The sequence below is a fragment of the Monodelphis domestica genome, chromosome X (genome assembly GCF_027887165.1).
Source record: "Monodelphis domestica isolate mMonDom1 chromosome X, mMonDom1.pri, whole genome shotgun sequence".
Classification (NCBI taxonomy): domain Eukaryota; kingdom Metazoa; phylum Chordata; class Mammalia; order Didelphimorphia; family Didelphidae; genus Monodelphis; species Monodelphis domestica.
The window spans coordinates 52163436-52235196 of NC_077235.1; the positions used below are offsets into that span (position 1 = coordinate 52163436).

General features: G+C 44.4%; 1 protein-coding gene across 2 annotated transcripts; it reads right to left on the bottom strand.

Annotated features, from left to right (window-relative positions):
• Nucleotides 1–13122: 13122 nt before the first annotated feature.
• On the bottom strand, nt 13123–45158 carry ARHGAP36 (Rho GTPase activating protein 36). 2 transcript variants are annotated; one of them, XM_056809175.1, is made up of 13 exons: nt 45046–45158; nt 44655–44682; nt 32007–32165; nt 25496–25555; nt 21413–21666; nt 20000–20045; nt 19382–19437; nt 17422–17572; nt 16974–17122; nt 16289–16459; nt 15705–15928; nt 14959–15263; nt 13123–14765 (listed from the first exon to the last, which is right to left on the bottom strand). In XM_056809175.1, the coding sequence occupies exons 3-13, from the start codon at nt 32119–32121 to the stop codon at nt 14512–14514; spliced, it is 1785 nt and encodes a 594-aa protein (XP_056665153.1). In that variant the 5' UTR covers nt 32122–32165; nt 44655–44682; nt 45046–45158; the 3' UTR covers nt 13123–14511. The 2 variants fall into 2 exon arrangements, with proteins under 2 accessions (XP_056665153.1, XP_056665152.1); XM_056809174.1 differs by having other exon boundaries at nt 21413–21675; nt 44655–45158.
• Nucleotides 45159–71761: the final 26603 nt, after the last annotated feature.

Below are 71761 nucleotides of genomic sequence, written 5' to 3' on the forward strand. Positions count from 1 at the left end.
CCAAGGGCTGGTCAAAGTTTGCTCTGAATCTTGAGAGTCTAATCAAATGGTCTTCCAATGGGAAATGAAGGGAAAGGAGATGACTGGCTTTGTATATCTAAGTAATAAGTCCTTGATCAATTTAATGAGTCTCCCCCTCCCCCTTGAACTTGATGAGATTCTAGGACCTGGCCCCTTGTTAGAAGAGGCACCTCCCATGGAAGTAGGGGCTTCCTCCTGGTGATGTGGCTTAGAAGGATGGACTCTTAGCAGAGCAGTTGTACTTGGAAGAGAAGGACTTGGTGAAGGTCCTCTGCCTGCCCAGGTGTGCCTGAAAGGGTTGGGGTTCCTGGACTTCCAGGTCCTGCCTATTGAATTCTAACTTTCTTTTTCCTTATCCAAACACAAGTCAGAAGCCAGAGGATGCCTGAGAATAGATGCTTCCATTTTTCACATCCCAACTGACTACCTACCCCAGTCATCTCTTTGTCACCTATTCATCTGTGCTGACTCTGGACCACTGGACCCTCAGAGACCATGTTCTGGGTGACTTTAATCTACCCCCACCCCCACCTGAGTCCATGACATCCTGATGGGTGAGGCAGTCAGCCAAGCACACATGCTCTGCTAAATCCAGGTGACCCCCAAACATTTGATTCATTTCTCTTATGGTCTACCCGAATAGCTGCCTGCCATTTGTCCTCCGGTCATGAATCCTCTCCTCTGTCTCTTTCCTCTCTGCCACAGCCTCAAACTCACTATTGGCTGCCCGTGCTGGCATGGACAATCACTGGAATATTATAGGACGAATTCATTTCTCGGATTTCCGAAATATGAGGGGTTGTGTTATCAAAGGTTATCCTAGGGTTAATGCCTAGGGTTATCAAGGGAGGGGGATTCTCTCTCAGGCCATAGGAGATAGAACCTAGAGGCTCTATTTGGGGGGGGGAGGTCTGGGCTTCTGGAAAGAAGTATCTGCCTCCAAAAATTGGTCAGGTGGGGCACCTGGACCAGTCTTTGAATAAAGTGCCTGGGAATTACTGACATCAATTGTAGAAGAAAAGTTACTTTGGAAAGTTTCCTTCTCACATCCAGGAAGGATAATCAGGCCAGGCTAACAAGCTGCCTTGGGACTGATAATTAACAGCCTTATCTTATTGATCTGGAAAAAAGAAGCAACAGCAGGCCGGGAGCTCACAAGGTGACAATGTATTGGGCAGCCTTAGGAAATCACTGAGTCTGGAACGAGAGGACTTAGGGTGAGAAAAGCTTCAAAAAGCTGAGAGTGGCTCATCTGCTTTCACAGGCTATTAAAGAGGTGGAGGGGGGAGAGGGGCTGGCTGCTGCTGCCTACTCCTACCCTGTCCAGATAAAATCTTGGAAGGTAACCACAAAAGGATCTCTCTAGGGCAGGGGGGTGATAACCTGGGGAGGGGGGATAGGTTTGTTTCTTTTTTATATATTTGGATAACTAGTTCCAAATAATTGATTTTCTTTGTAATCTCTGTGGTTTTTATTCACTTAACACTAGTATTCTGAGGAGTTATCTGCCTGTCAGAGGAATCCATGATACTTAAACTATGTTGAAGAATCCCTACCTTAGAGGATCGGAGGTGAGCGAGGTTGCTCAAAGCCACTCTGATCACCAGCTTGTCAAGTTTTCTGAAATTCCCAGCATTATACTTAGTCTGGTTAGTTGAACATATTGGGAAGGGTCTCCAGACCTTTAGCATAGTTTACCGGAAAGAATAGGGAAGGGCTCAGAAGTTTGTCTTGCCCACTTTTTGGTAGAGTTGTGGTTGCCTTTTGGTAAACTCTGTACTGAGATGTAGTGCATGGCCCTGTCACAGTGTGCTCAAGTCATTACTGGAAGATACCCCAAACAGGGCAACACAGACATATCGGGAAATCCACATAGGCAACCCGTCTCTAATTACTCAGAGCTAAAAAGGCAGTGGCAAGACCAGAAAGGTTATCACGAGGCAGGTGCTGTTGCCATCATTCAGTCATTCAGTAGTGACTCCATGGACCATAACATGCCATGTCTTTTTTGGCCTCCACTATTTCTTGATGTGTCCAAGTTCATGCTCTTTGTTCCGATGACAACTCTCTATCTCATTGTCTGTCCTCCCCTTTTCCTTTTCCCTCCAATCTTTCCCAACATCGGGAACTTTTCCAATAAGTCCTGTCCCCTCATTATGTGGCCAAAGTATTTAAGCTTCAGCTTTAGAATGTCCTTCTGGCGTATAGTCTAGATTCATTTCTTTAAGGATCAACTGGTTTGATCTTGTTGCTACCCAAGGGACTCTCAAAAGTCTTCTCCAGCACCCCAATTCTAAAGCACTGATTCTGCAGCACCCAGCTTTCCTTATACTCCATCTCTAGGAGTCATACATCATACCGGAAAAACCATAGCTTTGAGCATTTGGACCTTTGTCAGCAGAGTGATGTCTCTGCTTTTTAGTATGCTGTATAGATTTGCCATGGCTTTCCTTCTGAAGAATAAGCATCTTTTTATGACTGCAGTTACCTTTTGCAGTGATCTTTGAACCCAAGAATATAAAATCTGACATTGCTTCTGTTTCTTCTCCTGAGTTCCAATCCTGCCTCCCATACTTATAAACTCTGTGTCGCTGGGTAACTTCACTTTCCCTCATCTGTAAAATGAGAAGATTAGACTTGATTACCCTGAAAGTCTTTTCCAGCCCTAAAATCTGTGATCTTATGGTCACACAGCTCTACTGGTCCAGTATGATGGAATGGCATAAACATCATCCCTCAAGTCTCTGGGTTCCCTGTTTTTCTCTGTCCCCTGCAGGTAGACAGCCTTAGAATGGGAGAAAGGCTAGAAATCTCATTGGGGTCATTGGCAAAAGTCCCTATCTTCCAGTATTCACAGCTCACCTTCCCTTCCTCCCTCCTTGATTATAGTACCCAGAATGCTCCCTGGGAGAGGAGTCATGTTAGCCCATTCTCAGTGATGGATTCATTACCTAAATACATGTCAGTGACCTAAAGTCTTCCCAGCTGCATCTACAGAAGAAGTCATAGAGATCAGGGAGATAGGTGTGGCAGATTATAAACCAACTCTTAACATGCAGTGAGCCCGCCATTGGATTAAATGAGCATCAAGATCAGTCCCATCCCAGCTCCACTGGAAAATTACTGTAGAGAGCTTGCCAGCAGAGAGTAATGAGCACCTTGAGGAGTGAGTGGAGGAAGGGTAGTAAGGCTTGGAGTGGTTCTGTAAACTTCTGTCTATATTAATCCTAGAGTGGGCAAAGTAGCACTCGACTTCTTAGACCAGAAAATATGGTGTGACTTTGGGGGAGAATTCAGGAAGAGAATCCCAGGGAGGTGGTACAGGGTAGCCCAGAGGCATGATTGTGGTGGTTTGAAGCCCCTTTGTCCAGGCACTGTTGAGTGTCCATGGTCTCCTGGGAGAAGTGGCCAGAAGCATTTGTGGGGAATGTGGATTTGTTTCACTTGGTTTCCATGTAGGTCTATAATTGTGTGATTGTACTGCTTGGGAGCCTAAACAGGGGCCATATGCAATGAGCAGGGTCAGAGGGCCTGGATGCTACAACCTCACAAGGACTTTTCATTTTAATTTTTCCCCCAATTACATATAAAAATCACATGGACTTTTGAACATATGAAGACATTCTGTAATTGATTCCTGTTCTGTTGCCTACCTTAGCAGAACAAGTCTTTCTGATTGGCTATGGGGGGATTTCAGAGGCACTAACCATTCAAAGCTAGGTGGTGTTCCTCAGTTGGGGGATGGCTGAATGAATTGTGGTATCTGATGGTGATGAAATACTATTGTGCTAACTGGAGGAATTCCATGTGAACTGGAAAGATTTCCAAGAACTGATGCAGAGTAAAATGAGCAGAACCAGGAGAACATTGTATGCAGAAAGTGAAACATTGTGGAACCATCAAATGTAGTGGACTTCTCTACTGGCAGCAATACAATGATCCAGGACATTCCTGAAGGACTCATGAGAGAAAGAATGCTGTCCGTATCTAGAGGAAGAACCGTAGGAGTAGAAATGCAAAAGAAAAACACATGACATCACTTATCACTTGTTCATATGGCTATATGATCTGGGGTTTCACTTCTATGGTAAAAAGGAATAATATGGAAATAGGTATCAAGTGATAACATTTGTACAACATATCGGCTCTGGGAGGGGGGAGGGAAAGAAAATGAATCCTGTAAAGATGGAAAAATATTGAAAAAAAAAACCTAACCATTCAAAGCTAAGTGTCTTCCTCTCCAGACATGACTGCTCAACAGCTCCCATTGCATATATGAAAGCAGGGAAGGCAAGTGAAATTAAAGAAGAATACACAGGCAATCTCAGATTCAGCCCCAGAATTGAAGAATTCTATTCACTGACTGAACTCAGAAATGACCTGCCATGGACAGGAAGCCAACTGTGGATAAAGCAAGGGGTCTATTACCCTGAAGAGTTCCATCCTTTCAGGGTGTTGCTGGGCTCAGTCACAGGCTGTCATGAGAGTGTGCTCTCTCTTGCACCTCTGGCAGAAGTTCAGCTCTCGTCTCCTGCAGTCCTAGGGCAGTGAAAGAAAGCCCCAGAGAACTGGAGACAGATTGGAGTTGGTCAGGCTACTAGAAGAGCAGCTCCCAGTGAAAGCCCACTAAGCTTGCATCTGAAAACCGAAATCTAGATATCAGCAAGCAGCTGCCCCATGTAACGGGGCACAGGCTATGGACGTTTTTGTGGGAAGGGAGAGGCAAGAATGGCTGAGGCTCAGAATATGGGGACAGGGGATGGCAGCTCAAGAAAAAAGCCTGAGCATCATGAGGGCTCTTGAGTACCTGTTAGAACAAAGCGAAAAGGAGGAGGCATTTGACCAACCTCACTCTTGCTACAGCACATTTGTTTGTACCCAGACTGAAACTAGTGCGTGAAAGCTGTTGGTTAAACTTGGTGATGTTGCTGTTTAAATGTTGTTCTTCAAAGTTACTCCCTGATAAAAGCTGTTAGAAAAGTGGTTGGAGCTGGGAACACACTGTGAAAGCTCCAGTGGTTGCTAAGGGGATTTCAGAGGATGGAAATTCAAGTTCCAGCTAGGGAAGGACCAAATCTGTCTGGGAGGGAAAAGAGGCAATCTCTCCTCTTTCTGAAGGCAAGAGTTAGTCAGGGAAGATGGGGAAGAGGACTCTATTTGGATGGAAGTATAGTGAGGATCACTATCCCAGAAGTGAAGATAGGAACATAGGAGGAGGAAAATAATCTGGGACATGTTTATCTGTGCTGTGGTGAATGCGAAGGTATGGGTTGAAATGCCAGGTAGCTTTGATCTGTATGTCTCCCAGGGCTGTGGAAGGCAGTCTGTTTCAGGGGAGAAAGGGGTAGGGGCAGAGAGTTGGCTTTTTTTGCCACTTTTTAAAAATTTATTTATTTTTCAGTATTTTTCCATGGTAACATGATTCGTGTTCTTTCCCTCCCCTCTTCCCTTCCCCCTCCTGGAGTTGATAAGCAATTCTACTGGGTTATAAATGTGTTATCATTCAATACCTATTTCCATGTTATTCATTCTTGTATTAGAGTCATCTTTTAAAACCAAAACCCCATATCCTATACCCATATAAACAAGTGGTAAATCATATATTTTTCTTCTGTGTTTCTATTCCCACAGTTCTTGCTTTGGATGTAGATAGTGATCTTTCTCATATGTCCCTCAGAATTGTCCTGGGTCATTGAATTGCTGCTAGTAGAGAAGCCCATTACATGCGATTGTACCACAGTATATCAGTCTCTGTGCATAATGTTCTCCTGGTTCTGCTCCTCTCACTCTGCAGCAATTCCTGGAGGTTGTTCCAGTCCCCATGGAATCCCTCCAGTTCATCATTCCTTTCAGAACAATAGTATTCCATCACCAACAGATACCACACTTTGTTCAGCCATTCCCCAATAGAGGGACATCCCTTTGTTTTCTAGTTTTTGCCACCACAAAGAACACAGCTATAAATATATTTGTATAAATATTTTTTAGCCCTTTGGGGTACAAACCTAGTGGTGGTATTGCTGGATCAAAGGGCAGGCAGTCTTTTAAAGCCCTTTGCCAGTTTGCTTTTTATTTATTTTTTATTTTTTAACATTATTTTACTTGGTCATTTCCAAACATTATTCATTGAAAACAAAGATCATTTTCTTTTCCTCCCCCCCCCCCACCACCTCTCCCACAGCCGACATGCAATTCCACTGGGTATCACATGTGTTCTTGATTCGAACCCATTTCCATGTTGTTGGTATTTGCATTAGAGTGTTCATTTAGAGTCTCTCCTCAGTCATATCCCTTCCACCCCTGTAGTCAAGCAGTTGCTTTTCATCGGTGTTTCTACTCCCACAGTTTGTCCTCTGCTTGTGGATAGTGTTTTTTAGATCCCTGCAAGTTGTTCTGGGACATTGCATTGACCCTAATGGAGAAGTCCATTACCTTCGATTGTACCACAGTGTATCCGTCTCTGTGTACAATGTTTTCCTGGTTCTGCTCCTCTCGCTCTGCATCACTTCCTGGAGGTTGTTCCAGTTCACATGGAATCCCTCCAGTTCATCATTCCTTTGAGCACAATAGTATTCCATCACCAACAGATACCACAATTTGTTCAGCCATTCCCCAATTGAAGGGCATCCCCTCATTTTCCAATTTTTGGCCACCACAAAGAGCACAGCTATGAATATTTTTGTACATGTCTTTTTCCTTATTATCTCTTTGGGGTACAAACTCAGCAGTGCTATGACTGGGTCAAAGGGCAGACAGTCTTTTAGCGCCCTTTGGGCATAGTTCCAAATTGCCCTCCAGAATGGTTGGATCAATTCACAGCCCCACCAGCAATAAATTAATTGCCCGACTTTGCCACATCCCCTCCAGCATTCATTACTTTTCTTTGCTGTCATGTTAGCCAATCTGCTAGGTGTGAAGTTGTTTTGATTTGCATCTCTCTGATTATCAGAGATTTAGGGCACTTTTTCATGTGCTTATTAATAATTTTGATTTCTTTGACTGAAAATTGCCTATCCATTTCCCTTGCCCATTTATCAGTTGGAGAATGGCTTGATTTTTTGTACAATTGATTTAGCTCTTTATAAATTTGAGTAATTAAACCTTTGTCAGAGGTTTTTATGAAGATTTTTCCCAATTTGTTGTTTTCCTTCTGATTTTAGTTACATTGGTTTTGTTTGTACAAAAACTTCTTAATTTGATGGGAGTCAAAATTATTGATTTTACATTTTGTGACTCTTTCTATGTCTTGCTTGGTTTTAAAACTTTCCTCTTCCCAAAGGTCTGACATGTATACTATTCTGTGTTTGCCTAATTTACTTATAGTTTCCTTCTTTATGTTCAAGTACTTCCCTTTCTACCCCCCTCCCTTCTTATTAGAAAGTTGGCTTTTATAGTTTTACAAGTTTTCCGGGAAACTCTTGCATTAAAATACATTCTTGGAATTTGGGCAGAAATGTTGAGAGACCTCTTGATGGACTGGCTGGAGCATTGAATTTAGAATCAGGAAAACCTGTTTGAATCCACCCACCCCCCAACACACACACACAATCTTTGGCAAGTCATTTAAATTCTCTCGACCTCCATTTCCTCATCTGAAAAATGGGAATAAGAGTAGCACCTGCCTCATACGATTGTTAGATAAGTAAAGCTTTTTGCATACCTTAAAATCTTATATAAATGTTAGGCATTATTATTATTAATACCTGATGTGGGCCTTAGTTTCCTTCTCTGTAAAATGAAAAGGTAGCCCCTTAAGGTTCATTCCAGGCCTAAGTCTAAGATCCCATGATCTTCTTCTATTACCACATATTTGTGTAGAGGTGACTCTGGGATCTTTTTTTAATATCATTTTTTCTTAATTACAAAGAAAAACAATTTTCTCAGTTCCAAATTCTCTCTCTAAGATAGTAAGCAATTTGATCTAGGCTATTCTTGTGCCATTATGCAAAACATATTTTCAGGGCAGGTAGGTGGTTCAGTGGATAGAGAGCCAAGCCTGATTGCCTTTCAGAATGGGTTGGTGAGTTCACAACTCCACCAACAGTGTGTTAATGTCCCAATTTTCCCACGCACCCCCCCCGTTTATCATTTTCCTTTTCCATCATAATCAATCTGGTAGATGTGAGGTGGTACCTCAGAGTTGTTTTGATTTTCATTTCTCTAATAAATGTTGAATTAAAACATTTTCCTATATAGCTTTCCTTTCTTCTGAAAATTGTCTTTTCATATCCTTTGACTATTTAACAATTGGGGAATGACTCGTAGTCTTATACATTTGACTCATTTATCTATATCTTTGAGAAATGAGGCCTTTATCAGAGAGAACTTGCTGTAAAAATTTCCCCTAGCTTTCTGCTTTCCTTCTAATCTTGATGCATTGGCCTTATTTGTACAAAACTTTTGAAATTTACCATAATTATAATTGTTCATTTTATATCTTGTAAAGTTCTCTGTCTAGTTTGTTCATAAATTCTTTCCTCATCCATAGAACTGAGAGGTAAACTATTCTGTGCTTCCCTAATTTGCTTATGTCATCCTTTATGTCTTTAACTTGGTATATACTATGTGAAGTTTTGGCCCATACCTAGTTTCTGCCATACTGCTTTCCAGGTTTCAGTTAAGTCAAATACCCACATTAATTTTCCTACTAATATTGACCTTTTGTTCTTCTAGATGAATATTGTTATTCTTTTTCTAGCTCTATGAAATAATTTTTGTTAGTTCAATTGGTATGGCACTACGTAAATTAATTTAGGTAGAATTATCATTTTTCTTCTATTGGTTCAGCCTACCCATGAACAGTTGCCATGTTTATAATTGCTAAGATCTGACTTTATTTGTGTGAAAAGCATTTTTGTAATTGAGTTTATATAGTTTCTGGGTTTATCTTGGCAGATAGACAACTAGAAATTTTATATTGTCTATGGTAATTTAAATAAAATTTCTCATCCTATTGCTGCTAGACTTTGTTGGTAATATATCAAAGTGCTGATGATTTTTGTGGGTTTATTTTATATACTGCAGCTTGACTGAAGTTATTAGTTATTTCCATTAGTTTCTTAGTTGATCCCCTAGCATTCTTCAAGTATATCCTCATATTATGTACAAGGAGTGATAGTTTTGTTTTCTCATTGCCTATTCTAATTCCTTTAATTTCTTCTTTAATTGCTACAGCTAGCATTTCTGGTACAATATTGAATCATAGTGGTGATAATGGGCATCCTTGCTTCACCTCTCTTCTTATTGGACAGCTTTCTCTATTATCCTCCTTATAGATACTGCCTACTTATTATTTTAAGGAAAGCTCTCTTATTCCTATGTTTTCTAGTGTTTTTAATAAGAATGGGTGTTGTATTTTGTCAAAAGTTTTTTCTACATCTCTTGATATAATATAATTTCTGTTGGTTTTATTATCAATATGGTCAGTTATGCTGATAGTTCTTAATATTGAACCAGCCCTGCACTTCTGGTATAAATTCCACTTGGTTACCTTGTATGATCTCGATGATATATTGTTCTAATATCCTTGCTAGTATTTTATTTAAAAAAATGTTCTATCTATGAGTATCAACATTCATCAGGGAAATTGTTCTATAGTTTTTTTTTCTGTTTGTGCTCTTCCTGGCTTAGGGATCAGCACCATATTTGTTTCATAAAAGGAATTCGGCAGGTCTCCTTCTTCACCTATTTTCCCAAATAGTTTATATGAGATTGAATCAATTGTTCTTGAAATGTTTAGTCAAATTCACTTGTGAATTCATCTGGTCCTGGGGATTTTTTCTTACAGAGTTCATCAAGGGTGTGTTCAATTTCCTTTTCTGAGATGGGATTATTTAAGTATTCTATTTCCTCTTGTTAATCTGGGCAATTTATATTTTTGTAAATATTCATCCATTTTTCTTAGGTTGTCAGATTTTATAAAGTTGGGCAAAATAACTCCTATTAATTGGTTTAATTTCTTCTTCATTGGTGTTAAATTCCCCTTTTTCGTTTTTATAGTGATAATTTGGTTTTCTTCTTTTGAAAGTCTACTTGACCAATGGTCTGTTTTATTTTTTATTTTTCATAAAACCAGATCCTGCTTTTACTTATGGTTTTCTTACTTTCACTTTTATTAATTTCTCCATTGACTTTCAGAATTTCCAATTCAGTGTTTAATTGGGGATTTAAAATTTATTCTTTTTCTAGTTTTTTTTAATTGCATGCCCAACTAATTTATCTGATCTTTCTCTTTTCTATTGACACTGAGTCTGTTTTCACCTCTGAGGAAAAACATTAGCAGGAGCCACAGCAACCACAAACCTTGCCACACCATCAAGGATATGCCTGAGATAGGGCACAGAGAATTAGAGAACAATGGAACTCAACACAGGATTAGAAGCAAGACACTTGGGGGGGGGTTACTGCTTTTGGTTTGAGGGAGAGCATAGTGTAGTGGAAAGAATATTGGATTTGGTGTTTAGTAGACTTGGTTGGGCTCTCAGTTCTGACACTACTACATAAACCTGGAGAAACACTTAACCTCTCTGATTCTACGTTTCTTTATCTGTCAAATGGCTATAATAATGCTTCCTTCCCTAACAGGGGCATTGTCAGGAAAGCCCTCTGTCAACCTTGGAGTACTACAGACATCAGTCATCATGATTAGCAGGAACAGCAGCAGCAATGTATAGAGGTCTCATAGGACTGTTTTCTCTTTCCTTTGGGTCTGCTACATGGTAGAAAAGAGCAACTCTTAGAGAGAAAGCTACTCAACAATGAATTCTGTGAGAACAGGAGCTATCTTATTCTTCGTATGCTCTACTCAATTCCTTATAAAATGCAGGTGCTTAATATTTTTCAGTTAATAGAATGGATGATGGCCACCTAAGGAAAGTAGGAGGATTTATCTGCGGAACGAAGAGTTCCATGTCCACCCTAGGAAAGTTGTGACTCCATATTAAAAAATTGGAGTGAGTCATTGAAAGAGCATTATAACTTCCATTAGTATTAGAAAGTTGAGGGGATAGACTAAGTTGTGGTCCATTTCAGGTAAGGAAAGAATAAAGTATGCTCTCAAAGAGTTTTCTTATTTGCATGTTATTATGTTTACTTGTTTTAATAGTTTGATTTGAGGATAGAAAAATCTCCTACTCTGATACTCAACTGTCTTGTTTATTAAGCAGAAGGTGGGGCAGGTCCTTTGAAGTTGAAATGGCTCTAGGTGTGGTCCAGTGAAAGGCTATATGGCTGTCATTTATGGACAAGTCCTCAAAGTCTATCCTCTAAGTCATAGGTCCATGGGATCATAGGTTTAGTGCTGGAAGGGATCCTCACAGGTCATGGGTCTCCAAGGAGTAATAAGCTTAGAGCCAGAAGGACCTGATTTGGAATTTGAACATGACCACGTATGGCCTATGTGGTTATTTCATCTCTCTGGGCTTCAGTTTTCTCATGTGTGAAATGATGATATTGGACTAGGTGAGTGACCTCTATTGATATAAACATTTAGAGACAAAAATTTCCTCTGATTACTGCTTTTGTTGCATCCCATAGGTTGTAGTATATTATCTCTTTAACAAAATTATTTATTGTTTTGATAATTTGTTCTTTAACCCACTCATTCTTTAAGATTAGATTATTTAGTCTCTAATTAATCCCATGGCCCCTTATTAAATATAATTTTGTGTATGAGAAGGATGCATTTAACTATGGCAAGTCTTTTTAATTTCTTTTTTTTAATTTAGAATGTTTTTTCATGGTTACATGATTCATGATCCCCTCACCCCCGCTCTTTCTTCCCCACCTCCCAAATCTGACAAGCAATTCCACTGGGTTATATGTGTAGCATTGCTGCTAGTAGAAAAGTCCATTACATTCTATTGAGCCATAATGTATCAGTCTCAGTGTATAATGTTCTCCTGGTTCTGCTCCTTTCACTCTGCATCCATTCCTGGAGGTCTTTCCAGTTCACGTGGAATTCCTCCACTTTATTATTCCTTTGAGCACAATAGTATTCCATCACCAACAGATACCACAATGTGTTCAGCCATTCCCCAATCAATTGGCACCCCCTCATTTTCCAATTTTTTGCTACCACAAAGAGCTCAGCTATAAATATTTTTTGTACAAGTTTTTTTTCCTTATTATCTCTTTGGGGTACAAACCCAGCAGTGGTATGGCTGGGTCAAAGGGTAGGCATTCTTTTAAAGTCCTTTGAGCATAGTTCCAAATTGCCATCCAGAATGGTTGGACCAATTCACAATTCCACCAGCAGTGTATTAGTGTCCCAATTTTGCCACCTCCCCTCCAACATTTATCACTTTACTTTGCTGCCATATTGGCCAGTCTGCTAGGTGTAAGGTGCTACCTCAGAGTTGTTTTAATTTGCACTTCTTTAATCAGGAAGGATTTAGAACACTTTTTCATGTGCTTGTTGATGATTTTGATTTGTCTATTGGGGAATGGCTTGATTTTTTGTAAATTTGACTTAGTTCCTTATATATTTGGGAAATTAAACCTTTGTCAGAGAGTTTTGTTATAAAAATGTCCTCCCAGTTTGTTGCTTTCCTTTTAATTTTGGTTGCATTGGTTTTGTTTGTAATGGTCAGTTTTTCTAATGGTACAATATACCACTGACAAAGGTATATTCTTTTCTATTCCTGTTCACTTCTCTCCGTATATATCATGTATAACTTATCCAAGATTTTTATTCATCTTTTTTACTTCTTTCTTATTTTTCATTAGATTTACCAGTGTTCTTTTCAATATATCCCAATGTTTCCACTTTGTAAGAGGACCACCCCCACCCAGTAAGCGCAATGGATATATGTCCAGTAGTAGCCTGCTACCTTTCCTGGCCACTTATATGTAGGGAAAATGGTCAATAGTGGGTCAATATAATCTATCCTGAACCCCTGGAAGCTCTGCCTAGTGACCTGGCATCAAATGGAAATGCAGGCCTCTCCACTCTTGCCTGATGTCCTCTAGTTCTTCTAGAGAACTCTAATTTCATAGGTAGGACCTCTGTTCCCCTCCCCACAAAGCACCAATGACAGTTCAATGTTTCCTGCCCCTCCAATGAACTACTGTATACTTTGAAAATCAAAGCCAATGACAACATTTTGATGCTTAAACCACACTGTTTATTACAACACACCACAGAAAAAGTTTATAGTTAAAGTTCTATCCCCCCAGCATCCTCTATCCATCAGTATCATGCATTTTCAAGTGCTTTCAAACAATAAAGACTATACTGCTCATGTGATATAACATAGTGGCTCATAGCCATCCATAGTGTTTAACTGTCGGATGAAATGCTCAATCCTACAAACCAGCTCATAGCCAGCGAATTCTGAAACCCTGCATAGTGAAGACACAATAACGGTAGAGGTGAGCACTGCATATGTAATATACCTACGTAAGCCTATCTAGGATATCTGCAAACAACTCATTCTACACGCGAAAGTATCTTCAACTGTTTTTTCTGGTACCCTCTGCAGTTGTTAACCATTCTCCGGTGTATGAGTAAGAGTGTCTGAGTGAGGTTTTCTGGTGATGAGACCTGAGCAGACTGCACCATGATGGAAAGGGCCGTCTGGGGCGGCTAGTGGTCTGACTGTATTGTAGAAGAGTCCGGAGGAGGCTATGAGCTAATATGTTTATCTCTTTCAGTTTCTCAGCTTTCCAGATTCCAGTTCCACATGGGGCTTGGGAAGGCCCCTACTAACTTCTCTGCGGGGAATAGCTGGAGTTGGGGATAGCATACATAAGTAGCATGCATCCACAAGAGAAAAGCAGCTGGGGTTTGGGCAGTTTCCTTAAAAGGAGTTTTTACATCAAAAGATACATCAATAGGGAAAGAGTTGTGCTTGGGTAACAGGTCTGCTAAAAGTAAAGTGAGGGGCAAGGTGTCTGGGACACCTGGTTCTTCCATATTGGGTTTGGAATCGGGAGAATTGGGCTCATAAGAATGAGGGCTGGAAGAGACAGCAAAGATCACTGGTCAACCACCTTGTTTTATGGAGGAAGACTAAGTGATCATTAAAGTCCCTTTCTACCTTCACATCCTATGTATAGTCTCCTCAAGATTTGGTCCCTCTCCCCTGAGGTTCTCAAGTAGAGAACAGCACCAAAGAAGGTGGGAATGTTTCTGGGTCATCGGCTTGTGTGAAACTTGTCAGAACAGATGAAGACCCGGGCCATCCCCCCTGGTGAGGACAGAAACATTTTGGAAATACTGGTCCAGAGGGGTCTCCAGGTATGAGATCTCATGGGAACCTCTCCTCTTCCCCACAGAAGCCTAGATCAGTTATGACTGGTGGCCTCTGTGGCTTCAGCCTTCACATTTCTCACCCATGTAGATCTCTCATGCTTCCATAGAGGTTGGTACCTGTCAGATCCTGCCCAGCACATTGTAAGGGAGTTAAGGGGAAGGAGGGAGCTTAAATTGCAGAGGGAGCAATAGATGTGTGTCCATTTAGGACGGGGTCTGTTTAGGACTGAATCTGTTTAGGCCTGGAACCAGCTGCAGCCGGGGCGGGGCTCGGAGTCGGTGTCATCGGAGGCGGGGGACTTGGCCCGCTTCTCAGAGGATTTTGCGGGGGCCTTGCCCTTGCCCTTGCCCTTGCCTTTGCCCTTGCCCTTGCCTTTGCCCTTGCCTTCAGCTTCATCCAATTTGGCCTCAGCCTGCTCTTCAATAAAATCTTCCAGAGAACGTGCCATCTGGCGCTGGCTATGGGACATGAACAGCCTCATACAGGCTCCTGAAAAATATGAACAATGATTAACAATTATTGTATAATCCTTTCTATTTTCCTTAAGAACCAGAGCCCAGGGCTGGAATGGAGCTGTGTATCAGGACTGGCAGTGGCTGGCAGGGACCTCTGGGGTGGGGCAAGTCGTGAGGGCCCCTGCCCAATGCATCCCCTGAAACATACTGCTAAACTGTGGACTCACCACGGCTAGAGGAGGCAGTGTCAGAGGCCCGAGATCCATGGCCAGACTTGAAAGGACGCAGACAAAAGATTGTTTTGGAGGTCTTCTCGGCTTCCTTTTCAGCAACACCAGGGAGCCTCAGAAAAGAGAAGGGTGGGAAAAGAGTGGGACCCTGGGCTGCTGCTGCTGATGATGCCACTGCTGCCTTGCTGGTACTTGCCTTGCTAGTACTTGCCACAGGCTCCTCAATTTCTTTGGGTGCGCCACCTTGGGCACCACCTTGGGCACCGCCTTGGGCACCACCTTGGGCACCACTTTCCACAGCCCTGAAATTGGAAAGGGCAAGTTATTCCAAGGTCTTTGATCTATTTTTTTCATTATCTGTATTCAAGTAGAAGAATAATAGATTTATTTGGGGGGAAGAAGGAAAAGTAGATTTAGACAGAATCACTTTCTTTGGGGAACCAGGAAGAGCCACAAATTCTCTATTTTGGGGTTATTTAGATATATTCTCCTACTGGATTTTAAAATGGAAATTATATCCCCTCCCCTCCATATAAACACTGCTTTGCATTTTTTTAAAAATCAGCATAAACATTTACTCAGTGGATCAATGAATGAAGGAGAGTGTCACTGAATACAGTTTGGTGTAATCCCTCTTCTTTTTTTCCCTGCCTCTCCTCACTTCCCCTTGTTGGAATTGGCTTAAGCAAACCAAAGAGTCCAGCCCAGCCTAAGATGATCAACCTTTCTCCTGAGCCACTCACGAGGTAGCAATGGAGGATGTGGCAGATTCAAGGGCAGAGCCGGAGATCGATGCAGATGCAGAGACACATTCAGAGGCAGAAGTGGATTCGCTATCAGAAGCTGATGTCTCAGGTACTGCCAAGGGCAGGGGTGCCTTGAATTTTTGGCGCAGAAGATATTCAATGACCTCAGGGTCGGTGTGCCACAGGCTGAGGAGAACCTCGCTCTGCACATCAGGGGGCACCTAGGAGAGGAATTGGCACCTCAATGGACCACCCAAAGTCAAGAAAGGTTGTCTTAGAAGTAGTGGGTTCTGCCTCACTGAAATTCCTCTAGGTCCCCTACTGACCATCTTTTCCACCCAGGACTGTCTCCAGGCCTCCTCTGCTTTTATGGTTAGAGAATCCTTGAAATTCTTTTACTTGGTGTTCCAAGACAGTGGAATACCAAATACTATCAATAGTCATTACCATGGTGGGCAGGGAAGATCATAGTTGACAAGGGCTAATAATCACTAGAGCCATTTTAGAGAGTTTGGGGCCTAGAAAGTCTTCCTACCCTCCTATGCTGAATAGGAATGGAGTATTTGGGCTTCTTCTCCTACCATGTAAAGGGCCTGGAAATTCTCAATCAGTGTCTGGAGCACAGTGATCATGGCTGTGCTTTCCTCCATCCCCAGAACTTTAGTGTCCTTCTCGTGCATTTTCTCCTTCTGCAGGAGGTTGGGTCCAAAAATCATAGCCAAATTGGAGGTGGTCATCCTGTTGCCAGAAATCTAGAGAGGAAAATGAACAATGAGCAGGAAACATGAGAAGTGAAGTGAGGAAGAAGAGTGACATGTCCAACATTCTGGTCACTGCTTTGGTAGCTATCCTCTGATCCAATCAGATCAGTCTCCTCTTCATTCCTCACACGTGCCACCCTGTTGATTTAGAGTCAAAAGATCTTGGTATTAATTGAGCCTCTTTGCACTTACTGGCTGGGTGAAGTTCTCCCACCATCCTGCCTAAAGTATCCGTCTACCTGCCTAAATCTCGCCCATCCTCTAGAGTACTTGTTCAAGGCCTGCCTCTTTCCTAAAGTCTTCCCTGAGACAGTTATGGTACAGTATAAGACATGTCCACATCCATTCCCACCCCAACTCACTCCCTTTCTGTCACACACACACACACACACACACACACACACACACACACACACACACACACACACACACACACACAGATCCTCGGCACACCTATGCTCAGGGACAGCATCACCTCGCCCAGCCCTCTGCCTTGCCCTTTTACCATCTGGCCCTTAGGTCCAATGGTGTCTTCAGAATGCTTGGACACTTTATCCAGGAACTGCAGGATACGGTACAGAGTATCACAGTTGCATGGGGGCAGAAGGAAAATCAGCAGCTGCAAAACAGCCTTTCTCTCAGTGTTAGGCAGGCCTGGGGAGAAAGAGACTGAGCATGAGACTGAGCCATCTTTGGCCATTAGGAAATGTGGCTTGGCAGCTGCCTGAGACCTAAGCAAAGTCCATTATGCCTACACGGAAAGATTCTGGAGGGGGCCCACCATGGACTCCTTTCCTCTGTCCTACAAGAGTGGCTGTCCCCTCTCTATGGATCAAGCAAGTCCTTCCCAAGTGTGAACCCCCTGCTTTGCCATTCATCCCATGTGGATTCTATCTCAAAGCTCTTTGACCCTGGGGAGCTCAAGGGTGGGGAGATGTTAAGAACTGACTCACTGGCAGCTCGAAGAAAAACTTGGTAGAACTCCCGGGGCACCAGGGGCTCACTCAGATCCCGCAAAAACTCCTTAAGCAGTGCTGCCACATCATGAACGCTCTGGGTCTCATCCAGCAGAACCTCCACGCCTTGGTCAAACTCTTCACGAAGCTGAAAGGAAGAAGAGGGGGAAGACTAAGGCACCTGCCCTGATGCTTTTCCCTCCCCCTCTACCGTGGTTCCCTCCTTTCAGTCTTCTGGGTAGGCAGAGCAGTTTGAGGGGCTCTGGGAAGGCCTCCCTGCGGCAAAGCGCCTTTCCAGACAGCCTGCTAGAGACCTACAGTGAAAAAAGAAACACTCAAGTGCAGCCAGGAGAGCTGGGATAGACTTGGCCCACATTTGATCTTGGGTAAGTCCCTTCCCTTCTCTGGCTCAGAATTTCCTCATCTATAAAATGGGGCCAACAATCTTTACAATGCTGATCGCAGAAGGTGGCTGTGAACAAGGTGATTTACAAAGCTTCAAGTGCTCCAACTAATGCCAAATTCAGAAATCCTTTTAGCTCGAGGCAGCCTGGTATAGTAGGAAAATCTCAGGCCTGTTAGGAGACTTGAGGGTTCTAGTCTTGGCTCCCCCACTTACGAGCTATGTGACCTAGGCCTCTCTTAGAATCAGTGTGTTCATCTGCAAAACTGGGATAGTAAATGGGTGAGTGTGGCAGAACTGAAACTCTGGTCATGTATTTCATGTTCTAGGTAACCCTTTTTTTGTCTTTGCATCTCCAGTGCCTGGTATATAATACATAACTGCTGTGCTGCGGAACTGTGGGGGACACAAAGATTCCTAACACATGATCTCTGCCCTCAGAGAGCTTCTAGTTTAGAAAAGGAGACGAGACGAGATGAGACAAGGACCCGAGCAGTGACTGGAAGAGGCAGATGTGATAAGAAATAGGAACAAAGCAGGCACATTTCATTAGAGGTGTTCAGAGGTGCTCCAGCAAGGGGACTTGTTCAATTAAGCTCAAAGAACTCATCAGACACATAAGGTGCATCCATACAGCATGAAGCCCACACTTTCTCTTCACCTCCATTTCCTGGGTGCCCCTCTGCCCCCTCCATCCCTTCCCTCATGGGCCCCATGGCATTGTTCCCTCCCAATTCCCACTGGGCCCATTCTCTATCTCATCTCCCCCCACAAAAAAAACTGGGAAGGGCCATTTCTCCCTCATACTACCAGGATCCCTCTGTGAGTAATTTCTCCCATCAGATTAGAAGCTCTCACCTAAGAAGCTCTTACTTAGATTTAGATCTGGAGGGGACCTTAAAGGTCACTGAATCCAACCTCAACAATGAGGCCCAGTGAATTGAAGTCCCACAGCTAATGTCAGAGGCAGGATTTGAAGCCAGGTCTTCCTGACTCCATATCCAGCACCATATCCACTATTCTATGCGGTCTCTCTCAGAATGGCAGAAATAAATAATAAGAGAAAGGACTATGTTTAACACTTCCCTTTATCTCCTGCTGCCCAGACCTCAAAGCATAGGACAGAACTCCATTGTCTCACCAAGTGATGGAGAACATAAGTAGAAAAATTGATTTCCTCATTCCTGTTCAGTGAAAATCTTTCTTCCAAAAACATGGAGAACAGGCTCCATTACCTAGCATTTGTCCCAATAATTCTAACTACCCCCTCCTGGTCCTTTCTCCTGACATTTTCCAAGTTCATTCACTTGTATTCTCTGGTTTCTAATGCTGTTTTGTTATTTTTTCTCTTTGCCTCTCCCTGTTGCTTCAGGACATGGAAGTCAGTTCACCAAGAAGAGCATCTTAGGGGAAAGAGCCAACTGGGTAGGTCCCCAGGGGGAGCACATCTTGACTGTTCCTGGGGGACCCCCGGACTGGTCCCTAGACCCCACCCTCATATTTTTCAGGTTTTGTCTCGGTATCTCCAGAAATTGGTCATGTAAATGTCTCTACCTCCTTCACTCTCTTCTTAGAGCTTCCAACGCGGAAAATCCCCAGGGTCTTCAGGCCTGAAAGAATAATTAGACAAGACATGGAACAAAACTAGCCCTGAGTGCCAGCCTACTCCCCGCCTTCTGCTACCTACTGTCCACTACCAAGACAAGGGTTCCTTCTCTCATCCATGGGTTATTTTGATGCAAATTATGACTAGAGCCCAGTAGAGTGACACTGAAATTCTTCACTTGTATCTCCATATCTCTCTAACAGTGAGTAAGATGGAGGTAGAAAATTCTCTGACTCTGGCAGGCTTAAAGTAAAGACTAGATAACCACTTGATGAGTGTGTTGTGGACAGTATGGGATTCTTGTTCATGTTAGGCTCGGACTAATTGGCCTCTGAGGACTTCCCAACTCTATAAGGGTAGGAACTGTTGCCTCTCATCAAACTGAGCTATCCTAAATTCTTCTTCCCCAGATTTTCTCCCCTTTTCTTTTTGTGCTAATGCTGCTTGGATGCAGGGTGATCATTAGCTAAAGATGGTATGACTAGACATTGCTGAAGCCATTCTACTGTCTATTTTCCCCACCCTACTTCAAACCCCCTCCTTCCCTCTCTCCCTCACATCCTTACCATGCTCCTCGATGTGCTCACAGCACTTGTCCACAATAACGGGGACCTGTCGGAAAATAGGGTTGAGCCCCAACTTCTCCTCATTGCCCATGAGCTTTACACCCTCCCGATTGGCAGGGAAGGATAGCTGCAGGGCCTCCAATAGGCGGGAGTTGCCTTGATCCAAATCGAAAATGCAGTCAACAGACAAGCCCCCCTGCAGAAAAATGGGGAGACTCTAGGGAGGGATTGGACAGTGAGGACTCTAAGTCTGTTCTCCTCCCCACCCTGTCCCTACTGGGACTCTTGTGGAAACTGCCAAGACAACCAAGAAGCATGAAATGTGTAACAGGAAAGCCATGCACAATTAGAGAAAAATTCCACCTCACACACATCAGACTGCCAAAGAGAACAAGAGGACAATGACAAATGTTGAAAGGGCTATGGGAAAACAACTAGTGCATAATTGGTGGAGCTGTGAATTGGTCCAGCCATTCTGGAAAGCAATTTAGAACTATGCACAGAAAGTCACCAAATTGTGCATAGCCTTTGATCCAGATATTCCACTACTAGGTCAATGACCACAGGAGATCAAAGAAAGAGGAAAAAGACCTATACAAACAAAAATATTAATTGTAGCTCTTTTTGGAGTAGCTAAAAATTGGTAACTGAAGGGATGTCCTGTTGGGGAATGGCTAAACAATTGTGATGTATTAATGCAATGGAATATTATTGTGCCATAAAACTGGTGAAATGAACAATTTCAGAGGAAGTTGAGAAGACTTTTATGAATTGATGCAAAGCAAAGTGAGCCGAACTAGGAGAACAATCTATACAATGATAACATCACAGATAAAAGCAACTTTGAAAGACTAGAACTCCAACCAACACAATGATGAACCACGAGTCCAAAGGAATGAACATGAAACATGCCACTCACCTCCTGACAAGAGAGGTGATGAACTTAAAATGCAGAAAGAGATATATATTTTCAGACATGGCCAATGTGGGGATTTGGTTTCCCAGACTCGTTATTGAGGGCTTTTTTTGGGGTTATTTTTTAATTTGCTCAAAGGGAGGGCAGGGGATAATAAGGGAACAAATTAATTTTTAAATGCTTATTTGAAAAAAAATAATTTTTTAAACTGGAAAAAGCATGCAAGTTCAAGATTACTTCCTGGCCATACTCACTTAGATAAATTAACCACCTTCCTTAAGCCATCCAAGACTGCTCACTGTAGGACAAGTGTCCAAGGACTCAGGTTACTGCTGCTCCCACCAAGAAAGGGCCAGAGAGACCAGTTTGGGCCCCTCTTCATTAACCTTGTGAGGGTAGTACCCTTTCTGAAATAACTGTTATCAAGGCTCCCAATTTGATATGGTTTTTAAGGCACATATGATCCTTCCACACACTACACTAGGTTTAGAACTTACCCTTCTCTGGAGCTTTGGGGGATGCTCCGCAAAGATGGGAGTCAGAGGCTCCCGGTGGTACTCCATCAGGGCTCCAAGCAGGGAGTGTTCTCCTTGCATGCACTGGCGATGCTTCTCAGTGAGGAAGCGAAGCACAGAAGCCTCCACATCCAGGCCTTCTCTCCGAGGAACCTTCATGGCTTCCCTCTGCTGTTTGTTGGCCAAGTCGTTGGCAATGACTTGGGAAAGGGGGATCCCAAAGGTCTGAGAATTATCTGGAGAAACTAAATTGGGTCAAAACAGGAAGGTGCAGGGCGATAATACATCAATTTTGGATAAGGGGTGTTGCTCAACATGGGAATTTGCAGAGTAGTCTAGAACTTAAGACTTGGCAGTTACCCCTCAAAGGGTTATTGATTCACAGATCCAGGGTCAAGGAAATTTAGAGATCATCGAAGCAGTATGACCCTCTTATTTTACAGAGGAGGAAACTGGGGCCAAGAAAGAGCCAGTGACTATGAGATTCAAATCCTTGTCTCTTGGCTCCCAGTACAGATCTGGAACCCACAAACTGATCCAACCACTTGTGAAACTATTTCTCCTTTTAGCTTGTATCACCTCTGGAGAGAATTAGTACTCTAAAGTTGGCCTTTGTCTTGTCCTAAATTTTCCTTTTCACATTTCTAGGAGTCTCCCTCCCATGTAGCATCTACAACTTGGTAAACAAATTGATTTGCTCATCATGATCACCTTCCTGCTCTTAGACATCAAGCCTCTTCTTTTTAGGCCAGGCTCATATACATATAGCTCGATCCCCTTTAGTTACTTTAGTTGTCCTTGTCTGAAACTTCTCTAGTGCCATTAGAGTTTGTTTGATGAGTGTCAACTAGACATCTACCCTGGAATTTAGGGGATTCTTCAAGGAACAGCTGACAGCAGCTCTTAAATTAAGGGGCGGTTGGATGGCACAGTGGATAGAGTTCTGGGCTTGAATCAGAAAGACTCATCTTTGTGAGTTCAATTCTGGCCTCAGACATGCACTAGCTGTGTGACCCTGGGCAAGTCATTTAACCAGGTTTGCCTCAGTTCCTCATCTATAGAATGAATTGGAGAAGGAAATGGCAAACCACTCCAGAATCTTTGCCAAGAAAACCCCATGAGGGGTCACTTAAGAGTGAGCCTTGGCTGAAATGAGTGCTCAACAAAATGTCTATATTGGCCAACTTTTCTATTAGGGTAAATTTTACTAGGTGGCAAACTGTAAACAAAGCCAAAGCCTAAGTGGCATTCAGTTCTTCTGTGGCCCATTACATTTCTTTAGTTACAGTGGCAAAGTGGTAGAAAGGGGACAGAGAGGGTGCTAAGAATCACAGCATTTTAGATAATTTATTGCCCTAACTGAAGGTGCTCTAAATTCGAGCTCCTTGGTTAATCCCCAACAAATCTGAAAGCACTGAAGGAACTGAACTATAGCAATATTGGACATTCTCACTCTAAATGAAACCAAAAGCTATAAGGAAAGAAATGAAAGTAGTTTCAACATGCTTCTAAAGACAAGAAGAAACATCTTTTCAAAGGGGAGCTGGCCACCTTATCTTGCAGTGCTTACGCTCAAAAACAAAAAGGCCATTAGTGAGAAATGTCTCAAAAAGTGAAAATGACTCTCTCATAAGATTTGAAAGCACTTGTTGTGGATCTAGGGGCTATTTCTCAGACCACTGACTTGCTAGAGTAAAGAGCAAAATCAATGCCAAATGAGAAAAAAAGGGTAAAGATGAAAAGTGAGTATGGTGGCCAACCAAAACAGTTCCTACCTGATCTCATTAGCTATTGGTGTCTAATAAATGGAGAAAGGAGAAAGGAACAGACATCAGCATGGACCATCACCATTTTCTATGGCAGTTGAACCAAAGTAAAGCAATCACCGCAATGAAGAGACCAAAACCACAAAAGATTTGAAAAAAAAGGAAAGAAAACAAAACAAATGGGAAAAATTATGGATGTTAATACTATATGAAAAGGGTGAATGAGAAGGTATTAATAATTACCAATTCATAAACCAACTTTCTTATCTCAGTAGAATCTATAGGAGACTAATCTAAAGGGCACCCTTCATGAAAATATGAGAAAGGAAAAGGCAGGCTTGTAAATAGTAATATTTTACAATAGACAATATCCTGACTGTTACATACTTGACATAAAGGTTCAAATACAAGATCTCACTGTAATTATTGCTCATTGATTATTAAAAAAAACCATTTGATTGGGTAGAGCAAAATGCAGTCTTAAAAGTTGTCTTGCAAAAGAGTGCTTCCCAGGCAAATATGGTAATCCCATGCAGGATTTCTTGATAGATAAACCTGAGATGACTCCTTTGGAACAGTATTCTGATTATTAAAATCAACTGGGACATACAACAGAGAGATGTCTGGATCACCAAAGCTGTTTGCTCATTACAGAGGATGTCCAGAGTAGATGCTAAATAGAAGAGATAACCCCTCATCTATACAGGTAAGGTCCTATCTTCTATCCACTATCTCTCTCTATGAGCTATCTTCTGTTCTTTCTATCCCCTTTCTTCTATTTGCTATCTCTCTACCCCATCTTCTTTTGATCCTCTATAAGGGATAAAGAAAAGTAGCCAAGAGAGTTACCCCTAACAATCTAGCTACACACGTTATATAGACTTTGGATGCAAGCTGGAACTCAATGATGAATTTGTACTTGAAGATAAATTCATTCACTTGTTTGTCCATAATGATAAGTTCAGTCACCCCTGCAGAGTACTTTTTATCTTTTGCCTTCTTTCTGTCTTAGAATCAATACTGTATATTAGTTTCAAGACAGAAGTGTGGAAAGGGCCAGGCAATGGGGGGAGGGGGTTAAGTTTCTAGGCCTATCTCTCTCTTCTAACCTCTATTATCACTCTTTCTCTCTACCCACTATCTTCTATGTTCTTCCTATCTCCTTTCTTCTATTCCCTATCTAATCAATTTTAGAATTTATGAAAGGGGAGTAAAATACGGATGATCTGAAATACTACCTTAGATTTTGGGGGCCTGATTTGAAAGAATTCAAAGAGGAACACAGACTAAAATTCAAGAGGGAAAGAATGGGAAGACCAACAAAATGAAATGTAGACAATCCAAAGTATATCAGTTTTAATGAGAAGGGAAAGGTGAGGTTGTCCATAAAGAGAAATTGTTAAAGCATGATGTGATCCTATAAAAATAGATTCTTAAACAAACATTTGTTAAAATCTCTCACACTCTTCATATGTGAAAAAGATGGCAGCCAAGACCAGGAGAACAGATTTGCTGCATTCCAGCTTTAAGTTCAGTTCTGAGGACAGCATGTAACCAACTAAGCATGTCCAGAGGAAGGTTATAAGGATGATGAAAGGACAGGAGGCCATACCACCTATGGATCAATTGAAGGAACTGGGGGTGTTTACTAGGAGAAGAGAACACTTGGAGTGAGGGATGGGACATGGCTGTTATCTCCAAGCACCTGAAGGACTCATATAGAAGAAGGGCAGGTTTGGTGTGTTTGGCTAAGAGCAATAAGTGGAAGTTTCAGAGAGGAAAATTTAGGCTAGATATAATCATTAATAATTAAGAAGTGAACAGATCAAGGAGATGATTGGCTCCACTCTATGGAGTCCTTCAAGCAGAGGCTGGATGTCTACTTATCAGGGATGATCTGGAGTGTGGAAATGGTGTCCCCCATGTAGTTTTGGAAAGGGTTCTCTTTATTTGATTTAGGAATACAGGATTCTGTGACTTGCCCTAGAGGAGTGATGGCAGAAGAGCAGCCATTGTCAAGTCCTGAGTTCTATAGACCTCTATCTCCCCCACCCTGGCCAATCTATTCCATAAGAATTCATTATATACCTCTTGGGTACAAGGCAATGTTCGAGGCACTGGGGGAACGAAGGCCCCCACTCACCCCTTATCCTATGAAATTTTCACATCAGAATCCCAACTCCACCCCACTCCCAAGTTCCTCCCTCCCCATGCTTAATTAACATCATGCGATATTACCCACTCCTCTTATCTTCCCACAACATGGCAACCCAGAACAGGAAATGACTGGAGGTCCTACCTTTTTTTTCACGAGTTAGAACATCCAACCTTTTGCGAAAGAATTTGACCTTCTTGCTTGCTGAAGTTTCAGAAAGAAAGGGGAACAAATCAAAAATATGGGTTCAGCACCATCCTTTTCTCTCTAGAGCCCTAATTAAGAATCTTGGCATCTGGGCAAATTTAGCTGAAGTGAGGATAAGGAGGAGACAGACATTCCTAGAAGGCCCCCACCTCGAAAGTCCAGCAGGAAGTCTACTCTGGCAGGCAGGGCATTATCATGGCAATCAGATGGGCCGGTGGGCCCTGGGAATGACTTGGTTTTCTTCCATTGATCTTTATTAGTTCAACACTATGACCATGGTCAACATTTGGTCCCTATTAGTGACTGGCAAGAATTCCGATTTCAATTCAGTTCTAGACCCCACCCCCAACAAAACCTGCCACACAGCTAAGCAATTAATTTCTTGCCAAACCTCTCTCTCCTCCTGACTCTTTCAATTCTCCCATTTGTGTCTGGTAAAGAGCTGAAGATACAAACATGGAACTGGGCATGTTTGGCCTGAAGAAAAGAAGACTTAAGGGAAGAAATGCTAGCCATCTTCAAGCATTTGAAGGCCTATCATGGGGAAGATGGATTAAGATTTGTTTTGCTTGGCCCAGGAGGGCAGAACTAGGAGCACTGGGGTTGGGGGGAAAGGTGCATAGAGACAGAAACTGATGAGAGGGAAAAATACTTCCTAACAATGAATGAGAGGAAAGCTGGCCAAAAGGGCCTCTTCAGACAGAAGTTGGATGATCACTTCTTGGGGATGGGCTAGAAGGGCCCCTGGATGGAGCTGGCCTAGATTAGATGCCTCGAGGTCCCTTTCCACTCAGAGATTCGCTAAAGTTCTTTGCATCTCCCCTGGATAGGGGAGGAGGCTAAGCTCCCAGATTTCACCTCTTCATTCCTCATTCCCTTCTCTCTCATTATCACAGTCTCTTTCTCTCTCCCTCTCTCTAGAGTGGGTGTCCACAAAGGGAAGACCATATGCCCCATGGCTCTGCAAAAAAGCCAGTCTGGCAGTAGTTCCAGAAGTCTCAGCCAGACTTGGGCAGGATTCCGGGGAAGCCGCAGAGGCCAGGGAAGCCTGGAACAGCCCCAGGAAGCCTCCTCAGATTTATTTATTGGCTTTTAATTCTACATTTGCCTCCCAGGACCAAAAGCTTCAACGGGTTTCTGCTGAGTAGAAAGTCTCCCTCTGTTTAATATTTACTCTCCAGCAAGGTTCTCCACAGAACCTTATGTCAGCTAGGGGAGGAAAATAGCAGGGGGGAGGCAGGGAAAACCATCCAGCCTTCAGCCTCTCTGCTGGCCCTCATGTTTTCTCCCTGTCACCATTTATCTTTCACTCAGCATATCCTTTTCCTAATTCCTCAATAACCCCGGCCATGGAAATGTGAAGCGTCACCTAGGCCTGGGTATGGGAGAAGGCAGAACAGATACAGCTCTAGACATGTCCTAAGAATATGTTCTATTAGAGAAGAAAATGGATCTGCCCTCTTTCTTTGCAGAGGTGGGGGACTATGGGCATGTGCTGCCAGGCTCAGTTGATTCGTATTGCTCAGTTGCCTCTTTCTCCTAGCTGCTTTATTCTTGTGTGGAGGGGTCTGTTTCTAAATGAAGGTGATATCAAAACAAAAGATAAGCAAAAATGGAAAAAGACAAACAATTCCAGAGTACTTTCTTCTCCCTAGCATTGGAGGGCTCGGTCTGGAGCCAGGGGCAAAGGATGCAGGCGAGGGCAAAGGGGGCAAGCACTCACTCTGGGGCTGTGTGCTATGCGCCTGGACTCATAATTGTTCATTAAAAAGAACAGGAGAGGCCCCAGACTTCCCAAGTTGAATCCTGCCATGCTGGCTCCTAGCCCTCTGCTCAGGGCCTTTATCTGACGGATTTGAATCTTATACAGAGAAAAATCAGAGACTCGGGTGAGAAACTGTCGGAGAATGCGTGTGTGCTCTACCTCCCAGCCACACTATGGGTGCCCTCTGTGGCAGAGGTTCTTAACCTTTTTTTGGCCTAAGCTAGCTCTTCTGGCAAGCTCGTCAAGCCAGTGGACCCCTTGGCAGAAATAGGGGTGCCTTTTCAAATTCCTCTCCGAAGGACTCACTAGTGAAAATAAAGATGTCCATTTTCCCCACCCAAGTCCCCAGACCCTCTGAATCCATTACAGATCCAGAGTAAGAACCCCTGCGGCATCCCGGACAGGCGGTCATCAATCAATCAACAAGCACTAATTGTGTACTTGCTAGGTGTTGGAGCTACAAAGGCAGAAATGAGTCCCCACTTCAAAGCAGCCAGAATATGCATATTCCACATGTAGGAAATATGGGCGAGGGATGTTTTTGGAAGGGGAAAGACAGTAGCAGTGGCTTCAGAAAAAACCTCATGTAGGAGGTAGTATTTGAGCTGAGCCTTGAAGGAAATTAGGGACTCTTACGAGATGAGGGTGAGGAGGGAGGGAGGGCATCCCTGGCTTGGGGAACAAGAGCCAGTACAGATTACAAAGGCATGAAGACTGGAGATGAAACATGAGGAGCAGCAAGGCAGGCTATGTATAAAGGGGGCTGGGAAAGTGGGCTAGAGCCAAGCAGTAAAGAGCTTCAAATGAACACTTGTGAAGATGAGGAGCTCTTTACCTCACGTGGCAGCCTGTTTCACTGTGGAATGGCTCCCACTAATAGTGAACAGCCTCCCTGACAAGTAGATTATGAACTCCATGAAGGCAAGAGCTCGCCTTCGCTAAACTCTCTCTGTCGCCCACACTTAAAGCCTCGAATAGAACGGAAGCTTCCTGAGGGGAGGGACTGATTCCCGCCACCTGCCATTTTTGTCTTTGTATCCCCTGGGACTCTTCAGAAAGGCTTGTTGATGGATTGATTGATGGTAGGTACTTGGTCACTGCTTTTTGAGTGAAACCAGCTACATTTTGTATCTCTCCCAGGCAAATGACTGTTTTTGAGAACCACAAATGTGTCCCCTTCGTGGGACTTCTCATTTTAGAACTAAAGCAGCTGTTTATGACCCTATAGTCAAACCTCTTCATTTTCTAGATGAAGAAACTGAGGCTTCAGAGTAGTCATGTGACCCGTCCAAGGTCACGCAACTAATATGTGATGGTGCTGGCTGCCCCTCACAACTCCTGACTACAAACTCATTGTGTCACTATAGCACAAGTCAGAAGAGCCAGATTCAAGGTCCAGCTCCATCTGACCATGTGACCCAGCTAAGTCGCGTAACAAGCTAACACTGCCAAGCCTTGTTTTCTTCACCTATAAAATGAGTGTGATCATCTCCGGCCTATATACCTTCAGAGGGCTGGGATGAGGAAATGCTTCGTAACTCTAAAGTTCTGCAGGAATGTAAGTCTCCAAAAATTTGGACAAGGCTTCGGAAGCCATTAGTGTTCTGTCATGAGAAGAGCAATGGGTTTGGAGACCTGGATGACAATCTCAGCTTTGCTATTTCTTTTCTTTTTTTAACCCTTGCCTTCTGTCTTAGAGTCAATACTGTGTATTGGTTCCAAGGCAGAAGAGCCGTAAGGGCTAGGCAAGGGGGGTTAAGTGACTTGCCCAGGGTCACACAGCTAGGAAGTATCTGAGTCCAGATTTGAATTCAGGACCTCCTGTCTCCAGGCCTGGCTATCAATCCACTGAGCTACCTTCCCTTTGCTTAACCTCTCTAGGCCTCAGTTTCTTCATCTGTCGAATGAAAAGGTTGGACCCCTATGGACTCTAACGCCCCTTCTAGCTCTAATGATTCTTCTTCCAAGCCTAACCATTCCACTGCTTCTTCCTTATCAAAAGATCACCTCATTTTAGACATCATCTAGTGGACCACTCCTCTCCTCCCCTCCTTAATATGGCAGATTGGAAAACTGACACCTAGAAAGCTGCTGGGGTTTAACCAAGGTTACACTGCTAAGTAGAGACTGAGTTGTGGTGTGAACCCCAAAACCTTGATTCTTGGTGAAATTCTTTTTTCTCAAACATACAGAAAAAACTCATGAAATGGGGAATAGAAAAAGAACAAACAGCTAGCAGGAATATAGAGAGCAAAGAACTGTCTGCCTCCCTCCCCAGCTACCACACCCCCAACAATCCCACCCTCCCCAAATAAAGATGACCCCACACCCAGGCTTCAAGAGCCATCTGCCTCAGGATCGTGGGAGGGAGGGCTGTTGAAAGGGATGATGGGCAGAACTAGAAAACCAAATGATTGTGTCCTAGTATAAAGCAGATCTAATAAACATCCCTTCAAGATAATGAGAGCAGCAACAAGCTACCCAAACACTAATGTCATTCTGGGTGGGAAATTAGAGAGACGTAAATAACCAAGCCTTCTATGAGCGGTTTCTCAGAATTACATGAAAGTCAACCACTTTCTGTGTTATCTGTTGCCTGGGACCCCTAGTCACGTGGCTCTGGATATTGTTTACTGACTATTAGCCATTATTTAGACCTTACCTCGGGACTGAGTGTCCCCAAGGGCTGGATTTTCAGGAGAAACGTTCTTCCCCTTTGGGAGCTTGGACTACTCAGCTGCCACTGTGGGCAGTATTGCCTGGGCAAACCTTTGAGATGGTTTGTTGGGAGAGGGGGGACTATGCTCTTAGCCCTGGCATGTCTCTTTGAATTCTTTATCCAAATGACAAGAAAAACAATTCCCATTTCTAAGGTGACTTGGGCTTTAGGGAGGTGGACAGGAGAAGCCTTAACAGCCCACATTTATAGAAGGGGAAACTGAGGCCCCACCGAGGGTCACATGGCTAGTAAGCAGCAGAGCCAAGGCTCCTGGCTTCAAACCCAGCATTCTTTCATCTCCATACCATTGCCTGTCTCAAGGGGGTGTGGGGTAGAGAGGGGGCGAATCTGTTAGCGGATGGTCACTTTTCAGATATGGACTGAGCAAAGATTCAGAATTTTGGCTGCCATCACCATCCCTCTTCCCACCCGCCATGGGCTTCGGGGCTTCCCCCTCTCTTTACTCTGGTCATTTTTAAACCAGTCAGTCAGTATAAAAGGTTTCAGAGCAATCTCCATCCCTCTGACTTGGGGGTAGGGTTGAGGGGGTGGGAGAGATGATCATGGCTACCCGCAGAGAGTTCCTTACCTCAGAAAGGGCCCGAAGCGGCCTTGATCACATAATTGGACAGTGTTATTACCGTCTGACAATGACATGCATTATTTAATGCCTCTGCCCACAGCAACTGGAACTGATGAAGACTGTATTTACAGCTTTCTACCTGCCCAGTTCAGTGAAATCCAGATCCCTGACCGCTCTACAGCATCCAGCAAAGTGGTGCCTGTGGCATGTCTGGCCAATGCATGCCAGCTGTACCGTAGGGTAAGCCAACTCCAACCGAGGCACACAGTACAGAGATGAGAGAAACTGATTCAGTTGTTAACTGGCCTCTCCGTGCAGGTCTTTTTGTGTATTGATATTGCCGTTCTCTGAGCTCTGCCTGACTGCTAGTCTCAAACATAAGGGGTTCTGGCAGGGGGCTTGTTCACATGGGTGGGGGGGGGGGTTCTTAAGTCATTAAAGAAGGCTCAGAATTGACCTTTCTTGCTGAACACAAAATACTTTCTGAAACAAGAGGGCTGATTCTTGAACCTCCCCTCCATTCCCATCTTCCACCTCAATGTGACACTTGCTTCAAATCCTTCTAAAATCCAATTGAAATGACTAAAGCAGAGCGATGGGAATCCGTACTCCACTGTGATGAATTAAATGAGCATTGCTCACACTGCTGTAACTGAATGGAGATGTTGGGAGGGATTTTCAGCAATTCCCTAGCCCTGGCGCTGGTCTCTGTCACCATGTGATCACAGCAAATTGGGAGTCAAAATAGAACTGAGGGATCACTTTGGTGAATGCAGCACCCTGATTTGACAGAGTACAAAGCTGCCATCCAAGGCAAAGAAGGCACCCCAGCACCGGGAATTAAAAGCCTTGGAATTCAGAGATCTAGATTCCAAGTCAGGTGCTTCTCCCAGTCTACCTCTTGCCTTAGCCAGCAAGTCCAATGAGGTAAAGATACGGGAAAGTTTCGAGTATGAAGTGACCCAAGGCTGGTTTTTTGGGGGCTTGTTAGGGATCTGGATTTGTGTTTTTATCAATAATTGCTGGAATTCCCTCAGCATAGAAAATCGGAACTGATTATAAAGTCTTAGCTAACTGCTGGGGGGCATTGAAAGATTGAACCAGTTACCCACTGTTCAAAAGCAAAGAAGCGTCCCCAGCAGATTGAGGCCAGCCTTCTATCCTCTACCAACATTCATTTTGGTTCCCTCACTTTATGAATGGGGCAGAGCAGGAGACAAGGATGTGGCAGGGCTGGGATGGAAATCCAGCAGCCCTTGCCTGACTCCCCTCCTGAGCTGGCCAGGCTGCCATTCCAAATTTGGTAAGAATCTTTCCAGTTGCCCAGGGCAGACCAAGGGATACTGGGGGGACAGGTATGCTGATGTCCTTTTGGTCTTACCTTTGGGCATCTTGATAGGCCAAGATGGAATCTTCTCCTGCAGGCAGAAAAAAGCTATCTCCCGGAGCCTGTCACGCTCCATCTCGGAGAGATTCTGAATGAATACGGCCTGCATCCCTATGCCTCCTCCGAGTCCAGGGACGCCACCAAGAGTAGTCACTAAAGGAAGCACAAACAGAGAAACAAGTTGGCAATTTCCCCTTTCTGGACTTGCCTGTCTCCAAGGCATCTCCTCTTGTTCCAGGTTGAAGGAGCCCAATAGAATCATCTTACTGTCACAGGCCCAAAAAATGGGGGTGGGGGTGCGGCTCCGGGCAGCTAGAGAGGGAACTGAAGACAGTTGTTTGGAAGCAAAAGCCAAAGCCCTTCACCCTATCTTCCCTCCAGTCACAGCCTTCCAGGTCAGGATCTATGAGCAGAGACAGCCCCTAGCAAACCTGGGAAGATTATAATCAACATCATTCCTCTCTTGGACACAGATACTCCTTCCCCCAGCTGTTTAGGGTTCTCTAATGCGACACTCTACCTAGCCCAGTTAGAATTAAATTATTCAATATTTCCAAAGTGCTTTGTGTACCCCATGAGAGAAGGGATGTAAGTATTACTACCCTCCTATCCCAGAGGAGGAAACTGAGGCTCATAGGTTTAAATGACTTGTCTAGGATCGTGTAGCTTTGAGGTATTACAGTGGGCTCTTGAATCCAGATATTCGGGCATCGAATCAGGTCTTGTATATCATGCTCTATTGCTTCCAACCTCCATTCCTTGAGGACTCCAAGAGAAGTCTACAGAGGAGTGCCTTGTAAGGCAGGTGCCACTGTTATTCCCATTTTATAGATGAAGAAACTGAGGCTGAGAAAGTTATTTTCCTAGGATCACACCAAAAGGAAATGTCTGAGGCAAGACTTGAACTCAAGACCCCAAACCAGTTGTGGAGCTCTCTGCATCTCCTTTTATTCCTACATCTTTCAATTCTTCCTGCCCCCTCCAGCCTGTTGTGCCTTTCCCTCTCCTTTTTGTCTTGAAAAGACTAGTGTGAGAGTCATTAATTCATTAAACAACAAGGAGGGCTGATAGTGGTGTTATTTTCCAAAGGCCACAGTCATCACACACTTAGAGGACCTGAGACAATTGGATTAACACATTAACTCAGATCAATTTATCAGATTAACTAGTCTTCACCCAGTGGCCCTGAGGAGTTGAAATAATGAATAGAGAAAATTCTAACAGGCAATTTTGTAAGGAACTATGAAGCTGCCCTTCCTGACACCATCATCCCAGGTGAGTTGGTCTCACAAACACATAAGACCCTTATCTTTCTTGAGGTATGGCAACTTTGGATGATGTACAAGCTTGTATTTCCTAACTTTCAATGAAGGTTGGAGGGAGGGAGGGGGTGAGGTGGGGGAAAAATTTAGTAAGGGCTTTTGCTTGGGAAATGATGGCCCCGGGTAATCCCCAAAGCAGCCAAATGTGAAATAAATATTGGTAAAGGCCCAGGTTAAAGGGGATGCAGTCTTAGTAAATCCAACATGGCCACATGTCAGCCATCTCAGGGAGAACCAACTAAATTTAGAACAGAAAAAACTATTCTGGGATAAAGGATCCCAGAAGCCCCATGAGGATTGAGGCCATTCACATCTATATTTTCTATCCCCATTGCACTAAGCACAAGACTCTGCACACAGTAGGTGCTTCCTAAATGTTTATTATGTTGTCATGTAAACGTGGCCTATCCCACAGATTGGAGACACACAGCAGGCACTTAGTAAATGTTTGAGTTGAATTATCTCCACTTTGAACCTTCCCCTAGTTTAAAACATAAGGGCTCTGGCCCCTGCAAGGGCTTAATAAAGGTTTCATCAATATTGTATCTTCTCCAATTTGGAGCACAGGATCTGTATGTAGTAGAAGTATAATAAATGCCTGTAGAGTTTAATAAAAATAGCTCTTCATTTTGTATCTCCCCTCATCCCTAAGAAGGGACTTATGCATAGAGCAGACAACCAGTCAATGTTAGTTAGGTGAGTATTGCACACAAAAGATGCTCAATGGTTGTTTAATTGATTTATCTCTACCTTCCATTTTCCCCCCATCCCTGAGAACAGATATCAGGACACAGTAAGAACTCAAAAAATTGTTAATTGGCTAGGTAGTGCACATGGTGAGCATTTGATAAATTCTTATTTAATTGAATTAGTTTAACTTTATATCTCCTATTCAGCTCTGTATACAGCAAGCAATTAATAATTGCTGTGTATACAGTAGACATGTAATCAATGATTATTGAAGTGATCTTAATTTCTCATCATCCCCAGCTCTGAACACAGGTACTGCATACACTAAGCACTGAATAAATTCTAGTTGAGATGGCTTTGCACACAGTAGGTGCTTAATAAATGGTGGTTGAATTGGAAAAACTCAATTTTGAACCTTCCCCAGCCTACAGAGATGCTCCAGATAGATTGGTTAAATAGAAGTCTGTATACAGAAGGCCCTTAATAAATGGTTGGGAATGAAGTCATCTCGATTTCTATTCTCTCTAAACCCTGAGCATAGGTCTATGAATACAGCAAGCACTTAATAAATGTTAGTTGGATAAACTGCACAGAAGAGTTTAATGCAGAATTACGGAACTGACACCTTATTTTTCGCTTCTCCTCCAACTACAGCTATAGGTCAGGTGTTTGATACATGTTGATTGAACATACAGTACTTAATAGGCAGGGCTACCACAACATGAGATTGTCTCGACTCAGCCCAGAACACATCAGCTAGCTGCTTAAAGAATGTTAGTTGCACAGGCTTTTCATACAGTAGGCAGTTAGTAACTTACTTTTGAAATCAATGATCTCAACTCTTCGTTTTCCCCATATTGAACACAAGATTTTGCATAAAGTAAGTTTTGAATAAATGTGAGTTGGTTAGCCTCTAGTGAGAATACAAACTTAACAAGTGCTTCTTGAATTGTCTATCTCAAATTTGCTTTGTCCACAAGGTGCTGAACACAATAAGCAATTAGTATTACCTGGGGAGGTTTGGTATACATTCAGAATAATGCATGGTAATTGAATTTATTTCTCTCACCAAAAAATTATGTAAAAAGTAGGTATTCAATAAATGCAGCTTAATCTTGCTTCACCAATAGCAAGCACTTATTTGGTCTATATTGAATTGAATATATCGACTTTGCAAATCTTCAGCCTGAACACATGGTTGTATATACAGTAAGCACTTAATACATGTCAGTTGCCCAGATTTTGCAGAGTACTGCTTGACAGGTCACAAATCATTTACAAATTAAATTCTGTCAACTTCCCATCTTCCTAACCCTGAACATGAGGCTAAGCATACAGTAAGTACTTACTAAATATCATCTGAAAACAGTAGGTGTTTAATGAATGATTGTTAAATTGATTTGTTTCAACTATAATATCCCATGGGGTTTTGCACACAGAGGTGCTTACTACATGCTGTTTAAACCTGATCTGTATACAGTAGGCACTTAATAAAATCTTTATTCAATTTAATTATCTCAATTTTTCAAAGATCCCCAGCTCTGAGCATATGGCTCTGCATACAATAGGCATTTAATAAACACCACCAGTTAGCTAGGCTTTGCACACATTAGGTGCTTAAAATAGGGCTTGAATTGGATTATTTGTTTTTGCATCTACCCGAGACCAGCACACAGGGCTCTGTATACATTAAGTGCTTAATAAAGATTCAATATGGTATATGGCCTTTAAATTGATTTGTGTCAATTCTGCATCTCACATGAAGCTTAGTACACAGTTTAATAAATTTTGGTTGAACAGGCTCTGTATACCATAGGCCCTTAATAAAGAATTCTTTAATTGAACTGTCTCTACTATGCATCTTCCCTAATCTTGAGTAAAGAGCTCTGGACATAATCATCATTTAATAAATGCCTCTTACCTAGGCTCTGCATATAGTAGATGCTTAATAAATAGCTGTTGAATTTTCCATTTTTCCTGGGCCTGGAATTCAAGTTTCTTTTTTTTAAACATAGTAGATAACTTAATGTATGTTAAGTAAACAAGTTCTGTATACAGTAGGCACTCAATAAGTAATTTTAATTGAATTGCCACAACTCTGTATCTCCCACCTAAAATGAACATGGAACTTTATATACAGCAAGCACATAATAAATTACTTACACTTGGAAAACAGCAGGTGCTTAATAAATAGTTGGGCCATCACAACTTTGAACCTCCTTCCTGCAGGGTTCTGAACACAGTAGATGCTCAGTGTATATTACTTGGTCTGCTTAATGAGTGGCTTTAAAATGAATTCCCTGACTTTTAAATCTCCTTCTATCCAGAACATAAAGTTCACAGTAGGTGCTTAATATATGTTAAATTCTGTGCATGGCAAGCACTTAATTAATGTATTTATTTACTTGAATTTTCTCAAACTTCTCTCTTTACTAACCCTGAGTGCAGGCCTTCACACAGAGTAAGTACTTATTAGGCTCTGCATACAGTAGGTGCTTAATAAAGTGACTGGATTACCTCAACTTTGCATTTTCCCCTATCCCAGAACACTAGATTCTGCACAGATTAAGTACCTAATAACTATTAGGCAAGCTCTTTACATAGTCAGTGTTTAATAAATAATTCCTTACTTGATTTATCTCAATTTTACCATCTCCCCCAAACTCTAACTCGGGCTTCTGCACACAGTAAGCACTTAATAAAAGTTCATTAACCATGTTCTATACACAATAGATGTTTAATAGTTGTTGAATTGACTTACCTCAACTCTGCATCTCCCAGAGCTCAGGGTGCTGTATGCAGGAGGCACTACATAAAGGTTAGTTGGACAAGCTTTGAACACAGTAGGTGCTTAATAACTGGTTGTTGAATTATTGACTTTAACTTTATAACTCAGATTTGATATTTATCACCTGTGTGCCCCTGGGTATGTGATTTCCCTTCTTTGGGCCTCAGTTTCCCTATCTATAGAATGAGGGGGTTGGAGCAGATGGCCTTTGATCCCCAAACCTTTGAAACTCTGCTTATCTCCCACCCCAAGAACAGGAGGACACAGTGCATAGTAAGCACTTGACAAAGGCTAACTAGGCAGACTTTGCATACAGTAGGAACATAGCAAATGGTCAGGAAATTGAAGTGTCAAGGAACAGCATTATCTCCACTTTGCCTCTGCCCCAGCCCCAAAGGACTTGGCACATAGTAGGCGCTCAATAAATGTTAGTGGGGCAGGCTCTGCACACAGTGGGCATTTAACCCCAACTGGCCAGGGGCTCTGCTGCTAGGGGGTGGGCAAGAGGAGGGGGGGTGGGATGCACCTACTAGGCCCCAATGGTTTGCAGAGGCCTGTCCTGGAGGGAAAGGGAGCCCCCTCCATGTCTCCCTCCCTCCCTCCCTCCTCCTGCCACCCACCCTTGGGAAACCACTTAGTATGCAGAGGCTATTGCCAGTCCTGCTGTCTGAACTAGCGGTGGTAGATAGCTAGTGGAGAAAGTTCTGGAAGGCAGCTCTGGCCTTCCTGGCCCCGCCTTCCTCCTCTCTCCTCTCCCCCCTCCCTTTCCCAAGCCTGTCTCATCCACTGTCCAGGAAAAGGAAAAGGCCGCCTGCTGCTCTGCCACACAGGCACCCAGACTCCTGGGGGCTTGTTTTTCATCTAGAGGGGAGGCTGGGGTAAGGTGGGGCACAGACTGGGTGCCCACCAGAGTAGCCCTGGGGGTCAGGCCCTTGGGTCCATCAGTCCCTCTGGCCCCCTCTCTGCCCCCAGACCCCCTCAATGCCCTGAGAGCCTGGCAGGTGCTGGGGCCTGGTGGGGGGCATTTCTATACCAAATGAGAACCTGCGGGGGGGGGGGGACCCAAGGCAGAATTTCACTCCTCTCCGGTGGCTGGAGCCTAAAGGTGCCCTCAGGATCACACATGAGGGCATGTATCTGTATGTGTGAGTGTGTATGCTAGGAAAAAAGCAGGGCCTCAGGGGAAGGAGAGTGTCCTCCCTCAAGGGGGCAGCAAGCAGAGAGGGGGGAGATAGGAGCTGGCAAAGCATTTCCAGTCAGCCACTCCATCTGGATTCTATAGGGCACACTCCTTCATTTGACAGATTGGGAAACTGAGGCCCAGAGGATACCCTCTCTAGTAATTTTCAGAGGTGGATCTAATCCTTGCTAGGCTTCTGGGGTTACAGGAGCTCAGTTTCCCCAGCGAGTGGAATTTGGGAAGGTGAGCCCCCCTCCCTCCTGCTCTAATGGAGTCACCTCCAAGCAGTATCATTGCACAAACTCAGCCACATGGGGCAGCCCAGAGACCTACTAGCCAGCTGCCAAAATGGATCTCTGAAAACCTGCCACTCGGGCCCCTCCCTAAGCCCCCAGCCTCTCTGGCCAGCCTCTAGCTCCCTCTATGTTCTCCCTGCCTCCTGTTAGTCCTGTGGCATTAACAAGCAGGTTAGGAGGGGCATGTGTCCAGAACCCACACATTGGCTGAGCTCTCCTCGCTGGCCAAAGGGCCAGGGCCAATATGGCAGCTGCCCCTCAGACCACCTCCCCTGGCTACTTCCTTACAGCATTTCACCCCCACCCTCAGCTGCCTACAGTAAGCACAGCACCTCCTTGAGCAGAAGAGCTCCCAGCTTCCTTCAGTATCAAGCAGGTGCCAAGATGGCATCTGAAGGAGTCAGGGATTCCCTTGACAAGCCCCCTCCCCAGAATTTCCTCTGGCACCTGCCTCTTTCCATCGGATGTGGTTCCCTGGGCTCTTACTGATGGGCATCTTTCACTTAATTGCCTCCTCCCAGAGGCAGGCAGCTTCAGAAAATGGCCTGCTGTGTGCGTGCAGCCACAGTGGGCAGAGGTGGGCAAACCAGAAGGGCCAGAGAGATCTAGGCTGCCCCCCCCCATTGCTCCTGGTTTTCCCATGAGCAAACTGCCTCAGTGATTTCCCAAGCTAGCTCTCATTCGAACTTCCCTCCATCAGGGTGGGGCTCTTGCACTAGCCCTAGCTTCCTGAAATCCCCAAATGAATCAAGATGGCACTGAGGCACATGTAGCCCCGGGGAGAAATGGTCCATGTCATACTTTGAACATGCAACGAGTGCTACTCACCCAGGGTTAGTATGACATGGGCTGGGAGCTCGCTGTCAAACAGGGAGAATTTGCTGCAGCTAGACATCACCACTCTCTGGCTTGCTCCTCACAGATCACTGTTGTGAAGTCTGTGGCCATGAAAGAGAGGGAAATTAAGTGGCCCCCTAGGGACCGGCGGACACCCCACTCTGGGCTCTGAGCCCCTGAATGAATCATAGGGTCCTGGGAGCAGGGCACAATGGAAAGGGACACGTGGTGTCCCCCTGGGAGGGGGGACAGGCCAAAGGACCCTCCAGGAAGTGGCTCGGGCTCTAACTGAAGTCTCACTTGCTGCGCTTGGAGCCTCTCAGATTCCTCTGGGGAGTGCCAGAAACCTGCCATTGCCCTGACTCAACTGCAAAGGAAGGAGGACCCTTCCTCAGCTACAGGTTGCAAATGTGACTGAGTCATCTCCGTCTCCTCCCACGCTGGCACTCGCTGCTGCTCATCCCCCCTCCCCTTCCCTCCCATGCTTCTAGATCTGACTGCAGAAATTTCTCGAATCCCCCCTCCCCTTCTGGATCCCAAAGCCCCCAGAGCATCTTGCCTGGTCCTGAGCAGTCAGATGGCCCAAACCAGCTTCTTTAAGTGCTGGCTCGCCTGCCACCCAAATCTCAGCTAGGCTATGGGCAGGACCCCATGTGCCTGACACTGGATTTACCAGCCCCAAAGCCATTTGGCCTGTCTCCCTGCCTTGGCTCACATTTCCCATCTAAGCACTTCCTCACTCAAAGAAATCCTTAGAGGGGGTCCAGAGGCCACCCCCTTCCTACAGCAGCCTTCTCTGATCTCTATTTTCCCTTCACTCCCTTTCAGAATGGAGCTCTCTCTCATCTCAGGCAGCTGATAGAGTGAAAAGGACACCAGGGCTAAAGCCAAAGGACCTGGGTTCAAATTCTGCTTCTGAGGATTGCAACACTGAGCTAGTCTTGGGGCTCAGTTTCTCCCTGTGCAAAAAGGGGGAGTTGGACTAAATGGCCTGAGGTCCCTCCAAGCTTTAGCTTTGTGATCCTAAATAATTTCAGTTCACTGGGCCTCAGTTTCCTTTTCTGTAAAATGAGGGTGTGGTACTAGATGGCCTCTGAGGCCCTTGCAGCTCAAACATAATCTGTGGTTCCAGAAGCTTCTCTAGATCCTAGTGAGTATCAATGCTCTTTGGGCCTCTAGCTTTAGAAACTCTGGGACGAGGGGCAATGTCTTATTGGCACTAATAATGCTTTGCATACCAGAACTGCTTAATCAGTGTCTGTGTGGCTGAACTGAAATCTAGTACACAGTAGTTGCTTAATTGATTCCCAAAGCCCCACCCCTCTTCCCAATACCACCTTTCCCAAGGGCCCACTCCTGGAGTGGGTGCAGGGGCCCCTTGGAGCCGAAGACAGAATCCACAATAAACTCTGAGTGAAGCCCCCCACCCACCCCACCCCACCCCCATCGCCATGCCATGGCAAGCTGCAAAGAGGAGACACTGAGAAGCAATTTGCCCCCCCCCCCATGGCTTTAAGATTCTGAGCCCAAAAGGGAAGCAGAGAAGGTAAGAAATTGGCAGGATCTCGGATTATAGCCCCCTCCCCTCCCTGAAGCCTCTCCAGGACAGGGCTCTCATTTTCTGCCAATGGCTGATTCTCTTCCAAATAAATGCATATATAATGGAAAAAACACACCGTGCGCACACACAAGACACTGTACACCACCTCTGACTGCAAAAGCAAGGAACTACTTTTCTAGCTGGGTAGGACTAAACCACTGAAGAAATAAGCCAAGGACCCCTAAAAGGGGGGGCCTCACCTCCAGAATTGGGGATCCCAATCTGGAGATTATCATGGTCTAATAGACCTCAACAGCAGCAAAACGCAGTCAGGGAGAAAAGCACTATCTCTAGCGTCATAGACCACTTAAGTCCCAGCGCTGCCACTTCCTAAGCTCCATGTTACCAGGCAAATCACTACATCCTTCTGCACGTCTAATTCATGGAAAAATCCTGAATCTTCTCAAGGACTTTATTTATTAGAAGGATCCACCGATACGTCACAGAATCATCAAATGCTCTAGAAACCTCACCCCGGCCTCATTTGTCCATATTTCAGCTCCACATACATTTTCAATGGCTCTTAATATATTGAATATCTCCCAAGAAAAGGGGGGGGGGGCGAGAAAAGAGGAAAAACAGAGGAAATTGAGCTTATTTTAACACTGAAAAGCACAACCTGTATTTTAAAACATGACGACGTTCATATTTTCAAATATCACCATCATTTTTTACACTGCAGGGGATACTCGGGCTCAATAGAACATACACATCAATCTGTCTTACAGATGGGGAAATTGAGGCCCAGAAAGATAATCCAATTTCTACCAAGTCACCTAGGCAAGGAGGGGCTGAAACCCAGTTTTCTAATTCCTAGGAAATTGGGGCCCATTCTTCAATATGAATATTCACCGTTGTGCCACGTTCAGGACTCTCCAAGTGTGAATCACCCTTATTGCTAATGTCACACTTAGTGCCAGGAGGCAGAGACCCACGTCCTGATTCTGAACCCCATTTCCCCCTCTGTAAAATGAAAGGAGGGGGGCTCTAAAAGGCTATTTCTCTTGCTGGCTCTGTCCTCCTAGCTCAGCCATCCTCTGAAATGCTGGGTTCCAAATTCTCAGATTGGGCTGCCACCTCTGCCCCTCACACTGTGGGCCATCCTGGGCAAGTCCTTCATCCTCTCCAGGGCTGAGTTAGCTCTGAAAAAATGAGGGGATTGAACTAGGGGCCCTGGGAAATTCTTTCTACTTAGAAATCTGGCTATCCCACAGAAAGGGGCTGGCCCCTCAGCAAACCTGCAGAGGAGGCGACTTGGGCCTCAGGAGCCCAATCCACACCTCTTCCAACCCCCTGCCCCCTCCTCCTATACTGCGTCACACTGCAGCTGGGCGTAGCTTCTAAACATGGGTAAACTAGTCCCAGCTTGGAGGGGGGGGGGAAGGAGCTAGGGGTGAAGGAGGGTGTGGCTCTTCCTTGAAGGATTTGCACCATAGTGAATCCAAGATGAAAAAAGCCTTCAAAAGCCAAAGTAATGAATTTCTGCTACACTACCTGCGTCACAGGGTTGGGGGGGGGGGGGGGATTTGGGGGTGTTAATTGTGATAGATTGATACCGGGAGACAGGATTTTTGCTCAGGGCCCCTTCGAATCATACCAAACTCCATGTTTCTGGCCGTGTGTGTGTGTGTGTGTGTGTGTGTGTGTGTGTGTGTGTGCCCCCACTTTATCCCCCTGGTTTGTGCCTGCATATATAGAATGGATGGGAGGGTGGGATATAATAGAAAACTAGCTTCAAATCTTGGCTCTGCCTCTTATTAACTGTGCACGCCCCTGCCACATCTTGGTGCCTCAGTTTCCCCATTTATAAAATGAGAGGGTGGGACCAGATGATCTCCAAGTCAGATATTTTTTAGGGAGGGGAGGGGGAGAAAACTGGCTTTTAAATCTGGCTCTGACTCATTCGCTATGTGACAAAGAATAAATCTCTTCCTGGTTTCTGCCTCAGTTTCCTCATTTATAAAATGAGGGGGTGGGATAAAATGAGCTCTAAGCTTTGAAAATCAGGTATTCTCAGGCAGAAAGCATTGCTTAAATGCCTACTATGAGCCAGGCACTGAGCTAAACTCAAGTATTGAGTGGAGAGCAGTTTCAGGGGAGGGAGTAGACAGAAAACTGGCTTTTAAATCTGTCTCTGGCTCTTCTTAGCTGCGTCACTATAATCAGATTCCCTTTTCCATCAGAGGGCCTCAGTTTCCTCATTTATAAAATGAGGGGGGACGAACCAGATGATCTCTAAGATCTGAAAATCATTTTCTTGGTGGGGGGGGGATGACAAAATTGAATTTTAATGCTGCTTCTACTGTGAGACTGGGAGCAAAAATCCCTTCCTCATCTCTGTGCCTCAGTTTCTTCATCTATAAAATAGGGAGGTGGGACTAGATGATCTTAGCCAGTCCTTTCACCTCTAAAAGCCTCAGTTTCCCCTTATGTAAAATAGACCAGTGATTTCTATTCCTAGCTACCCCACAGGGCTGCTTTAGGATGAAAGACAGTAACATACATGAAAGCAATTTACAAAGCAAAAGAAACCATACCAAGGTTATATTTTTTTTCATTTTCATTTTTTTCATTTTATTAGCACCAGCAAATATACCTAATGTGGGTCTTTTCTTCCCCTTCCCCCTCCTTTTTTCCAGAGGCTCAATCCACTTCCTCAGCATATCAGGAAGGGACAAGAAGACATCTTCTCTGTCCCCCCCCCCAATCCCCAGGGTGCATGGTTCTCAGGTTTTGAAGAGAGCTCTGTCCAGCTAGAAATAAACCCCAAAGGACAGCTGGATGTTAACTCCTGCCCCTTGAATCCCAATAGTCACCCTCTACCTCCCACTATACTGATCCCCCAGGGAACCCCTGAAAAACAAGCACCCCAGACCATCTTCATCAACCACTCCTCTCCAGCACCAAGACAAGCTCCTGGCTCCCAATGACCCCACCCCTTTACCCCTCCCATCATTCTTGCGCCCACGCCAATATTTCATATAGTGCCTTTCCACTGCCATCTCCCCCCTCCCTCATTTCCCTCCCCCTCACCGATTTGTCTAGCATCAAATCACAGAATCTAGTGCTACAAAGGATTTTAGTGACCATTTAGTCCAATCCTCATTATTTTAAGGCTAAGAAAAAAAGGGGGCACTTGCCCTAGAGAACATGGTCAGTCTGTGACAGAGCTAAGAAAGAACCCCAGCACTCTGACTGCCCTAGGTCTTAACCCTCTGGTCTTCTGGAGCCCCTACAGTGCCTGGCACACAGTGGGGGCTGCCAAGACCCTTTGTGCTCCATTGATTCTATTACATAAAAGAAATCTTAAGACATCTTAGCCTAGGCAACAGGTGCTCCTCATTCCTCCAACAGCCCTCTCCAGTGCACAGCACTGGAGGAGCCCAGGTCTGAACATAGGGATTCTTACATCCCTGCCAAGGTCTCCTTCACTCCCCCCCCCACCTCTGCCCCCCCCCTGCTTATTTTTAACTGTATCTGCTCCAAAGTTAAACATTGGAAGCAAATTTGTCTCTCTCCTCACCCAGTTTTGCCCCCAGAACCTGCCAAAGTTCTAAATTTGTCATTTGGAGCCCTGGGTTCACATCTTTGCTCTGCCATTTACTGTGCAACCTGGAGCAAGTCTCCCACACCCAATACCTCAGTTTTCTCCCCATAAAAGGACAAAAAGCATCTAGACGTTCTGTAAAGTGGTTTTTCCATCCAGAGCCTATGAAACCAGTCCCCCTTAACCTTAGCCCATTAGCCTCTCCCCTGGAAATTCTCAGACATACCCCCACACCCACCTGAGGCTAGATCCTATGGAAATCCATAGCTCCAAGCCTTCTGTGTCCCAAAAGGCCACAGGAGAGCTTAATTTCCCCACCCCATCCCACCAAGATGCCCCCCTCCCGCAGGGGGGGGGGGTAATAAAAGAGAAAATTCATTACCTTCGGGTGGAAGACCCGACACCAGAACCTTGTCAAACGTTAAGGAATTTAAAAGAAAATAATTGTAAGAAATTTAAAAGAAAAGAAATTAAAACAAAAAATCTTCCAGGTTTTCTCCTGGCGCCCTCTGAGCTGCCCCCAGCCTCTGCTCTTGCCCTGAGACAAGCGGCTTCAATTTGGAGCAAAGGGAGAAAAAGCATGCAATGCCAATACCTGGCGGCAGTGGAGAAAGGCGGGAAGCAACAGGGGAAGGGGTGGGAGGCAGCAGGGGAGCAGAGAGGCAGCGAGAGGGGGAAAGGGGGAGAAATTAGAAGGGGAGAAGGCTAGGGAGCAGGGGAGGGCAGAGGTGGCTGTTAGGGGGCTTGGTGGAGTGAAGTAGGTGGCAGGATACCGAAGGGGAGCTAGGGCAGCAGGTGAGGTGCGCCGGAGGGCGCTGGGGGGCAGAGAAGCTCTGGCTGGCTCAGGAGAGGCTTGACCGTCGTCCGGAGCGAAGCTCGAGCAAGTGAGACCGGAGAGCTGCGCGCCAGAGAAGCAAGATTCCTGGAGGTGTGGGCGGGGCTTAGGGTTCTTGCTGATTGGTCGAGAGCTCCTCTGGCTCCGCCCAGCCCCTCTGCAGGGGGGCGAGGGGCGGGGCCCCTCCGGCTAAGGCTCTCCAGCCATCTCACCCCCTCCTTCACCCCCTTGCTCCCTCCCTCCCCTTTCCCCTACTGCAGCTCCTGCTTTGCCAATGCCCCTCGCTCTAGAGGGGGAGGGTCTTGGCGGGGAGGAGGGGGTGCAGAAAAAGCCTCGATGGCTGGCGGCGCAGCGAGGCTGAAGGAGCCAAGAGCCTGCCTATGGTTCCAGCGCGGTTTGTACCTCTCCCGCCACCTCTCTCAAGCCCCTATGGCTGCTTGTGCCGCCTCCGGTTTTTCCCAGAGAGGCTCGTTTGGCCGTTGTCCAAGCCTCTAGTGCCGTTCCCACCACCCGGCGCGGGCGAGTCCCCAGAAAGGCCAACTTTGCACACCCCCCCAACGCACTTGCCGGTACCAGCAGCTTTAGGTGCGCGGCGGCGGGAACGGCAAAAAGAGGCAAGAAGGGTGGCGACACGAGCCTCTCCAGGAAAACGGCAGAGGTGAGGGTAGGAGCATCTAAAGGGGATGCAGCCTTGGGAGAGGTGGCAGCGGCCGCAACAGCAGCGCCGACAGTGGTATGAGCCCCTCCGGGACCCCAGGCGGATCGGGCTGGCTGTGGCAGGAGCGGACACCTGCCGCCGCCGCTGCCAACGATCGCGCTACTCAACAGGTCCCCTCCAGGGTCCAGAAGTTGCCCAAGCTGCCCCTTTCCCGGTGCCCCTAACTGGAGTAGCGACCAGGGGGGTCCCCTCCCAGTGCCCCTTACCCTCCAGAGGCCCTTCACAGGACTCTGCGGCGAAAGGAGCGCTGGCTGGAAGGCTTCCCAATCCCGGAGCGGAGCGGCTACTTCGCAGCTATGCCCAGAAGCAACGCGCTCTCAGCTCTCAGCATCTCAGTTTTCCCCCCTGTACAAGGAGGGGATTGGAGCAGACGATCTTCCCCCACCCCCGCCGCCCAGGGAGGAGGGAGGGGGGACAGCCCAACTTCTCTAGTCCCGAATCCCAACCCAGCTGCGTTCTGAGATCCTGCGGTATGGATCCACACCGCGCTAGCTTAAAAGGGGACAAACTTCAATTTTTCCAGGAAATGCAGTTGTCTGGCATAGCTCATTCGGTGGGGATGAGCCACTGTTTCGTGTATGGATGCATGCGTCCAGGTTTGCACACACATGCATGCCCAAATATTCTTAGCCTTGAAGGAGGGGGCTCCCCCCCCCCCCCCCCCCCCCCCGCCCTCAAGCCAGCATGACAAAGGGATTTGGCTCCTCATCCAAGGTTTTCTGAATTTGGTTTTGGTTTGTAGTGCACTAAGTTTCTTTGGATAGACTTCTCTACCAAATGAGCCCCTAACGCGGGGAAGATCGGGCCAGCTAGGGGCGAGGGTGCCCTCGGGACTGCCCATGAAGAGGCACTGCCCTGAGCATCAGAGGATCGGGCCAAGATGGCCAAATTGGCTGCTTGCTACCTGTAGGAATTTGGGGATGGACATTGTGAAATCTCCTCTGCGCTTATTTTCTCTCCTACCTAATGCTAGCTGAGATCCTGAAGGGCCCTTCCAGCTCAAAACCCGGGACTGCAGGGACTCTCGGGCCACTTTGCCCTTCTCCCCGTGAACGAGCTAATCGAGCCCTTCCAGCACTACCTTCGGCGGTGATACCCTACCCCCCACCCCCTTACCGCTCTTTCACTTCCATTGACAACTGGGGGGTTTAGATCTTCCCTGCCCACCCCCACCCCCGCTACAGAATAAATGCCCCCTCCCAAGGAAAAAAAAAAGAGAAAGAGGAGGAGAAGCAATTCAGGCAAACTAGCTAGCAGCACCTTAACGGAAGCTTGGCATTACAGGCAATGCTCCACACCCACGGGCCCATCCTCCTGGCCCCCCCAACCTCTGCAGAGGAGGGACGCTGGTGCATTTTGGCCAAGCTTCCCTTTTAGGACCCAGATTGGTCCTCGGGGCCATTTTTCACCCCTTTTCTTTCTTTCTTTTGTTTTCTTTTAATTTTTAGTTTTCTTTTTCTTCCTTTCTTTTCTCTCTCAGCTTGTTTTTCCACCTCCAGCCCTCCCTCTACCCAGAGAGCCATCCCTTGGAAGACAACATTTTCTCTAGGAGAAAGAAAAATGGCAGGCCAGCAAAACTGACAACAACATTAACCAAGTCTGAAATGACAGGCGATCCTGCGCCTCCATAGTCCCCCACCAGTGCAAAGAAGGGGAGGGAGGTGAATTTGCTCCAGTTCTCCCTATAGCTAGCTTAGTCCCAATGGCCATTTCCCTCCCTTTTTGCTTTTCACATTTCTATTGCTCTATTTTCTTTCTTTCTTTTTTTCTTCCTTTTTTCACATCATCTTCATTTCCAAAGAGATCTCTCCTCCTACCCAGTATCTATTGTAAGGAAAAATCCCAAAAGCAAACTACCTGACACATATTTGAGCCTGCTATGACAGGCAGTGCTTCTTACCTGCAGTCCCCCACCCCAGCCAAGAAGGAGGAAGTGGATTTCTCAGTCCCCCGTGGGGTCAAGCTATCTGACTTGCACTGGCCATTGCCCTGCTTTTTCTTCCTTTCATTTGGATAGCTCTCTTTGCTTTCTTATATAGTTTCATTTCCAAACATCTCTTCCCTCCCTACCAAATGAGCCATCCATTGTAAGAAAAAAAAATTACAAAGAATGTAAAAAAGCTGTTCAGGAGAGCTGGCTGGCACAGCAACTGACTTGGGCAGTATATGCAGCATTCGATGCCCATAGCCCTCCACTCTCCCAGCCACCATGGACCTCTGCAAGGAAACTGTGTAGATTCCTCATATCTGAGTTGTAGCCCCAGAGAGAGGTATAATGCTGATATGACACAGAGGAGGAACTTTGGTCCCTGAGGGGCCTTTCAGAATTCCACCCGCTTATTGCATGCAGGGGTGCCCTGTGGGTGTGTTCCCTAAGATACCTAGAACTACAGCTGACCCCCAAACCACCTCATGCAGGGCCAATGAGTTAGGTCAAAGGATCTGAGTTCAAGTTCCAGCTCCATTCCATACTACTTGTGTGATTGTAAGCTCCTTGAGGGCAGAGGCTATCTTTCAGACTTTTTTGGTATCCCCAAAGCTTAGCATAATGCTTTGAACATAGTAATAAGTGTTTACTTCTGACTATTGAGATTAGTTCCCTCCCCACTGCCTGGCAGCTCTGAGGCCTTCCCTATTTGGAAGTGCTCAAACAGAGACAAGATCACTGCTCTGTGATCCTGGAGAGAAAATCCTTGTTCCTATATGAGACTAACTAGCTACCAGGTACTCCCATCTTTTCTACTGCTGTGATTTTGTGAGTCTGATGGCCAAGCTACCTCAGAGAAATGTGGAAAACAGGGAGGCTGATGGGAGCAAATTCAGAACAATATCTAACATCGAGTTACCATGAAAAAGAAACGGAGAGACCATGTTGTGATGTGAACTCTCCCACTAATGAACCCTCTGACTCTGGGTAAACAAATTTACCACCATGGGCCCTGGTTCCCAGCCACCTCTGGAAACTCTACCGTCTGCCGCAGAGGGCAATAAAAGGTCTTGGTGAGCTACACGAAGCTGAAGACCTCTGGAGGAACTGTAAAGGAAAGAATTGGGGCAGGGTAAAAGCCACCCCCCAAAAGCTGAGAAGAAGCACAGTACCTCCCTCCTTCTTCCCAAAGAGGTGGGGGCCTGTGGGGGTACAACATTACATCTTTGCTATGCTGGTAAGTTCTGCTGGACTGCTTTATTTTTCTCTTATTCTTTATTATACCGGGCTCAGTGACAGGTAGGGAAAGGAGGAAAGATATTCTCATAAATGAATGGAACATACAGACAAAAAGTTATCACCACAAACAGTTTCCAAAGAATAAAGAAAGAAAATGGCCCTTGGGACAAAGCTAGACCCTAGTGAAGATGTGAGAAAATACATCTTTCCCTTCTTTGCAGAGGTGGAGGGCTGTGGGTTTGGAACATGGCATATACCATCGAGTCATTTTGCCGAATTTCTTTTTTCCTCTTCATTTTTATTTTATGTTACAGGGGGGCTTCACTGGAAGTAAGGGGATAAGGCATATTTGGAAAGATATCAAACAACAAGGGGTGTTTCCTCCGATGGAGGCATGATGGGGCAAAGGACAGCCAAGTCAAGTGCTATGAGAAATTTACTAGAGGCCTATCATTTTCAATTTCAACTAGGAGGAGGTAGAGAGAAGCAATCAGGGAATACCTCAGAGAAGTGGTGACCCCCTTTTCCTGAGGCAAACCAAGGTGGCCAGATGTCAACCTCGAAGACAAAAATAAACAATTCTGATGGTGAGAAAAGAAGAGAGCTTTCAAAGGTGACCAAAGTGTGTGGTCTTGGCCCCAGAGGGAAAAAAGAAGGAATGAACCTATCTCCTTTCCTTGTAAAGATGGAAGACTGTGGAAGCAGAATGGTATGTGAGTGTATCTATCATCAAGCATGTAGGATGCATCGATCAGTTTTGTGTAACCAAATGGATGAGGTGGGAACTTTCCAAAAATGGGAGACAGATAGGGTTGGTAAACTACAGGACAATAGGCTTGATGTCTATACTTGGTAAAAAACAATATTATTCAAGGGGTGGTTTGTGAGCATTTATAAAGGGAAGGAGCAATCATGAAGAGCCAACATGGCTTCATCGAGAACAGGTCATATTAGATAGCACCTGCTCTATAGCTCTTTCTGGGAACAATGTAGATACTGTTAGCCTAGATTTCAGAAGAGCATTTTCAAACTTTCCAAGGCTATCCCCATGCAGAACGCAGAGAGAACGGACCTAGATGATAATATAATGTACTTAGGAAGACTTGGAAGTATTTGAGTGATGATGGTGAGAAGTCTCTAATGGGGGCCCCAGGGATCTGGCCTTGACCCCGTTCTAATCAATAGTTTTCTCTTGAGCTGGATGAAGCTCTTTCAAAGATATTCCTGCCAGTTTTGAACAACATGAAGTTGGAGGCATAAGCTAACATGCTGGATGAGAGAGCTGGGCTTGAAAAAAATCTCAACAGGCTAGACCAATGGACTGAATCAAAGATGATGAAACCGAGTACAGATGAATGGGAAGTTTTCCATTCAGATTCTAAACTAGCTTAACTGCCTGGACGCAGGTTGGGGAAGCTGGAGCTAGGTAAGAGGGTTTTCATGGACTGATAGCTCAAAATGAGTTGCAGACGGTAGTCCCCCCAAAAGGTAAACTGAGGCATCATTAAGAGCAGTAAAGGATTGATAAAGAAGTTAGTTCCAATGTCCTCTGCCATGCCAGAGACATGTCTGAAGTCTTGTGATCTGTTCTGAGAAGTGCAAAGTAGGAGCACTTTTAGATGGGAGGGAACAGGAGAGGCTCAGGGAAAGGAAATGAAGTTCTTCTCTTGGAGAAGCGAAGAGTAAGTGCTGTTTGCCTCCCAGTGGGTGAGCACAGCAGCACAGAACTAGGAGCTTGAAGAGGGAGAAGTTCTAGCCCAATGCAAGGAAAGGCCCCTCAATAATCTGAGCAGTCCTAGACTGGGCTGCCTCTGGAGGTGAGATCACCTGCCAGTGACGTAGAAGATTCCTCCTCAGGCAGAAATTGAACTCAGTAGTCTCTGGGTTCCCTTCCAACCCCCCAAGAATCTCTGAATCTATGGAAACCCTCTTTATATTTATTACATACTCATGGGGGAGAAAGAATTACCCTCCCATGGACTGGTTTGCCTGGAATTTTTGCTGGCCAGTGAATCTCTTGGGATCTGATTCATGGGCTTATGCATAACTCTACCTGCCTGGGATCTGGAAACATTGTTTGCTTTTAACATTTTTCACTTGAAAGCAAATGAGCCTTTTTTGTTGAGTCATCCACTATCAGAATCTCCTCTGGCTCTCAGCAGCCATCTGGTCCAGCCTAGATCTGAATAAGAATCTTCTCAACAGCATCTCTGACAAGCAGGCATCTGGGCTCAACATGAAGTGTGGGGCACTGCAAAGAGTGCTGGAATCAGGGTCAAAGAATCCGAGTTTGAATCTTGACTCAGCCACTTACAGTAACATGTGTGGCCTTTGGCAAATCTCTTCTCAGGCATCATTTTGCTCATCTGTACAACAAGGAGGGTTGCACTGGGTGGCCAGGAGAGGTCTTCCAATTCCAGACCTAGGAACAATGATGAGCAACTTACAATCTCCCCGAGCAGTGAAGAATCCTCTTAGGTGCTCTGAAAAGAAAGAAAGAAAGAAAGAAAAAAAAAGAAAGAAGGGGGGATCTTCCCACTGAGGAAGTATAAGAAAGGGAAACAAGAGGGAAGGAGGGAAAAGGAGTTAAGTGTTCTGAATTTCCAGCTTCCCAGATTGCCAGGGCTGAGGAGGAAATGAGGCTGGATTGGGAGGGCGGGTCCCCAGGGGACCGAAAGGACAGGGCTAAGGAAATCATAATGGCAGACCTCCAAATCCAGCAGACGCACAACTGAAAGGCTCTACAAGATATCAAAAAGGTTGTTGGCCAACATTATGGACTGATCAGCATTTACTGGGTCCCCCAAGTCCATAACAGGAATAGTAGGAAAGTCGGCAGATCCTATTCATTTAAAAGCCCCAAGACTGATTCCTTTCATCCTAACAGACTACATTCACCCTTATTAAAGTCGGTCTTCTTTGATTCAGCAATTGCTCTGACCTGTGATTTGGAAGTGATATAGTGACTGGAGAGATGTCTAGAGGGAAGGGCGACAGGGATCTAGTCTTGGTCCCGTGAAGCTGCTTAGAGGGTGTTCTTGCCAGGTTTTCAGCTGAAAGAAGGCATGGGGATAACTAGCCTGCTGAGTGAAAGAGTCGGGATATACAAAGCAAGTCTTGGCCTACCCTCAGGAAATTTGGAGGGGCTCCACTCAGTTGGGCTGGCCATTGAGGGATGATGAAGGTTCCAGTCTCAGCAACTCCCAAAGATAGTCTCTTACTCACAGTAATGACTAGCATTTTGGTTACACCTGGAAGGTGTCAGCACTGTGCTAAGCACTTTACAGATATCCTGGCATTTGAGCCTCCCAACACCTCTGGGTTATTGTTAAGTAATACTCACTCTGGGCCAGGCACTGTGCTAAGTGCTTGGCCATCATTAACTTGTTTTATCCTCACAACAATCCCGTTAGTTGTTATTATTGAGCTTCGCAAAACTTAGAGTTATCTAAATGCTAGCTCTTAAGGTAGCTAGTCGGTGCACTGGATAGAGCTCGAAGCCTACAGTCAGGAAGACCTGACATGCAATCCAGCCTCAGAAACTTAACTAGATGTGTTACCTTGGGCAAGTTGCTTAAGCACATCCTGCCTCAGTTTTCTCATCTGGAAATCGGAATAATAATGGCACCTACCTCCCAGGGTTGTTGTGAGGACCAAATGAAATAATAATCATAATGTGCTTAGCTCTTAGCTCAGTGTGTGACTCCTCCCCTGCCTCTGGTACCTAGAACGGGGGTCTGTGACTCTTGCCTGCCTCCTTTCCACTTCCTATGCTCAGCCATTGCCCATCTTTCAGGCAAAACTGGCCTGTGTGAAGGTGGCATTCTACCTTGTAGCACTGAAAAATTGCAAAAACTTTCCCTTTCTCCTATTCTACTAGCATGTCCCCACTTTGGAGATTCCTGCCATTAAAGAAAGCTACTTCTCGGGGGAAAGCTATCGAAGGCTCCCATGAAAACGCTGGGGTGTATTACTCTGGTCACCCGCAAAGGTGGGGCCTGGGGAATAGCATCCATATATCTTCATCCTACAGCTTCTCCCTTTAAGTGCCTAAGGCCAGCATCCACAGCCTCCGTAACACCTCCATCCAAATCTGCTCTCAGAAAAGGATTAAAGAAACCTATATTCAATAGAAGGCCTAAAGACTGATAACAGCCTACTTGGCTACCCATCAGAGACGAGCTGGATTTTCACCAGGGATAAAGGCAAAAGCTAAAGGGCCTGAAATTTTAAAAGAGACCTTAGAGGACCTCAAATCAAAACTTTCTCTTAGTTCAGACACCTCCCCCTCAATTCCCATCCTCCTTCGATGGTTCTTATTTTTTAACCCTTACCTTCTGTCTTAGAACCAATTCACAGTATTGATTCTAAGGTAGAAGAGTAGTAAGGGGCTGGGGTAAGTGCCCAGGGTCACACAACTAGGAGGTGTCTGAGGCCAGATTGGAACCCAGGACCTCTTGTCTCTAGGCCTGGCTCTACATCCACTGAGCCACCCTGCTGTGATTCTGATGGACAATTGGACAATTATCCAGAGTAACAGAATTGCACAACTCAACTGGAAGATGTCTCAGAGGGCATCTAGCGCAAGAAGTCCCCAAACAGAGCTCTAAAGCATCTGGGACAAGGGTTTATGCAGCCTCCTCTTGGAGACTTCCACCGATGGGGAGATCATTAGCAATACACAGCACTTTGGGGGCCGTGCTAAATGGTAGGAGTCTTTTCCCAACATTAAGTTGAAATTGGCCTTGAAGAAGCTTCTCCTGGTTTTGACCTCTGGGTCAAGGAGGACAAGGCTAATTCTCCTGGATACCTGATGTCCATTCCCTGTCAGAACCCTGCCCATTGGGCTGCCCTTAGGATCATGGTGAAAACATTCCTGAACAGGGGAAAGGAAGGCCTTAGAAAGAACCCAAACAGCTTAAAATCAGGCCTGGCTGAGCCTAACATTCCCACAATTCTCTCAGAAATGATTGCAAAGGCCTTCTACTGGATGTCAGGCTAAGGTTCCTAACAATTCCGAACTAGAATTCCCTGGTAGTGAGTGTCCTCTCACCTGACACTCTTCCAAAGGATACTGGATGATGGCTGGCCAGGGATTCTTTAAAGGACATTGCCCTTTGGTACTGTTTGGACTAGATCAAAGGCTCTCTTTTTTAAACCCTTACCTTCTGCCTTAGTATCAGTTCTAAGACGGAAGAATGGCAAGAGCTGGGCAATCTGGGTTAAGTGACTTGCCCAGAGTCAAACAGCCATGAAATGTTTGAGGCCACATTTGAACCCAGGTCCTCCTAACTGCTCCTGGCACTCTCTCCTCTGCTACCTAGCTGCCCCTCAAATCAAAGGCTCTCATCCTTTGGGTCCTAGCTCCCTTTAGCAGTATGCTGAAGCCTGGGGCCCCTTTCTCAGAGTAATGTTTTCAAATGCATAAAATAAAAAGCATGGAATTCCAAAAGAAACCAATTGTATTTTTCAAAAGTTCCGAAATATTTGAAAAACAAATTCCTGGTCCTTAAGTTAAGAGCCCCCGGCAGGCATAGATGAGGTGTCTGCATCCGGAGTGACAACAGAGCCCCCCAAATCTCTTCCTGTGCAGTGTGGGAGATTTCTCATTTCATGCTGTCACACTACCTGACACTTGACTACAGAGAGAATCAGCTGCAGATCTACTCCTCTTTTACAAATGCAAATACCTCTGAGAGGCAGGTAGAGGGGGCTTGTGGGGGATCACCCAGGAACCGAATTGCCATATTTATAAAGATTTCCATGTGAAAATGTCTTCCTGCTTCCAGACCCCCTCTCCAGCTCCAAATGAAATCCTGGGACACACCACATTAACTGCCTGATCCAGGGCTCAGAGCAGAGGATGGGGAGCCTGGAGAAGCAAGTATGAGCCCATCATTTTACAGAGGAGGAAACTGAGGCCCTGGGCAGAGGATGAGAAGAACTTGGCCAGCCTTAAAGCCATTGCTTGATGTCTGCAGCTTAAGATTGCATCAGCTTTCCCAGTGCTGCCCCAGCACTGTTTGCTCACAGAAAGCTTACTGATTCCAGCAGCAGCCTCTTAGGCATCAGCCAGTGGAGAGGGGCTGATTAGAGCTAGTGTGGAGCAGGAGGAGAGGGAGGGATGGCCCCAATGCCAGAACCTTCCTGGTGCTTTTGTATTCTCTTATGCAAGTCTGAGGGGAGGGGACAGGCAGAAGTGGAAAATGGGGCCATAATTGGGAGGGGGCTGAGGACAGCATGGGGGGTTGGGGTATCTGGCAGAAGGGCACGCTGAAAGGCAGGAGAGAGCAGAGACGCCAGCACCTCATTTTTGCTCCTGCCCTCCCTTCCGAGCTGCATAAATGAACGCCATCAAGCCTGAGAGGGTCAGCTCCTGTCAGGCAGTACCAATCTCCAAGGAGGAGGAGTGGCAGGGGGATGACATTTTTTGGTCATGTTAATTCACGAAGGCCAGTTACTAAGGCACAAGGGGCTGTAATCTGTGTTGGTGGAGGGCACACCCACACTGGAGAGACCACAGTTCTTTCCAACTATGTGAAGTATTAGATAAACATTATTATTCCTCCCAATAATAAGAGGCTGCCTTGGGAGAACAAAACTCCTGACCCACTGTCAGTGGGACTTGTAATTCCAGTGACACCTCCAGGACTAGAGATGGCTTGGTACTGAGCCAGCCATCGTTTCTCACTCCTTCCTTTGGAATCAAGGATATTTGTCTCAAGTGGACAGTTTTAAGGGCCAGTCTGGGGTCAGGGTCAGAGCTCAGTCTGGCGCCAGGGTTAGGGCTCAGTCTGGGGCCCTGCTTAGGGGATCACTGTCATCGTTCTTGGTGCAGGCCCTGCAGGGTCAGCACCTGGCCCCCACAACAGTGGGAATAAGCCATGTCCATCAAAAGCAGCCACTCAGCAATGGAGAAGACGAATGCTCCAGTCAAAGAAGTCCTTTCACCACTGGTCCACTGGTTATGGACTCCATTATCTAAATCCTGATTTGTTATTTGCCTGGGTTACACTACTGAGCTTTGGGATGCTTTGGGCAGTGGGATTACCTACTGTAGTTTCATTACTTGCTTAGCCTATTTCTTCCCATATATGTACATGTATGTATGTATGTTTCTTAACTCATTTCTTGATATATAAATACAAATGAATATATATATGTGTGTATATATATATATATATATATATATATATATATATATATATATATCTTCCCTACTTCGACACTGTGTGGATGAGTTTTTTTGCCCCACCCAGAGTGTCAGCTATAAACCCCCAGCTCTGAACAGAGTTGATCTGTTTTGGTCTCTGGGAGAATGGAGTTTCCTTGTGAAGCCCTCTGGGTCTATCCATATTGTTATCAAAGATAAACGGTGGTTCTACCCTGACCTAAGGGTCTTGGGAGGGGTACAAACAGAAGGCTTACTAGCACTCTGTGACAAGAATTCTATGGCCAATGTCAAGAGGTCCCTTTGAAGCTAACAGGTCCTTGTGAAGAAATACTTCTTCCCCTAAATTATTGTGAATTGTACTGTAGCCCCACCTAGTTTCTATATTTGAAAAGGTTATTGGATTCAAAAGTGACCAATGAAATGAGTCTTTAATTGTCAAGTGACTTACATGAAATTAATGACTTCTGTGACATTCAATGCAAGTTGGTAACCAGATACAAAGGAAGGTTTAGAGAAGAAAGGGAGCTGTTGAAAGAGACTGGGAATCAGAAAACATGATGATTTGATCAAAGGTGGAGGATGCTCAGTGAGTATGCAGAAATGAATAAATGAATTGATTGGAAGGAGATGAATTCAAGGTCTTGAGAGAAAGAACTTGGGCTTGGCCATGAGAGTAAACTGAGGAAAGGGACACCTGCCGCAGACATAGAGCTTCCAGATTAGAATTCTGGAGGAATTGGTATGTATCAGTTTGAATCTGAAACAGGGATTACAATTCAAGTCTAGGCAGAAAAGATGACAGGATCCTGTAGTAATGATGAACCTTTTAGATACCAAGTGCCCAAACTGCAACCCACATGTGAGCCTCCTTCCTCCCCACCTTACCCCAGACAGGGGAGGGAGGAAGAACTCCCATTGGACTGCCAGCCAGAGGGGTGGGGGAAGTGAGAAATGTCCTCAGGCATGCGTGGAGAGGGGTAAGGGAGCAGCCTCCTCCAGCACATGCTGGCACATGTGCCATAAGTTCATCAACATAGCCCTAGGGTTTGAGGGGAAAAAATGAGTGAATGAAGCCAATCATCCTTTTGATGAAATGAAGCCTTATTACTCTGTTAAAACTAACCAGGCTAGATTAAGAAAGAATACCTATTATATCTAGTTTACACATTGGTAGCCCCTCACCCTAGAGTTAACTTGGTCATTAGTGATCTGTCTAAGCTAGGAGGAGTTCCAGAGAAGGAAGATCTGCTGCTAGACACAAAACAGTGTGATAATCTGTTCAGTCAATGGCTGAGGTCACCAACTCTTCTACCCACTCAGGTCTTCTAAATCAAAAGAAGTCACTTTTTTACCATTTTGTGGGTCAGGTAGATTCCTATTAAAGGGAATGATCAACTGTTCCTAGGTTGCTCTTTACAACACCAGGATGAGATCAGTTGGCTTTAGAATATGGGGCACACATTCCAGTTTTCTAAGGAAAACGTTTACTCATTTGTTGGAAGAACTTGGGGTGGTTTTGATAAGGCACAAATTAATGTGAGCAAAGCTCAGGCACTAACCTAGCTGTTGTTGGCTGAACCGTCTGGCAGCCTGTAAATGTAAATGTAACAGTGATCAACACAGGTCACTCCTGAGCGCTGGGCCCCTAATATACCAGGTTGTTGTTGTTTTTCTCCTAGACTCTGCAGCTGTTCATTCTTGAAGGGGGGGAAGAGGCAAAGGAGAACAGGCCTCCCAGGTCAGTATCATATGCTGTCTGACGACAATATTCAATGCATGAATTTCAACTATGAAGTATAGCTTGGGGTTGAGAGGGGTCAGTGTACCTGGGGACTGGGCTTCTGATGCCTGAGTATTTAAAAGGTTTGTTGAAAAAAAGGGTGCTACCTGGGAAAAACAACTATTTGCCCAATAAATTACATAAGGAGTACTGGGGGATGAAAGGTTAATAATCCTGGAACATCTGAAGAATCATTGGATGCCTTTAACTATTTAGGTAACCTGAGGAGATGGTTTAACTCATGATGTATATTTATGTATTTTTGAGGCAGTGCAGTAACCAGAATACTTTGGGTCATACCAGAATTTACCAGTATCAGCAGGTCTAGAGGTCTTAGCAGTGCCCATGAAATGAAGGATGAATCAGTAGTCAGGCTAGATGTGTGTGGAGGGTAGAGGAAGAGACTTATGGAGTCCATAAGACAATGCACAACATCTGAGCAAATGGCAGCCTAGCTTAATAGAACATTTCAGTCCAAGGTAGGATTCCTTTAAGAATCTTCATATGAGTTGTACTATTTAGGGCTCCCTCCACCTTTTGCTCTTATCCCTGCCCTACGGGCGCTAACAAAGATGAGATGTCAATCTGAGGTAGCCCAGATTTATTGAAGGCCCATCTTAATTTCCTGTGCAAGAGAATTTTAAGAGGTTAATCCAAGAATTCTGCCTAGAATTTGCTAGCTTCACCAATAGTTAGGATCAAGTTCTCCCAGAGTGTTCCCAGAGGCACTGGCCAGATGTAGGCTGTATAAAGTGGGATTTCAAGAGGTGCTGTGGGGGTGGCAAATCAAGATATAGCCTAAATCTGTAATGACATATCATTATAGGAGACCTCAGACAATATCATTCACAAAAGGCTAAATTACTGAAGGGGTGTTGGAGGTAGAAAAGCATAAGTACAGATTTGAAATGCCAGAGAAAATTCTTTTAATGACAGAATTCCAAAATCACCTATGTGGAAGACATCTCTCAAACCCATACATGAATAGACCCCTCCACACACATTTAGGTAGTCACCCAGTCTTTGCTTGAAGACATCGACTATCTCCTAAGGTAGTGAAGGACCTGCTTTCCTCTTCAAAATCCTCTGAAGCTCTTATGGCAGTTCAGATACCTTTTGTTCATTGGATGTGTTCCCTTCCACCCAATGCTCTTGTCCCCTGGGGTCCTGCAATGCAAGTCTCATCCTTCTTCCACGTAACAGCTTTCCCAATATTTGAAGACAATTATCTTGTGTGCCCCCCTCCAGACTTCTCTGCTCCAGGCTAAATATCTCCAGTTACTTGAACTGTTCTCTTATGTTCACCCCCTTCTGGCTGCTCTCTACCTTGTTAATTACCATCCTAAAATGTCAGCCAGATCCAAACATCATCCTCTGGATAGGGTCCGACTGAAGCAGAGGACAAGGGCATTATCACCTCCCTCATTCTGGATGCTATGATTCTATCCATGTAGCCCAAGATAATTTTAGCTCTTTTTTGGTCACCAAGCTACATCACTGACTCTTCCTGACTTTTGAGTTAATGTTCTTCTTTAATGTGAACAAGATTATAAATTACTTTTCTCCCCTCATCTCCAGCAGATACATTCTAGCCACCCAGAGTTCATCTAACAGATTGGGGATCTGCAGAATGAGGTACTGGCTGTTCTAAGTGACCATGCTGAGGGCAGTCAATGCTCCATCTGAGTTTTATGTACAAACAGGGGAGCCAGATGTTTGATGAACCTCTACTTCAAGAGTCTAAAGATCCTAGCTCTAGAGCTAGAAAGAGACTTTCCATTTTAAAGGTGAGTAAACTGAGGTTCAGGGAGGAAAAGTGACAACCAAGATTACACTGCTAGTTATCATCGGAAGGCAGATTTTTTTAAATTTTATTTTAAAAATATTTTTCCATGGTTACATGATTCATGTTCTCTCCCTCCTTTCTTCCCTCCCCGCCTGCCAGAGTTGACAAGCAATTCTACTGGGTTATATATATATTATCACTCAAAACCCATTTCCTTATTATTCATTTTTGTAATAGAGTGATCCTTTAAAACTCAAACCCCAAATCATACACACATATAAACAAGTGATAAATCATATGTTTTCTTCTGTTTCTACTCCCATAGTTCTTTCTCTAGCTGTGGATAGTGTTCTTTCTCATAAGTCCCTCAGGATTGTCCTGGATCATTGCATTGCAATTAGTAGCAAAGTCAATTATATTTGATCATTCTGTAATGTTTCAGGTACTGTGTACTCCTGGTTCTGCTTATTTCACTCCACATCAGTTCATGTAGGCCTATCCAGTTCTCATAGAAATCCATCAATTCATCATTCCCTATAGCACCATAGTATTCAATCACCATCATAAACCACAATTTGTTCAGCCATTCCCCAATTGAGGGACATCCCATCATTTTCCATTTTTTTGCTACCACAAAAAGTGTAACTACAAATATTTTATACAAATAGGTCCTTTCTCATTTTTTTAAAACATTATTTTATTTGGTCATTTTCATACATTGTTCATTGGAAACAGATCATTTTCTTTTCCTTCCCCCCCACCCCTTCCCTAGCTGATGCGCGATTCGTCTGGGTATCACATGTGTCCTTGCTCTGAACCCATTTCCTTGTTGTTGGTATTTGCATTAGGGCGCTCATTTAGCTTTTCTCCTTGATCATGTCCCCTCAACCTCTGTAGTCAAGCAGTTGCTTTTCCTCCGTGTTTTTACTCCCTCAGTTAGTCCTCTGCTTGAGGATAGTTGTTTTTTTCTCTTGTAGATCGCTGCAGGTTGTTCAGGGACATTATAAAGCCATTACTGGAGAAGTCCATTACGTTCTCTTGTACCACAGTGTATCTGTCTCTGTGTACAATGTTCTCTTGGTTCTGCTCTCTCACTCTGCATCAACTCCTGGAGATTATTCCAGTTCCCATGGAATTCCTCCAGTTTATTATTCCTTTGAGCACAATAATATTCCATCACCAACATATACCACAATTTGTTCAGCCATTCCCCAATTGAAGGGCATCCCCTCATTTTCCAATTTTTGGCTACCACAAAGAGCGCAGCTATGAATATTCTTGCACAAGTCTTTTTCCTTATTATCTCTTTGGGGTACAAACCCAGCAGTGCTATGGCTGGATCAAAGGGCAGACAGTCTTTTAGCGCCCTTTGGGCATAGTTCCAAATTGCCCTCCAGAATGGTTGGATCAATTCACAACTCCACCAGCAATGCATTAATGTCCCTACTTTGCCACATCCCCTCCAGCATTCATTACTTTCCTTTGCTGTCATGTTGAACAATCTGCTAGGTGTGAGGTGATACCTCAAAGTTGTTTTGATTTGCATCTCTCTGATTATAAGAGATCTAGAACACTTTTTCATGTGCTTATTAATAGTCTTGAATTCTTTAACTGAAAATTGCCTATTCATGTCCCTTGCCCATTTTTCAATTGGGGGATGGCTTGATTTTTTGTACAATATAGCTCTTTGTAAATTTGAGTAATTAGACCTTTGTCAGAGGTTTTTGTTATGAAGATTGTTTCCCAATTTGTTGCTTTCCTTCTAATTTTAGTTACATTGGTTTTGTTTGTACAAAAACTTTTTAATTTGATGTAGTCAAAATTATTTATTTTGCATTTTGTGACTCTTTCTAAGTCTTGCTTGGTTTTAAAATCTTTCCCTTCCCAAAGTTCTGACATGTATACTATTCTGTGTTCACCTAATTTGTTTATAGTTTCCTTCTTTATATTCAAGTCATTCGTCCATTCTGAGTTTTCCTTTCTCATTTTAAAAATCTCTTTGGGATACAAACTTAGTAGTGGTATTGCTAGATCAAAGGACATGCATTCTTTTAAAGCCCTTTAGGCATAATTCCAAATTGCAGAAGGCAGATTTGAACAGAGAACTTCTGATTCCAGAGACAGTGCTCTTTCTACTGTGCCATGTTGGTGTTTATCTAGGAAATCATCCCAGAAGGACATAATCTCTAATTTCAAGAGTTTACCTAGAGAGGTAGATTTATTAACGAGTTCTTAATTATAACAACAATAAATCCCATTCCCATTGCACTTTAAGAGTACAAAGCATTTTTCTCACAACTTATGAGTTACAGAATGCAAGTATCTCCATTTTGCAGAAAAAGAAACTCAGGCCCCAAAAGAGGAAGTCATTTGTCTATGTTCATTCAGCTAGTAAGTGTCAGGGCAGGGTTTCAAATCTGTCTCCTGACCCCAGATCAAGACCTCTTTCTGCTCCACAACGCACTTCAATTCCTACCAATTAAGGCTGTGTAAGAGTATCTTGAGTAGTAATGAGTTCTCCACTATCAAAGATCTTTGAGATGAGACCAGATGACCACTTATTGGGAGTGGTGAATCCTATTCAGGTAAAAGTTGAATTAGATGCCCTCTGAGGTACCTTCTAAATCTAAGATACTATGAATCATATGGCATAGGGGGTGTGGATACACCCGTAGAAGTAGGTCTAAAGAAAATTCACAAAGTCAGCAGGGAGTCTGCATATCTGGAACTAAAACCAGCTTGGCACAATTGAGATACTTGAGTTCAAGGACAGACCCTAAATACTATTTATAGACCATGAAATCTGGAGCTAATAAGGCCCTTAAAGGTTATCTCCTCCAACTTTCTCATTTTAGCAGAAAAACCAAGGTCCAAAGCAGGTAAGTAACGCAGAACTCCAGAAATTTCCTCCCTTGACAGGATTCTCAAATCTGTCCTTAGCCAGTTTCTCTGGTCTACCAGAAATATTTTCAGCTGCTTTTCCTGAGCCTTGGGGCCATGCCCAGTGGTTGTCCTGAAGCCTAAGAATTAATTATCTGCTGTGTCAGTCCCTGGAAGCCAAAAGACCCATAGAAGAATCACTATACCTTGCTTTAAAAAATTTAAGTGAGCCAGCCAAATGAATTCTAATTCCTGTTATTAGGTTTTCGGCTTTGGCCCAAACCCTGAGCCCAAGAGATTTAGGGCCCTTGTAAACTGAGTTGTTCAACAATTATGTGGATGAAGCAACTTGGGACCAATAAGACAGATCTTTTCAGGACACAGATATTTGCCTGTGGAGCCCTAGTCAGTGTAAAAGACATGGTCCTCCTATTTGATGCAGAGAATACATCTGATAGAGTTGTGAGATAGTAAGCAGTAGGTGCTTAATGTTTGCAGAATTGAGAGACTGAAAGGTCTTATGGATAGCCACCCTGCCCCCCCTCCCCCCCAGTCCCTAGGTGCCAACTCTAAGACAAACAAGAAAGTGCCTTTAACATAAGAAGTGCTGCCTTGTCAAAGGAAAAACCTGCTCCCAAGGAGCTCTCCATGGTCCTAGTCTGTCTCCTGAAGCTCTTTCTAATCAAGGGGCTGGAACTGGTTGTTTCATTCCCATCTCTCTTGTTCTCTCTCCCCACTCGCCTCTGTCTCTTCAACTACTTTAGACTAGCAAAGAGCTTTTCTCTATTTATGCCTCAGTTTCTTTTTTTGTAAAATGAAGGAGTTGTCCTAGATGGTCTCTGAGGTCCCTTCAAATGCTGAAACCTATATTCCTGCCTTATCTGATCACAGCTACCTCCTGTTCCAGACTGATATCTCCAGAAATCTGCATGCCCTGATCTGTGTCTAGCCTGACCTTATCTATCGCCTTTCTCTACAATCGGCCTCAGCTATGGCCCCTGACCAACCTACTTCTCCAGGTTGGTTTCTGAAAACTTTCCAAGACCTGCCTATAAGATATAGGAAGCTTGAGAGCTATCAATTCACATCATCAAGTGGCTAGAAAAGAACACATTGCCAATCCAGAACCTTGGTTTCCCTGACAGATTGCTTAAAGGTGGCACTAAGTGTCAAAAAGTACAGAAAGACTATTTTGGATATCATACTCACAAAGCACCAAGAATTCAACTTCGGTTCAGAATGGGCTAATGTAGAACATAGGGCCTCCTGTTCACTCTCCCGTGCAGGTACTATTGCCTCCTGAAGGACAGCTCTAACACTAGAATTGATATCTGCCATGTTGTAGTAAAGACAACATTGCCAAGGAAGGCCAATAAGAAACTGAAATGGATCTAGAAGAGTGTGACTACTATAATAAGAGAGACCAAGTCATATGAGGATCAGCTGAAGGCCCTGGGGCTGTTCAGCCTGGAAAGGAGAAGACTTGGAAGGGACATGAGGGCCATTTCCAGATTGTCAAATGTCTATCACATGGAAAAGGGATTCAACTTATTCTGCTTAGCCCCAGAAAGCAAAACAAGCAGCAATGGGTAGAAGGTGCCAAGATTTGGGTTTGCTGCAAAGACAAGCTTCCTATTAATGAAAGTTGTCCCAAAAGGAAGGGGCAAGTTTGGGGACTCAATGGAATCTCCCTTGGTAGAGGTCTCCTAGCAGCAGCTAAATGACCATTTCTCAGGGATGTTGTGGAACAGAGGTGTCCAACTCATGGCCTGGACTGCACCAAACCCTCTGCCAGAATTAGATTAAAATGGAACTGGGAAATGTCTAACAAAATAAATCAAAATATAATACAATCTAGGTGATGCAAGTTTGTGAATTTCTAAGGCAATATGTGACCCACAGGTATTGGTTTATGTTTGAGATTGACACTATTGTGCTAGAAGAAATCCCCATTCATGTATTTTTTAGATTAGAGAGCCTGTGAGGTACCATCCAAAACAGAGATCCTGGGATTCTGAAAGAAAGTCTAATGAAGGTTCAGCATTAGCCTCTGAATTCAACAATTCAATCAATAAGCATTTATTTGGTATTTAATAGGAAAGAAGCGAACACTGCTAAGCAAAAACAGTACCTACTCTCAAGGAGCTTACATTCTTTTTTTTGTTTTGTTTTTAAAACCTTAACTTCTGTCATAGAATTGATACTAAGTAGTGGTTCCAAGGAAGAACAGTAAGAGCTAGGGTTAAGGGTTAAGTGACTTGTACGGCGTCACATAGTTAAGAAGTGTTGAAAGCCAAATTTAAACTCAGAACCACACTCCTAACTCCCTAATCCTCCCCCCCAGTCTCTAGGCCTGGTGCTCTATCTACTGTGCTCCCTAGATGCCCCATGGAGCTTACATTCTAATGCAACTTGACAACCACTTATTAAGGCACTAAGCTAGGTGTGGAAAATTAGAAGACAAATGGGAAATCATCCTCATACTCAAGCAGCTTCCATTCGCCTGAAGAGTCAGCTCTCTCCACTCAATGTCCCACTCTTCGCTTAGCACAATATCTGGCACATAGTAGGTGCTTGATAAATATTGAACGATTACTCTCCCAAATGAGTTTACCAAAGCATCTCAAGCATCTACTCCTGATTCAGGGGCTAGCTCAGAGACCTCAAAGCTTACCCTGGTACCTTCTGTCACATTTCCTGAGCTGCCAACAGAGCCATATCTAAGAAGTGACACTCTAAAATCAGACATAAAAAGAAAACTCTGCTTTCTCTAGCACCTGAAAGTTTCCCAAGGGCTTTGCTCACAACATTTGTATGAGGTTGGTAGTAGAAGCATTATTAAATCCATTTTATAAATGAGGAAACAAGGCCTAGAAAAAGGAAATGCCTTGCCCTAAAATACTTATAATAAATGTTGGAATACCATTTAAACTCAGGGCTCTCCTAAGTGCACATGAAATGTTTTGGGGGTTCTGTGTTGAGCCATGATGTCCTTAGTGCTTGCCTCTCATGATGATAACCTAAGTGCCTGTTAGCAAGGGAATGGATTCAGTACCATCGGGGGAGTCACACTTTCCACTAGATCTAGCCATCAAGAGATAAATACCTCTGCACTCATGGGGAGTGACATATTAATGCAGGAAACCTAAGGCATGATTTGGAAGAAAGTAAGGACTGTATAAATACAGTTGGGACTATAAAGGGACCTGTAACGATGAATGGAAAAGAATAGGCTATGGTTTTTCTGGTCTCCCTTTCCCATGTGTTACTGGTGACTTTAGGTCAGAGGCTTAGGGAGAGCCAGTAGAAAGAGAGCTGACTCCTAGACATAGACCCTGTGTTTCATTCTCTGCTCTGCTACTCATAGGCTGTGTGATTTTGACTAAATCACTTCTCTTAGTTTCAGTACTCAACTATAAAACAGAAAAAAATAATACTTTTGATATAAGAGACAACATTGCATAGTGGTTAGAGATCCAGGGTGGGTAACTCCAGTCAAGTCTCTACACCAATTAGCAGCTCCAGACAATTCTCTAAGATTCTAAATTTCAAACAAGCCCAAGTTGTTTCAATGGTGGGAAGGGAGAGAGGGGGAGGAAACAAGCATTTCTATAGCACCTACTATGCTTAAGGCACTGTGTTAAGCACTTTACAACTATTATCTCATTTGATCCTCATGACAACCCAGCAGAGAATTACTATTATCCCCATTTTATAGATGAGGAAAGTGAGTGTCACACAGCTAATAAGCATCTGAGGTTGAATTTAAACTCAGGTCTTCTTGATTTGAGGCTCAGCACTCTGGCTACTAAGCCACCTAAAGGGAGTTTCCTCATTGGGAGTTCCTCATGCTGATGGAACAATAAATCTAGCACCCCACCCTCATCCTTATGCCTGAACAAAACAATTGTGCTTCCTCCCTTACTTTGCAATACCAATGTATCATGACTAGCAGCTTGATAACATGCTAATAGCCAAATGAGGATCAGGTTAAAGAACTGAGGAGGTTTCTCCTGGAGAAGCCAAGAGTTGGAAATGATGTGGGGCAAGGTGGAGAATGAGAGCTGTCCACCCTTATTCGGAGAAACGTTATATGGAGGAGAGACTGAACTTGATCTGCTGGGCCCCAGAGGGCAGAACCAGCTACAACCAAGGGAATTTGCAGGGATGCTGATTTCAGCTTGATATAAAGAAAATGTGAAGACTCAGAAGTAGGACTGGATGAAAACTCACCCAAGAAGGATAGCAGAGAGAGCTTGGCATTGATTTCACAAGGGTATTAGAATAGCTTCATCAACGAATGCTTGGAGATGGATGCTGTGAGACCCTTGTACAAATCACTTAACCTCTCTAGGCCTCACTTTCCTTCTCTGTAAAACAAGAGGGTTGTACCAGATGGCCTCTGAAGTCCCTTTCAGCCCTATATGTATGAGCATGAGTCTTCTAAGTACTGGAATTGCAAGGCAGGGAAAAGCTTCCCCCAAATTAGAGTTGTTCAAGTGCGACAGGCTGCCTCTTGGAGTACTGAGTTCTCTTATCACCACAGAACATTGCAGAAGGTCTCTCTGACCAGGCAGGGGTTGACCTAGATGGCCCACAAGGTCCCTCCCAGCCCAGAGATTCTGTGCCCTGTGGTGATGAGAAGGCAAACTGCATTCTGTCCCAATCCTTGTGTTCCTGAGCTCCATGCTCTGGGGATTAAACTCACATCTTATCGGCCCTTGGCCTGTTAGGCTGGCTGGTGCAGACAGTCCTTTATCTTCTCAGTGATTGAACCTGGCTGGCATAGTAACTGCCACCAACCCTACAAATTGCTGTGAAGCAGATAACGCCATACCTCTCCCTTGTAAAGAGTGTTCAGGATCTAGGAGATCCATCTTCACTAACAAATAGTCCAGTGAGAATAACAGCAACAAAAAGTCCCCTGTGTTCTTTGGCATTAATAACAGCATGGAGTTTGAGCTACACATTTGTTCAGAATTCCCTTCTAAGTCTCCTGTGAAGTCAGATCCTTCCTCTCAACTTTTTCCATTTCAGACACTTGCTTCACCATCCTCCCTGTCACCCAGGCTCAGAAAACAAGGGTCCCCTTTCCCCTCCTCCTCCCTTTCCTTCCCATTTTTAATCAATCACTGAATCCTAGAGATTCTCCCTCTTCTCATATGCCCCCTTTCATTCCCACTGCTACAAGCCCTTGTTTAGTCCCCTCTCCCCAAACTCCTCTTGCCTAGACAAGAGTGATAACCTCCTAACTGGTCTCTCCATCTGCAGTTGCTCCCCACACCAATCCATCTTAACAGACTGTCAGCATAATGTTTCCTAATGCATAACTCTGAGCACGTCAGTCCCTTGCTCAAAATCTTTCAATGCTTCGGCATCACCTATCAAATAAAGTTCATACTCTTTAGAATGGCATTTAAGGTCCTCCACAAGCTGGTTCCCATTGGTCTCTTGTCCCACTGCTCCCTCCTTTACATACCCTTTGATCCAGACAAATTACTCTTCCCATCCTTTCTCACTAAAATCTACCCCACTTCCTTCAAGAAACCTTCCTTGATGCCCTCTAGGCTAGATATAACTTGGTGGGGATACTATGATGGGGGCTCTTTCCCAAGTTTCTAATGGCCTTTTCAACTTGAAAATTCTGGAATTATGGGATTTAGTCCTGTCATTGCTTCGGTCTCAGGGTGATAGTGGTTTTTTTCTTGGCAAGCCTTCCTCTGGAGTTTGACAGCACAGATTTCGATTTCGTTCTGCACAATGACTCTATTAGTCAGTTTTGCATAACTCTTTTCAGGGAATGTACTTCCTGCCTGCTTTTGCAAGTGTGTCTGGTGGGGATGTATCTGTGATGTCAAAACAGAATGCATCAAAACAAAGCAAATAGACTTAGCATAATGACTTGTTTTGTTGATATTCAAGATTTAATGTAGCAGAAAGGGTGATGGATTTGGAATCAGAGATCCTGGGTTCAAATAACAATTCTGCCGCTTGCTCAGTTGAGTCTGTAACTAGGGTATGGCAAATGAATCTTGGTCCAATATACCAACATTTACAAGGTGCTGATAGTACTTGCTGTCCCTTCAGCAGCATAAAGACAACTGAGCTAAGCACTTCATTAGCAATAGAAAAATCTAAATAGGAAACCACCTTTTGGTTTATCCCTGCCTCTCCCTAAGACTACACTCCAGGTGAACTCTTTCCCCAGAATGATATGCCCTCCCCAACTGAGTGAGAGAGCATGTTTCATGCTGCAATAGTTGCACTTAAGGCTCTGAAGTTACTACATTGGTTTCCTCCTAGGTAAAATGAGAGTATTGGACAAGATGGCTCAAAAATATCATGATATCTTTCGAGTGACTTCAATCTTCTCTTTTTTCTTTATTCTTGGGATGCAGGTAGGCAAGCTTTTCAAATGGAGAAGATTAAACTACTCGGGCTGGTGCTGAGGATGAGTTTGGTACTTTTGGCAGCAGAACTGGTTAGAGGGGGTAATTGAGTAGGATGAAGAGAGTAGATGGTATCAAAATAGGAACCCAAATGGAAAGATCAAATGGCTCTTCAACTATTCCCAAGTCAGGCCCATCACCGGGCAAAGCTCAAGTATTTAATTTATAATTAATTCCTGAAATGAATTTCCATGACCTCATTCAAAAGTGATCACGACACCCCAATTCCAGTCATAGGATGAGAAATGATGGAGAGCTACAAGGGGCATCAGGGGCCCTCTAACCCAACCTCTTCATTTTGCAGACATGGAAACAGTGGAAAACAAAATGATTTACCCAAAATCATGTTAAGTAGTAAACATCAGGAGTGGGAACCAACAACCTGTATCTCCAAATGAGAGATCTTTCTCCTGCACTGATTATCAAGGATTTTACATTTTTTGTGCCATTTTGTGATGTTCATGGGGTGAACTTGGCTAATATGACCCATAATGCCAGATGCTGCATTAGAAAGAACACTGGATTTGACTTCCAAGCTCTGACACAGGAGGTATCACAAGTTCCCTTTCTGTGCATTAGTTTCCCCCTTCAGTCAATGAAGATAATGTCTGTACTACTTTCCTCATGGTAATGTTGTAAGGATGAGGGCAGGCAGGGCTTTGAAAATCTTAAAATGTTAAATAAATGTGATATATTTTTATTATCATTGCAACCAGGTTTAACTATAAGCAATAAAATTTAAATAACCCAGGAGTTCTTACCTTGGGGTCCATAGACCAACAAGGGATCTATGGGTAGATTTCAGGGGGGCTCTGTAAACCCAAATGGGAAAAATTACATTTTTTACTATCACTAACCTCTGATATTCATAATTCCTTTCAATTATGAATTTAAAACCCAACAACATTATAATAAGATGCATATTGCATCTGGCAATCAGTCTATGTATAAAATGCATAGACTTTGCCAGACTGCCAAAGGGGGTCCATGACACCAAAAAAGGTTAAGAATGCCTGAACTAATCAATTCTATTTTCTAGAACACATTTTGTTGGGGGAAAGGGATTTGTTTAGCAAAGGCACAATTGAACGCAGCTGAAATCTTTGCCTCATGGCCTACCCCCCAGAGAATTAGTCTGGCCAGCTTCAGGGAGGCCCATGGGGTCTTATTAAATGTTGATGAGTCATTTTTCAGACTTTGCAAGGAGGGGGGAACCAAGAGGCATAATATAAACTGCTCTGACCATTCCCAGCTCTTTCTATTGGCTGTGCTTGGCTTCCTTTGCAATTGAGATGCAAGGCAGCTAAGGCAAGCAGCTTTGGCCAGCACAGTCTGGAATAGGAAGACAGGATTCAAAGGATGGAAAGATAGCAAGTGAAATGGAAAAGAACATCACCAGGCAAAGTAGACTCATAACCTCAAATAACTGAATTCAATCAGCTCGTTTAGACAAGAAGGAAAGAAAATTCCTGATCAAACTTGAAATTGTTTTGAGTAAAATGAGCCAATATGGAATAGTGGCTAGAGCATCAGATTTGGAATAAGATAACCTGGGTTCAAATCTCAGCTATATGACCTTATTACCTTCCCTCTATAGGAATCAGCTTTTTCCTTTTTAAAATGGGTGGGTTGGTAAGAAGCTTGGCACTAGAAGAAAATAGGGAAAATGAGTCACCCTCCTTTCTTTACAGAGGTGGAAACCTATAGTCCCAGTCATTGTGTTGATTGATTTTGTTGAATTGGTCTTCCCCTCTTTCTTTTGGTGCCTGAAATACAGCAGATGCTTAATAATTGTTTGATGTTTAATTTATTAGTTGATTATAAGGGATGATGTTCTAGGGGTGATGGTGGATATATTCAGAAATGAAGGTGATGGAAGAATAAAAGCTATCAATAAAATTTTTTGAAAAATAAAATCAAGTGGATGGGATGTACTAGATCAGGGGTTCTTGACTTGTGGTTTGTGAAGTTTGGAAAATAGTTTGATAACTGTATTTCAGAATAATTAGTTTCTTTTGTAATCCTCTATTTTATTTTATGTATTTAAAAACACGAATCTGAGAAAGGGGCCAAAGGCTTGGCCAGATTGCCAAGGAAGATTGGATGGTCCATGACACCAAAAAAGGCTGAGAATCCCTGAAACAGATTATCATGGAGGTCCCTTAAAGTCCCAAATTTATGACTCTTTGATCCCCCCAAAGTTGACCTCTAGCTAGTTAGGATGATTCTCCAAACATACCATGCACATTCATGCCTTATCTGGTGTTCTTTCTCCCTTTCTGTAATACCCTCCCCCCTCCTTCACATAAAGCCAAAGAACTTCAGAGTTGGAAGGGACTAGAGAGGCAATTCTGATTCAATCAGTACCTTACTTAGGAGCCTGTCTACAACATCCCCCCAAAAGTGATCACTTGGCCTTTGCTTGAAGAACTCCAGTGAAGAGAAACTGACAAATCCTAAGGCAACCCATTTCACGACTGGACAGCTCTTGATATTAGAAAGTTCTTCCCTATATTGAGCCAAAATCATTCTTTTCCACCCTCTACTAAATCATTCTGCCCTCAGGGGGCAAGCAGAACAAATATAATATTTCTTCAACATGACAACCCTTAAAATGACTGAAAACAAAGATCTTGTCTACCCCGAGCCTTCTCTTCCCCTGCCTAAGGATTCTCTGTTCTGTCACCCAATCCCTGTCTCC

What these genes read in the sequence shown, in the direction of transcription:
- ARHGAP36 (XM_056809174.1), bottom strand. Translation starts at nt 32,121, where the DNA reads ATGCAGGCCGTATTCATTCAGAATCTCTCCGAGATGGAGCGTGACAGG. An exon ending in TCTAACTCGTGAAAAAAAAG is followed by an intron (nt 21,676 to 25,495) that starts GTAGGACCTCCA and finishes GACCCAATTTAG; the next exon opens with TTTCTCCAGATAATTCTCAG. An exon ending in TTGGACCTAAGGGCCAGATG is followed by an intron (nt 16,460 to 16,973) that starts GTAAAAGGGCAA and finishes TTTCCTCTCTAG; the next exon opens with ATTTCTGGCAACAGGATGAC.